The sequence below is a fragment of the Quercus robur genome, chromosome 6, assembly GCF_932294415.1.
Source record: "Quercus robur chromosome 6, dhQueRobu3.1, whole genome shotgun sequence".
Taxonomy (NCBI): domain Eukaryota; kingdom Viridiplantae; phylum Streptophyta; class Magnoliopsida; order Fagales; family Fagaceae; genus Quercus; species Quercus robur.
In genome coordinates, this window is record NC_065539.1 from 41,080,186 (window position 1) to 41,152,274 (window position 72,089).

General features: G+C 33.7%; 3 protein-coding genes and 1 long non-coding RNA gene across 11 annotated transcripts; 2 read left to right on the forward strand and 2 right to left on the reverse strand.

Annotated features, from left to right (window-relative positions):
• The first annotated feature begins 6,296 nt into the window (after nt 1-6,296).
• On the forward strand, nt 6,297-15,768 carry LOC126688775 (auxin-responsive protein IAA31). 6 transcript variants are annotated; one of them, XM_050383597.1, is made up of 6 exons: nt 10,663-10,809; nt 10,895-10,983; nt 14,429-14,643; nt 14,975-15,180; nt 15,338-15,434; nt 15,541-15,768. In XM_050383597.1, the coding sequence occupies exons 2-6, from the start codon at nt 10,960-10,962 to the stop codon at nt 15,593-15,595; spliced, it is 597 nt and encodes a 198-aa protein (XP_050239554.1). In that variant the 5' UTR covers nt 10,663-10,809; nt 10,895-10,959; the 3' UTR covers nt 15,596-15,768. The 6 variants fall into 6 exon arrangements, with proteins under 6 accessions (XP_050239558.1, XP_050239557.1, XP_050239555.1 ...); XM_050383599.1 differs by having other exon boundaries at nt 10,714-10,809; nt 14,025-14,643; XM_050383601.1 differs by lacking the exons at nt 10,663-10,809; nt 10,895-10,983 and adding an exon at nt 6,297-6,360 and having other exon boundaries at nt 13,457-14,643.
• On the forward strand, nt 10,664-35,334 carry LOC126688774 (chromatin structure-remodeling complex protein BSH). 3 transcript variants are annotated; one of them, XM_050383595.1, is made up of 10 exons: nt 10,664-10,809; nt 29,889-29,977; nt 30,403-30,497; nt 30,657-30,728; nt 30,835-30,882; nt 31,036-31,119; nt 31,375-31,413; nt 31,651-31,733; nt 32,069-32,131; nt 34,817-35,334. In XM_050383595.1, the coding sequence occupies exons 1-10, from the start codon at nt 10,760-10,762 to the stop codon at nt 34,914-34,916; spliced, it is 723 nt and encodes a 240-aa protein (XP_050239552.1). In that variant the 5' UTR covers nt 10,664-10,759; the 3' UTR covers nt 34,917-35,334. The 3 variants fall into 3 exon arrangements, with proteins under 3 accessions (XP_050239552.1, XP_050239553.1, XP_050239551.1); XM_050383594.1 differs by lacking the exon at nt 10,664-10,809 and adding an exon at nt 29,600-29,804; XM_050383596.1 differs by lacking the exons at nt 10,664-10,809; nt 30,835-30,882 and adding an exon at nt 29,599-29,804.
• A 1,119-nt stretch (nt 35,335-36,453) lies between these two features.
• Nucleotides 36,454-37,510, reverse strand: LOC126688777 (uncharacterized). Its single transcript, XM_050383603.1, has 2 exons — nt 37,199-37,510; nt 36,454-36,977 (listed from the first exon to the last, which is right to left on the reverse strand). Exons 1-2 carry the CDS (start codon nt 37,293-37,295, stop codon nt 36,856-36,858), a joined length of 219 nt encoding a protein of 72 aa, XP_050239560.1. The 5' UTR covers nt 37,296-37,510; the 3' UTR covers nt 36,454-36,855.
• A 9,218-nt stretch (nt 37,511-46,728) lies between these two features.
• LOC126688778 (uncharacterized) lies at nt 46,729-51,425 on the reverse strand. Its single transcript, XR_007644349.1, has 3 exons — nt 51,263-51,425; nt 47,313-47,482; nt 46,729-47,203 (listed from the first exon to the last, which is right to left on the reverse strand). It is a non-coding gene; the product is annotated as an uncharacterized LOC126688778 (long non-coding RNA).
• Between the last annotated feature and the right edge of the window lie 20,664 nt (nt 51,426-72,089).

Sequence of the window (72,089 nt, forward strand, 5' to 3'; positions counted from 1 at the left end):
AACCCGGCCAGCGTGCTATAATATATCCCATATGAGCAATTACCTAAAGTGTCCTGACAATTGATAATGCGATGAAAAAGAGGTCCATGAAGCAAGCCTAGTAAATGGGATCGTGCACCCGCCCCAGCAACTCAGTTGTAGAGGCTTAGGTGGGTGTAATCAAATAATGACTTTCTATAAATTTGACTGAGAAATGAGTATTAAGACAAAAGAAATTCAAAGTCTCTATCAGCTAGAAAGAACTGAGTGAAATGGACAGCTTAGGAGAGAATAAAAGTTTAAGGGAAATAAAATAGTGCCAAAGATAAAGGGTCCTCATCAAGTTGTCTTTCTTGGGTTCATAAATTTTGAACTGTAAAAGAAAAAAGAGCAAAAGAAAAAGAAAAAGAAAAAAGAAGGCATATAGAGCATGTAGGTGAGAATTCAAGGAAGTGCTAAAATAGGAAATGGAAGCTTTTAACACAAAGTGAGAGTACTCGGGAAGAGATCAACATGCTTAAGTTGTACATAAAGTTCATTGCATATAAAAAAATAAAGGTATTGGAGGAAGAGAAAGATGCCTAATGGAAGCAACATTGAGCCTGAGGGAGCAACCTTCTCTTTCACCCTTGTTTGTTACGACCCTAATCTTTTCTTCCCCTTGGTACCTTCCTTTAGGAGCAAGCTTGCCCTCTTGTTCCTCTCTCTGTCTTCTCTTCAATTACACAAGCATGTACTTAATCGCATGCATTGCATATATCAATTTGTGCAAGGAAAAAGAAATACATGAATAACATATCTGGGGATACTAGGATCTTGCTTCTATGTTAAAACTACTGCAGCTTGCCAGCTTGGTGGTATAGGTATTTGGGGGGAGAAAGTAGGTATTAAAAAAGAAAAAAGAAATAGCCCTCATACATGTTAAGATAGAAAGAAAAAAATAATAATCTAGAGAGAAAAAGTTGAAGCAAAAGGATTACGTGTTTTTGTCTAATGATTCCCACCCATTTCATAGTGAAAAATCCTCATCTAACATTCTCTTATGTTATGAATTATGATTCACAACATTTTCAAAATTTCTATTTTTATAAATTATTAATCCAATATATTAAAAGCGTTCACTCTCTCGTGACCATCAAAAATCATATATTTTTCATCTTTATCTCGTTTGACTAAGCTTACACTCCTTGTACTCCACAATATCTTATATTACATGAATGTTGATTTCATTTATGTACAGGGGAATAGGTGTATTCTAAATGTTCATAACCTGCTTCTTTTATATTTACGAAAGTAAGATTCTTACATTGCATACCCTATCTGTTAGAGGAACATTTTTTCAAGGATGTCACATATATAGGTTGAAACATTGATGTCGCTTTTGATCTGAATAACAAAGCCAGCTCATTCAGGCTGGTCCTTCATTACTTCCTTTGCACGTGTATATGTTCATGTGCATAAAATTTGAGGAGAGAGAGAGAGAGAGATTTTGATTGAGGAATTTAGTTGATTGCATGTTTCTTAAAGTTGAGAACATGTATATTCTCTTAATGTCTTTTGAGGGACCTCTTAGACTTAGATTGGTTCAAAAAGTCCTTTAAACAATCCATCATCGATCAAACCGAACCTTCCACCAGGCCTTTTAAGACTTTTTTTTTTTTTTTTCTAACTTCCAAGTTTCAAACCTCACGTCTATCTTTTGTCCCCCACACTCAACAACCCTAGTTTCTTTTCTCTAATGACTAGTAGCCTAACGTATAAACTATCATTAATTATCGTTGCAATGCCTCTTTTTTTTATATATTTTTTTATAACTTCACTATTTGTTCAAACAATATTTTAGAATAATCTTGCACATAAGTCAAAACGTTTTCAATTTATTACCTAATATCAAGGGAAAATAGTTCCATTTATCTAGAATCGGGCAATCAAATCTGGGTAACTATTTGGATTTTGGACACACCATGCATGAAATTAGAAATTTGCATTCTATATGCTTAAATAAAAACAGATTTAGTAACATTTTCCAATTCCATATGCTAAAAGCGAAGGTACATGTATTTGTGTCTGATGACTGGTAGAAAAGCAATCTCTTCACTTTGCAATTTGTGAATAGACCATTAATATTTTTTTATATTTTATTTAATCACTTAGGTTTTCGAATTACTAATGTTTAATGAATGATGTTAGGGTAGCTCAAAGGAAAAAAAAAAGATTTTTAGGGACAAGGAACGTGGGGTAAGAGTTCACGTGGGAATAGCTTATTATTGAAAGTCTTGCTCGTACGAATTGGCCATTGTCAAGCTTAACGAGCATGATCACAATGCTTGAAGTTAAATATAAAATACAAGAGGTCCATTTCAATTTTGCAAGTGAGAGTGATAATATAAAAGGAACAAGAGAGAAAACGTAGAACAAAAGAGAGAGGATTGTCTGCTCTCCTCCTCCACTTTTTTGTTGTTGTTGTTGTTAACAATAAAACAAATAAGTAAATTCTATTTAGTATGAAAGAAATGTATAATTTCTGTTTGGCCGGCCCATTGTTTCAATTTTATATATATGTTTGAAACAGTTGAGAATTGACAATTGAGACATATATTGAAGTATGTCTAATGTGGTCTCTTTGGGTGCAATTATTGACATAGGCTTCAAATGTCGAATACAAATTGAGGAGTAATGATTTTCTTTTTCTCCAATTATATCATTTTATAGAAGAGAAATGGATAGGTTTTGAGACCAGATCAAGGAGATCCAGTTGTGCTTGCAAGCTATGGGACGGGAAGACTTGTTTGCTTGTTCCTTGATAGATTAGCACATCTCTCTTTGTCAGAAAGTTCATAAGCTTTATCAAAAGCATGCTCTTATTTTTCAATATATAGAAACTCTTATTTATTTTTCAATATTTAGAAACTCTTATTTGATGAAAACTTGAGAAGAAATCTTACCAGTTGAGTCAATTGACTCCACTTCAACAAACAATATTAGAGAAGCAATTAATACATAGTTTATAACTGTACGTTGATCATGTTGAAAAAATAAAACTCATCTAGGCTTATGTTAAAGTCGTTGTGTGATTTTGGGTGATTGAATGAGTGAAACTGCGAAAGCATGAAAAACAAAGCAAACACGAAAATTAAGTTTACATGATTCAGTCTAACGCCTACGTCCACAATGAACTCAATGTAAGTTTTATGCACTGTACAAACCCAAAATTTATTTGTTTGTTTTACTAGTACATAGGCCTATAATTAGTTTGGGTCGTCACTTGAGTTATAATACGTCTAACAAGTAAGGACAGATCCAGTTAGGGCCTAAGGGGCCCAGGGCCCCCCTGGTCCAAAATATATTTTTTTAGTTATTATATATTTCATTTTTGTAGTTAGGCCTCTTTTCTCCCCCAATAAGTTTAAGGGTATGTTTGGTTGGGATGAAAATAAAAAGGATGGAAAATAGTAAAAAGAAAATATGGTGGAAAATGACATTTTCTACTGTTTAGTTAAGAGGGGGAGGGGGAGAGAAAAGTGGTGAGGCCCACAAGTTTTCTCTTCTCCCCCTTCAAAATACAATCTCTCCAAATATGAGAGAAAATTGGAGTGAAAAGTGGGAAAAATATTTGGACAAAACTGCCCCCATCTTTTTTTTTTTTTTTACTTTTCCTTTGTAACGTTGGCTTTTTGTTTTTGTTTTTTGTTTTTTCTTTCTTTGGTTTTGTTAGGTGGTGGGTTCTTCTTCTTTTCCTTCTTTTTTTTCCTTAATTTTTTATTTTTATTATTTTTTTAAGAAAACACTTTTGGATGATTTGTTATGCTATTTTTTGAAATGTCCACTTTCATCTATACACAATTTTTTTTTTAAAGTATACTGTATTACTTTTTGTTTTATTTAAGAGGGACATGATGGTAAATTTATACAAACTTTATTTTCAACCAAACCAAAAAGTTTTCCATCCTTCCAAGCTTCCACCCTCTCAAACAAATATGAATGAGAAAAACTAAAAACTTTTCTATCCTCCCACTTTTCCATCCTCCCTCTATTTTCTATCATCTCACTTTTTCATCCTCCCAACCAAACGGACCTAACTAGCCTCACCCAAATAGCGACTATCAAATCCAAAAACTTAACAAAAATAATAAAAACATTCACAATGGTGATTCTATTTTAGCAACCAAAAAAAAAAAAAAAAAGTTTACCACCAAAGAACCAAAAAATCATGTGTTATTAGAGAAGTTAAAGCTAAATTTTTTGTAACTATAGTAAACTGATATAAATACTAGTTGACTGAAGCAAGTTGTTAAAAATAAAATACAATATTTTATTAAGATTATATTTCTTCCTACAATTAAAAAACTCAAATTCTCTTGCTTTCTTTATTATTTGTATGAGTTGTATATTATTTTTAAATGAAGTGATAAAAAAATAAAACATTTGATATTGGGTATATTGTAAAATGAGGTGATAAAATAGATAAAGTAGTTTTTTGAGGTGCTCAAAGCTAAAATTTTCAGCACCACCACTGTGAATACTTTAACTTCAACAAAAACAAATCCTAGCCAGCCCAGTATTAAAAAAACACATTATTTTGTTTTTGTTTTTGTTTTTGTTGGTAAATGATTTCATCTTAATGTATTTAGAAACAACGATTTTGAGTATTAATAATTTTTTAATACTATATGAATGTCTATTTGAAGTTTTTATCTCTTTATACTCCAGCTCCCGTTAGCTTAAAATCCTAAATCTGTCCCCGCTAACAAGAATTATGAATAAATGAATTTCATATTTGAAGGAAGAATAAAGAATTACATAAAGATTAAGAGATCTATGAATAGTGAGACACTCCAAAAGATATCAACCTAACTTTATGAGGACTTGATAGAGCCATAAGTAACAACACACGCATATTACTCCCCCCTGATATGGGATTATGTTCTTTTCTTTTGAACAGAGACAGTAAAACACGCTCACACGAAAGACTACACTCACAAACATTCACTAGCTACCTTAACTTTAGAAGAATTGATAAGTATTGCTTCTTGAGAAAAGAGAGATTTTGCTTTTTTGACTTCTAAAAAAACTCAACTAAAACCTACCTATCTATGACTGTATAGCTGAGCAGTTGGTTTTGAATCTTTTGATGGCTTATTTGGATGGGAGAGAGTTAATACAACTTCACAATTTTCAAGTAATTGGAACGAAAATTTCCAAGATTTTAGACTCCAAAGCATAATTGCTTGGAAAACACGCATGCTTACGTATACCTTATAAGACTAAACAACATACATTGTCCAGAAAACTAAAAATTAACCAATCTGCTATATATATATGTGGTGTTTCAAATGGTAAAAAGTCTTTGTCTGTCCTCAGTCATGACTCATGACTCATGGCAATGGACTAATAATGCCTTGGTTAAGATTACTAATTAAGGGCCTCATGATAACGTCTCTTTCACACACCTCTAGCAGGAATTTTGCACATTGGCATCACCGTAAGTGCATTTTGGCTAAATTTATGGCTTCCCATTTGGTCAAAGTACTCCATGTGAAGCATAGTGGTGCCTATTGCAATTGAGTAGCTTATTAGGTAAAGGAAAAGGATGCAATTTTATGTTCTTTCTTACCATTCGTCACTTCATCCTCTTTTTAATCTAAGCCTCGTAACTCATATTATTTTCCTTTGAGACTATATATGTTGTTAAGTGCATATGAAATAATAAAATTAATAACAACCACCAAAACATACAAAAAAGTTAACATGGTTTGGCTTACTCTCAACACCAACCAAAATTTATTATTAATAATAAGAATTACAACCACACATTTAACTCTCACACAAAAAAAAAAATTTCTAAAACATAAACTAACTTGATTCTCAAAAATAAAATAAAAAACCCAAAATTTTAAAGGTGCCCTTGCACTAACTTACTAGACAAAACTTAATCTTTAAGTTTCACACAAGACAAAACGCGTTTCTAATTGTCACACGCATGCACACAACAACAAAATTACACTACCACTATTTTTTTAATGAATGGCACACTTCCTTACTTCTCTTCTCTTCAAGATAGAACTACCACTTTAATATAATTAATGTAACTCCTTATTATTCTTCTAGGTAGGGTGTGATTCCAAAACCAATAAGAAATTCTATAAACTTCTTCCATTATGGGCTAGATTCAACATTATACCATATCAACTAAAACAAAGGACAAGAGTTGAACTTCTTTCGGTTTGGCCTTCAAGTAGACTTGACAAAATTGGACTCATACCCATTAGTTTGACCTAAACTCAAAGAAAAATAGCCAACCCGAACTAAGATTTTTAGGCCTCGAGCAAAAATGGGTCAATTCGCTTAGCTTTCAAGTTGGGTTGGATCAACCTTTCTAAAGTAATTTTTAAAAAATTGTTATAAGGATTTGAAGGTAATTTAATTCATTTATAGAATAGTGATATAGTTATAAAATTTTAATTTTTTATTGACTTGATCGCTTTCATTGTATATTTAAGTTATATTAAAAATTTGTATTGTAGATGATATACTGACAAAATTACTCACTAACTTGAGGTGCAATTCTCAAGTATGAATATTTTTAGTGCTGGATCTTTTACTAAAGTTGAGTAGATTGAGTTCATTTGAAAAAAGAAATTGAGTAAATTGAGATGAATTTCATATTAAATATTTACTTATTATTCTTTACTTAATATGTTATGCTTTGCATTTTTTTATTTAGTTATCTTTTAAAATAATTTAGTTTTATTATTATTTTACACGTAATAAGAATATGTGCTAAAGAATATTTAATATTTTTTTCATTCTTTTATGATGATGGTATTTATAGTGAACTTTGAATAATGAAAATTTAAGTATTTTTTTTAAAACTTTTATTTATAACTATTTTGTTCTTTGTTCTCTTACTTGACAATTGACATGTAAAGATAATATTACCCGGCCTTTCCACTTCGCCAAGTATATCATCGTGTGGAGTCATAGACACGATGGTGATGGAATAGGCAAACCGGTTTTCAATAGTGTCCCACACACAAAAGAAAAGAAGCAAAAGGTTAGATAATAGAGTGAAAGCCACGTCACTAGCGTATGCAGCGTGGACATGTCGGCCACCCTCAAGGCAAATCAAACCGACGAGAGTTTGTCGAAACTCTGACTTCCTTGTCCCTTCTCTCCTCTCCTCTTTCTTCTCTCTCTTATGAGTATATCTATCTATGCATATAAAGACAGAGGGACTAAGGTGGCGGTCTTTCAACACAGCAAGCTACTCTCTATTTCACCGTTTCAATTAATCATCATCATTATCAATCTCAATTCACAATTGTAGATGGGAATTACATCAGAACAACATTCATCAGCTTCTTCCATAGACAGCAGCAGCGACCCTTCTGCAGCAGCTGCCACATCTTCTTCTTCTTTCTGTGCTCCAATTCAAAGCAATAACAGCGCAAGATTTGATTTGAGCACAGACCTCAGACTTGGTCTAAGCATCTCATCCTCTTATTACAATGACCTCTTTACCACGCCAACAACGACAACAAGGTATTTTTGTATGTTCTTATTAATGGCTTGCATTCATATATTCAACAACCTTCAACCAACTTTTTTATTTTGTGTGGACTTTTTCTCTACCCCCAAGCTTTATTTCTGGACTTTTTCTTTTTTAATTCAAATGCATGGCTTTCCCTTTATTTCAATTAGTCTTCAATGTTTTTGGTTTTGGTATATTTGGACCCTTTTTCCTTGGAGATTAGCATTTTCCCGGGAAAAATTAAGACTTTCCTGTTTGAGTTCTAGAGTCAGGTTCTGATCTAGCTATAAGATCATATATGTTACATGGCTGATATTGAATGAACTTATATTTGACAATTCAGAGAGCAACCACTAAGCTGGCCACCAATCAGATCGATATTGAGGAGTAGTGCACATTTAGAGAAAGCACTTGATCACAAGCATGCCTCCTTATTTATCAAGATATACATGGAAGGCATTCCGATTGGTAGAAAATTGAATCTTTTTGCACAAGATGGCTATGATAGTCTCATAACAACTATTGCCCATATGTTCCCCACCACCATTCTTTGTAAGCACACAAAATTCAAGCTTTCTTCTTTTTCTTTGTTTGAAAGGAAATTCATGCTTTCAATGTTACTCTATATCATCAAAAAGTGGCACCGTACGGATATGATTGTATAACTAAAGCAAAGCTACATTCAAATTTTATTAACTCTTTGAAATAGGCCCAGGTGCTGATCGAGTTCACTCTGATAAATATCATGTCTTGACCTATGAAGATAAAGAAGGGGATTGGATGATGGTTGGAGATGTGCCATGGGAGTAAGCATCACCTTTCTTTATTTTTCTTTTCTTTTCTTCCTTTCATGTCTTATGCATTAACTTTTCTCATATTGTAAAATTCATTTATGTTTTTGGTTTCGGTATAGGATGTTCTTAAACAATGTGAAAAGACTAAAGATCACAAGAGCGGACAGATGCTAGCAGCTAGAATAGTTGTTCTTCACTGTATACAGTCCTTTTCTCTTTGTGTATGCAATTTTGTATAGTTCCTGCTCATATTGACACACTCAAATACAGTATGGAGTATATGCCCAAGATTACAGATATGTACAGCCTTTTCTTACAAAAACTATATATATCAACATTATTATCTCATCCACAAAATGTAGTATATGATATTAATATTTACGTTTTGCTCAAATATAACTTTTCTTTTTCTCTGTTAGGTGGAATGTGATGTTCTTGAGTCTTGACCCTTGTGTCACAAAAACGATGGTGTTAATCCCCTTGATTGGTGATTGTGATGCTAATTAATAAAAATGACTTTTAATCAATAAAATTACGTAGACGTGGGCGTGCTGTCATGCTCTTCTAATTTTAATTTTACTCTTTTATTTTTTTTTGGACTAAAACTTAACTTTTTTTTTTTTTTTTAATAAATTTTGATGGGACCTAACTTTAATTTTTTTTTTTGATCGGAACTTAACTTTAATTTTTTTTTTTTTTGATAGGAACTTAACTTTAATTTTGATTGCAAAGCATTCACTTATTGGTACGATAGCTATGGACTATGGTCATCCTTTCACACTAATTAAAAGGTACCCGATAGTTTTTATACATATAGAATATAATGAACTCAATTACGTTGCCAATGGAGAAAGCTAAAAGAAATCGATAAAACTAAGGACAATTATGAAGCTATACATATATAATAAGGCCACCTATTGCCACCTAAGAAAAAGTGGATGGTATTGTCTAGTTGCAAAATAGAATAAGAAAGTGACTGTTCGAGACAAAAGGAAAAAGAAAAGTTTTTTTTGAAGCAAAAACTAATGTTAATGACTTGATGTTGTACTGCAATGCAAGCACTACATTGATATCAAGTATCAGTGTAGTTTTTCAGTATTTGGATATTCTAAATAAGTCTTGTGCCATATAAAGTGGCACAACAAATGCCACAACTAGCCTATGTGGCAAGTTGTAATTGATGAAGAAGTGGTGATGACTGGTGAGTCCATGTGGAGACACCCCTCCACTATCCACAACTCGCTATATGGGCAAGTTGTGGCATTTGTTGTGCCACTTTATGTGGCACAAGACTTATTCGGATATTCTATTTAGGAATTCTAAGTAGTTTTAATTATAATGGGAATGAAGATATCTAAATTTGTCTATATCTTTGCCCGCTATTTAATTTTGTTTTCTACATAATAAATAAAAAACTAACGAAATTAGGTGAACCAATGACAGCCTCAGGGCCAACATTTTTTTTTCTTTTCTTTTTTTGGAAGCTTCAAAATATTTCATTAAATTAGATAGAAGGAATATCTATGGAGAGACAATCGTGCAGATAGGGCCCTGGCATTCCTAAAGTTGATAAAATGGTGGTCCATTGCCACTTGGTACTAATTCATGAGGAGATAAGAGGAATAAATATATTTATAATTAATTAATCAAGGATATGACTCATCAAGTGGATGGAAAAGGATACATTAATTCTGTTTTTGTACGAAGGTGGAGTAAAATTAATTAGCAAATAATACAATACTAGCCCAGAGTTGTAGCAATAGCACATAAAACAATAGTATTAGCCGAGTGTAGCTTAATTGACATATTTTATTTCAATAGAGACATTAAAGATTCAAATTCAGTCTTCCCATAGTAACTATTGAATTATTAAATAAAAATTACATTAATACTATCACCATAAATGATTAAAATTGCTTAGAAATATGATGAATCATATAATAAGAAGAGTAATACAATGTACACAAATTTTTTTACAAACTATTGATGTGATAAATGCTTATTGGTTCTTATTTGGATCCAAAACTAACATCGCTTTTTTACTTCCCAAAAATTAGTAGTTTAAGTAGTTTGTAAATAAAAAATAAAAAATAAAAAATAAAAATTTTGATTTTAGCATTTTTCCTAATAAGAATATGAAAGGACCTTGTAACTTGTAAGCTCAATCAAATCAGCATTGCATTAATATGGGCCGTGAGATTTGGGCTGACTTATTGGCATGTAGTTATTTGCTATTGGGTATGATAGGGGGGGCCCAAGAAGGAAGCGAAAATAGGAGGAGGGCGGAGGAGGGGTAAAACCGACATTTAATAGGTAGTAATTTTATCGAATCGAGGAAGAAACCCAAAGTATAGAAGAGTAAACAGCAAAGTAAACACTGGTGAACACTTGAACACTTAAAAGTAGTGTTTGAGTTGATAACTGCTGATTTTTGTTAGTTTGTCGGAAAATTCAAATGAAAGCACCGGCGTTTTCTTTCTCTAAAGCCCCCGTCAAGTTCAGGATGTATGTCATCTCTTCTTTTTCTCTTTTGGGTTTCTTTCTTTTTCATAAAATATATATATATTTATTTGGAATTTTGATGAGGCAGGCCAACTTCGGCGAATTTGGTACCGATTCGATTGGACATTGAAATGGACGGCCAGAGATTCAAAGATGCTTTTACTTGGAACCCTTCTGGTATTTTTCACAATTTCCATTCCTTTTCTTTACCACTGGTATTTTTTTCTTTTTGCTTATATATATATGTGTGTGTTTTTTTAATGTTAACCATCACTTCTGCTTTTGCATCCGTGAATTATACCCAACACTTAATTTTCTTCACTTGTCAAAATTCTTTATAATAAAAAAAAATAGTAAGCACATTTAATACAATTATGTGGGCAATTGCTAAACGAGATCAATTTCACTGGGATTTCACTCTTGTAGAGTTAAATATGTCATATTTTTTATGTGTATATGCATATGTATGTAGTTTGTAGCTATTGTTCTGAGAGATTTTAATTTGAGTATGTTTTTATATTTCCTTCAATAGTATGATTACATGTTTTGTGAATGTTATATATATAGACCCCGATTCAACAAACAATATTTGAGAAGCAATTAAAGCATAGTTTATAACTGTACGTTGATCATGTTGAAAAAATAAAACTCATCTAGACTTATGTTAAAGTCGTTGTGTGATTTTGGGTGATTAAATGATGTGCGAAAACATGAAAACGGAGCAAACACGAAGATTAAGTTTACATGGTTCAGTCTGACACCTACGTCCACAATGAAAAGTCTTACAATAAACTTAATGTAAGTTTTATGCACTGAACAAACCCAAAATTTATTTGTTTGTTTTATTAGTACATAGGCCTGTTATTAGTTTGAGTTGTCACTTGAATCATAATATGTCTAACAACTAACAAGAATTATGAATAAATGAATTTCATATTTGAAGGAAGAATAAAGAATTACATTAAGATTAAGAGACCTAGGAATGGTGAGACACTCCAAAAGATATCAACCTAAGTTTATGAGGTTTTGATAGAGCCATAAGTAACAACACATGCATATTACTCCCCCCTGATATGGGATTATGTTCTTTTCTTTTGAACAGAGACAGTAAAACATGCTCACATGAAAGACTAAATTCACAAACATTCACTAGCTACCTCAACTTTAGAAGAATTGATAAGTATTTTTTTTTTTGATAAGTAATAAGATATATTGAAAAAAAGAAACACCCAAGTGCACCGGAAGTGAACAAGGGATAGGAAGAAGAATTGATAAGTATTGCTTCTTGAGAAAAGAGAGATTCTGCTTTTTTGACTTCTAAAAAAACTCAACTAAAACCTACCTATCTATGATTGTATAGCTGAGCAGTTGGTTTTGAATCTTTTGATGGCTTATTTGGATTAGAGAGAGTTAATACAACTTCACAATTTTCAAGTAATTGGAACGAAAATTTCCAAGATTTTAGACTCCAAAGCATAATTGCTTGGAAAACACGCATGCTTTTACGTATACCTTATAAGACTAAACAACATACATTGTCCAGAAAACTAAAAATTAACCAATCTGCTATATATGTGGTGTTTCAAATTGGTAAGAAGTCTTTGTCTGCCTAAGTCATGACCCATGGCAATGGACTAATAATGCCTTGGTTAAGATTGCTAATTAAGGGCCTCATGATAACGTCTCTTTCACACACCTCTAGCAGGAATTTTGCACATTGGCATCATTGTAAGTGCATTTTGGCTAAATTTATGGCTTCCCATTTGGTCAAAGTACTCCATGTGAAACATAGTGGTGCCTATTGCAATTGAGTAGCTTATTAGGTAAAGGAAAAGGATGCAATTTTATGTTCTTTCTTACCATTCGTCACCTCATCCTCTTTTTAATCTAAGCCTCGTCATTCATATTATTGTCCTTTGAGACTATATATATGTTGTTAAGTACACATAAAATAATAAAATAACAAGCACCACAATATACAAAAAAGTTAACATAGTTTGGCTTACTCTCAACACCAACCAAAATTTATTATTAATAATAGGAATTACAACCACACATTTAACTCTCACAAAAAAAAAATTTTGAAAAAAAAATTTTCTAAAACATAAACTAATCTGATTCTCGGAAGAAAAAAAACAAAAAAAAAAAAAAACCCAAAATTTCAAAGGTGCCCTCGCACTAACTCACTAGACAAAACTTAATCTTTAAGTTTCACACAAGACAAAACTTCGCTTCTAATTGTCACACGCATGCACACAACAACAAAATTACACCACCACTATTTTTTTAATGAATGGCACACTTCCTAACTTCTTTTCTCTTCAAGATAGAACTACCACTTTAATATAATTAATGTAACTCCTTATTATTCTTCTAGGCAGGGTGTGATTTCAAAACCGATAAGAAATTCTCTAAAATTCTTTTATTATGGGCTAGATTCAACATTATACTTTATCAACTAAAACAAAGGACAAGAGTTGAACTTCTTTCAGTTTGCCCTTCAAGTAGACTTGACAAAAGTGGACTCATACCCGTTAATTTGACCCAAACTCAAAGAAAAATAGCCAACCCAACCTAAGATTTTTAGGCCTCAAGCAAAAATGGGTCAATTCGCTTAGCTTTCAGGTTGGGTTGGATCAACCTTTCTAAGGTAATTTTTAAAAAATGGTTATAAGGATTTGAAGATAATTTAATTCATTTATAGAATAGTGATATAGTTATAAAATTTTAATTCTTTATTGACTTGATCGCTTTCATTGTATATTTAAGTTGTATTAAAAATTTGTGTTGTAGATGATATACTGACAAAATTACTCACTAACTTGAGGTACAATTCTCAAGTATGAAATTTTTTAGTGCTAGATCTTTTACTAAGGTTGAGTGGATTGAGTTCATTTGAAAAAAAAAATTAAGTAAATTGAGATGAATTTCATATTAAATATTTATTTATTATTCTTTACTTAATATGTTATGCTTTACTTTTTTTTATTTAATTATCTTTTTAGATAATTTAGCTTTATTATTATTTTACACGTAATAAGAACATGTGCTGAGAAAGTTGATAACTTGACAGGGTCTACAATATTTAATATTTTTTTTCCATTCTTTTATGATGAAGGTATTTATAGTGAACTTTGTAAATTTAAGTATTATCTAACTTTTATTTATAACAATTTTGTTCTTTGTTCTCTTACTTGACAATTGACATGATCATAAAGATAATATGACCCGGCCCGACCACTTCGCCAAGTATATCAACGTGTGGAGTCATAAACACAATAGTGATGGAATAGGCAAATTGGTTTTCAATAGTGTCCCACACACAAAAGGAAAGAAGTAAAAGGTTAGATAATAGAGTGAAAGCCACGTCGCTAGCGTATGCAGCGTGAACATGTTGGCCACCCTCAAGGCAAATCAAACCGACGAGAGTTTGTCGAAACTCTGACTTCCTTGTCCCTCCTCTTCTCTCTCTCTCTCTCTCTAGCTCTCTCTTTTATTGCTATCTATCTATGCATATAAAGACACAGAGGGACTAAGGTGGCAGTCTTTCAACACAGCTAGCTACTCTATTTCACCGTTTCATTTCATCATCATCATCATCAATCTCAATTCTCAATTGTAGATGGGAATTACATCAGCACAACATTCATCAGCTTCTTCCATAGACAGCAGCTGCAACCCTTCTGCAGCAGCTGCCACCTCTTTTTCCTCTTTCTGTGCTCCAATTCAAAGCAATAACAGCGCAAGATTTGATTTGAGCACAGACCTCAGACTTGGTCTAAGCATCTCATCCTCTTATTACAATGACCTCTTTCCCACTCCAACAACGACAACAAGGTATTTTTATATGTTCTTATTGATGGCTTGCATTCATATATTCAACAACCTTCAACCAACTTTTTTTTTTGTGTGGACTTTTTCTCTACCCCCAAGCTTTATTTCTGAACTTTTTCTTTTTTAATTCACATGCATGGCTTTCCCTTTATTTCAATTAGTTTTCAATGTTTTTGGTTTTGGTATATTTGGACTCTTTTTTCTTGGAGATTAGCATTTTCCAAAGAAAAATTAAGACTTTCCTGTTTGAGTTCTAGAGTCAGGTTCTGATCTAGCTATAAGATCATATATGTTACATGGCTGATATTGAATGAACTTATATTCGACAATTCAGAGTGCAACCACGAAGCTGGCCACCAATCAGATCGATATTGAGGAGTGCACATTTAGATAAAGCACTTGATCAAAAGCAGGCCTCCTTATTTATCAAGATATACATGGAAGGCATTCCGATTGGTAGAAAATTGAATCTTTTTGCACAAGATGGCTATGATAGTCTCATGACAACTATTGCCCATATGTTCCCCACCACCATTCTTTGTAAGTACACAAAATTCAAGCTTTCTTCTTTTTCTTTTTTTGAAAGGAAATTCAAGCTTTCTATGTTACTCTATATCATCAAAAAGTGGCACCATACAGATATGATCGTATAACTAAAGCTAAGCTACATTCAAGTTTTATTAACTCTTTGAAATAGGCCCAGGTGCTGATCGAGTTCACTCTGATAAATATCATGTCTTGACCTATGAAGATAAAGAAGGGGATTGGATGATGGTTGGAGATGTGCCATGGGAGTAAGCATCACCTTTCTTTTTCTTTTTTTTCTTTTCTTCCTTTCATGTTATGCATTAACTTTTCTCATATTGTAAAATTCATTTTCTGTTTTTGGCTTCGGTATAGGATGTTCTTAAACAATGTGAAAAGACTAAAGATCGCCAGAGCAGACAGATGCTAGCAGCTAGAATAGTTGTTCTTCACTTATTCAGTCCATTTCTCTTTGTGTATGTAATTTTGTCTAGTTCCAGCTCATATTGACACGCTCAAATTCAGTATGGAGTATGTGCCCAAGATTACAGATATGTACAGCCTTTTCTTACAAAAACTATATATATCAACATTATTATCTCATCCACAAAAAGTAGTATATGATATTAATATTTACGTTTTGCTCGAATATAACATTTCTTTTTCTCTGTTAGGTGGAATGTAATGTTCTTGAGTCTTGACCCTTGTGTCACAAAGACGATAGTGTTATTCCCCTTGATTGGTGATTGTGATGCTAATCAATAAAATGACTTTTAGACACGTTCCACGCTCGTGTGAAGTACGTACCTAGACGTGGGCGTGCTGTCATGCTCTTCTAACTTTAATTTTACTCTTTTAATTTTTTTGGATGAAAACTTAACTTTAATTTTTTAAATTTTGATGGGACTTAACTTTAATTTTGATTGCAAAGCATTCACTTATTGGTACCATGGGCGGAGCCATGTTGAAGGGTGGGGGGGCCATGGCCCCCCCAAAATTTTGAAATTTTTTTAAATATATATACATAATTATTTTAATGTTTTCAAAATTTAGTCTACAAAAATAAGAGTTGGCCCCCCCTAAGTATTTGAATTAGTCCAATGATGCTTTAAAAAAAAATAACTGGTCTAATAGTTATAGAGGCAACTTTATTTTTCGCAATTCTATTTTTTATTGTAAAATATGCTTTTATATCTGTTAAATATTTGAAAAAATTTGGCACCAAACATGTTTGAATTTATCTTTTTCAACCTGTTATGTGGCGATTAACAAGTCATTGACTCATTAAAAAATTATTGTCACTAAAACTACACATGAAATGTCTCTTTAGTTGTCACATAATGGGTCAAAGCAAAATAGTTTTAAATATGTTTGGAGCCTAATTTGTTCCTCCAAGTTTTGGATCATTTTTGTTTTTGAAAATTACATTAGTTGAATTGAATAATTTTACTTACATTAGTATAAAATTTGATAATTTTTATAAAAAATGAAACTTTTTAAGAATTTCCCTATGAAAATTGTGAAAATGTATTTTATTAATTTTATGAAAGATAGCCATCAAACATAATTTTGATTGAAAATATTAAGCTCTTTTTTTGTTGGGTGTGTGTATATATATAACTTATCAAATAAAAAAGTTTGTGTATATAATAAAAAAAAAGTATGTGTATTTATGTGTGTGTATAGGATTGTCTTGATAAATATATTAGTGTTGCAACTTGGCCCCTCCAAACAAAAATTCCTGGCTCCGCCCCTGATTGGTACGATAGCTATGGAATATGGTCATCCTTTCACACTAATTAAAAGGTATCTGATAGTTTTTATACATATAGAATATAATGAACTCAATTACGTTGCCAATGGAGAAAACTAAAAGAAATCGATAAAACTAAGGACAATTCTGAAGCTATACATATATAATAAGGCCACCTAATAAAAAGTGGATGGTATTGTCTAGTTGCAAAATAGAATAAGAAAGTGACTGTTCGGAAAAAAAAAAAGTTTTTGTGAAGCAAAAACTAATGTTAATGACTTGATGTTGTACTGCGATGCAAGCACTTAATTGATATCAAGTACCAGTGTGGTGTTTTTCAGTATCTGGATATGTTTTTCAGTATCTGGATATTCTATTTAGGAATTCTAAGTAGTTTTAATTATAATCGGAATAGAGATATCTGAATTTGTCTATATCTTGGCTGGCTATTTAATTTTGTTTTCTACATTAATAAATACAAAACTAATGAAATTAGGTGAACCAATGACAGCCACAGGGCCAACATTCTTCTTCTTCATATATATATATATATATATATATATATTTTTTTTTTTTTTTGGGTGGAAGCTTCAAAATATTTCATTAAATTAGATATAAGGAACATCTCTGGAGAGACAATCGTGCAGATAGGGCCATGGCATTCTTAAAGTTGATAAAATGGTGGTCCACTGCCCTTGGTACTAATTCATGACAAGATAAGAGGAATAAATCTATATCTATATTTATATATTACTAAAAGCTGAAGCGTAGCATTTAATGTTGCTACGTTCACGTTGAGCCGCATTAGCAGTTACACCATCATTTTTTGTTTCCAATTTTTCTTATATATTTTTTAAAACATTTTCTCATTTAAGATGACTTTAAAAAATCCATTATTTAAAAATTAAAATATTTTTTAACCATTATTTTTATTATTAATTTTCCAAAACTCTTCCTCCCTTTTACCTCTTCATCTCCCCATTACTTTCTACCTTAATATCATTCTTTATCTACCTTTTTATCTTCCTTTATTTTAATTCTTCTTATTCTCAACATCTTACTATAAATTTGACATTTTCTTTTTCATTCTATGCATAGTTTTCTCACACAAAAAATGTTACCTCTCTCTCTCTCAATTTGTTTTTCATTTTTTGTTTGATTTTTATATTTATTTTTATTGCATCAATTCTTTAGGTTGATGAATTTTTGTGTTAATTAGATTTCCACATTCGGTTGATGCAATTTAGTTTTGTGTTTTAAGTTGTTATTTTTTATATTCTCTTTAATTAAATATTATCCTACTGCATTATATATATAGTAGATAATAATATAATGCTATTATATTACATAGAATGGCTTGGATAATTTGATGTTTATTGTTATATATTTTATTTTTACTCTTTTTTCTTTCTATCTTGTTTTATTCAACATTTAAATCCAGTCATATCCTCCATACTATTAAATTATGCAGCACAAATCAAGAAAATGGCTAGACACAAACCTGCCTTCCTTTACCATACATTGGGGGAATCAAAATATTTGTGTGAAAAAATGTCATATAATTTATAACTTAGATAGCACTCTTTGAATGTGTCTAGACCTATAGATTGAGCAATTTGTAGACTTAAAAGGCTATTGAGAATGAACTTTTTGAATCAAGACTAAAAAAATATGAACTACTATATATCATTTAGATAAAAACTTTTATCATAGATACATTAATTTTTTTTACCACAAATTTAAATCACGCATACTTAATAATTTTATATTATGTGTTAGCATCGTCTCTTCTTCTTCTTCTTCTTCTTCTTCTCAAAAATATTATGTATCATCTTTAAAGGATGCCAACAATATTGATCTTAAGGGAAGAGTTACATAAAATATTGAGAAAAAATGTTTTATATTACAATCTACTAAAAATGCTTTTTAAATATTTAAACCTTTCCATTTTTCATATCATTGACGTGTTCTACAACTACCATATGCGTTAACTTAAATTTTAATATTCTTAAGTTGTTTCAGCAAAAAGAAAAAAAAAAAGTTGTCACAAAAGATGAGTTCATGTAAAGTTTTTTGCAAAATGAAATATCTATTGTAAGGACGCGATTATTTAACGACCCAAGAATGACATTGGGCTCGTATGTAAAGGGCCCTAACAATATGATTTGTAGAGAGTGGGCTTGAAAGGTAGGACCTTGGTCACAGGTCAACGGTTTAATCGTGGTTTTTGTGAAAGCTTATATATGTGTGGACTTGGCTTGACTAGCTCAGCCTTCCATTGTTACGGATTGTAGGATTTAAGTCCTCGGACGAGCACAGTATCCTTCCCTTTCTCCCTTTTGTAGGATTTTCCCCTCCTTCCGGGGGATCCCTTTCCCCTTCGCTTTCTCCCCTTTTAATACTAGTGTTCCCCTCCCTTTTAGCGTCTACGTGTAAGTTTTACTTTCTGGGGTGCAGACCTGTCTTGTCAATCCATACCTAGAGTGGTTGGGGGTGGTTGGAAAAGTTAAATAGCATGGTTTGGAGTATGGGTCTGTCAGATGCAGGATTCTATACTACGATGTTGGCAGATTTTTCCCTTGTCCTGCCCCTGTACTGAGTTTGTCCTTTTCTTCAGGCGTTTTGTGAGGTGTTGAGCATAAGATCGTCCTCGGACATATCCTTGGGCCTTTTCTTGGGCTTTCATTATGCGTCCTCGGCAATAGCTCTCCTCAGCTTAGGCCTTGGGCCCTAATGTAGAGTGGGCCTAGGCCACGAATTCTCTGGCCCCACAATAGCCCCTCAAAATCCTGCTGCCCGACTTTTTAGTTGAGGAGGAGGGTTTTGGTGATGTTGGGCCCACATCATGGCTTGCTTAAATTCTATATTTTATTGATGTTGGTGTTTTTCCATTTGCATGGGAGATGTGCCGAATTAAGAGGCATCCCTTTAGTTTTACTTTCGCGGTGTCCTTTGACATTTCAGTGCTCGAGGCGCGCCTTCACGAGGATCTTCAAATCTTATGGTTGCAGATGGTGTTGGAAATCGAGCCAAAACCGTCTTGTCCGTAGCATTCCTTGGAAACCTGCATAAATTAAATGCCACCAACTTGTCCTTTATATAAGTAGGATAGGTGGTTATTCCCCTTACATATAAACCCTTCGACTCCTTCAAATTCATAATCCTTCAGCCATAATCACAGTCTCCATATCCAGTGCTATCCACCCCTAGTGCAATATGTTTGAGGCACGGGTGAGGGTGAAGGAACCACACCCGCCACAGAGGCATCGGATCCTTCCGAGACTTAAGGTGGTGCGGTCTAGACAGGGGAGACACAGACTCAAGATAATCTTCCGTTTTGACAAGGTGGGGATGGTATCTCTACCTCTTTCAGTCAAAATCCGAAGCAGGTACTAGTCGCATCAGATTCTTAGTGCGTCAGAAGTAAGGTTTTCCGCCATCAGCGCCATCTGCTCTATCGCAAACGTGGCTAACATGAAGGCTCATCAACTTCCTGTGTGGCCACCGGCGAACACCCCGTTCCCTGCACCTTTTCTTCAAAGGCGCTAGCTCCATGTTAGGCTCTTTTGCTGCCTGAGTTATGGGCATGTAAAAGTATTGAGGAGTGGTTTCTGTAGACAACGTTCTGGAACTGCTACATCTCTCTTCTCTGCGCCTCTTCCTCTGTTTTTTCCTCATTTCCTTGTATCTTTTCTATTTGCTTATGTAGTTAGTTTTCAGTATGAGCTTATTCAAGCTCTTTCATTGTACGTTGTACTATTTCTTTGTCTTAATAAGAGATGGATCTGTTTCCTTCTAAATACTTTTCTTTTTTACAGCAATTACTTTATGAATGGGGTACTACACGTGTATTTTCCTTTAATGATACTTAGAGCAAGAAACCTTGAAACAGAAAGCTACTAATTTGAACTTATCGATATTATCAAGTACAATAATGCTAACTCAAAGTAGATTAAACTTATGAGACTAATCGAGATGACAGCTGAGTGCTCCGTAATGCATGTGAGGCAACCGTCCGAGAATGATAAACTCAAAATAAACCATCCGAGAGGGTTGCCGAGTAGTGAGGGACTTTGGCCGTGTTTTTGATAACACCTGGCCCTATCACAATCGCATCAGTTCCCCTGGTATTGAGGATCTGAGGGTAGACTGGGGATTCCATTAAATTTAGGGATTGACCCAACTATTAATGGGTAACTCCTTTCCGGGGTAGAGTCTAAGAGCCACATAACGTCCAAGTTGTGTCTAAAACTTGTATTTTTTTCTCTCAAATAGTTAGTTTCCGCATAGGCTCGAGTCCGAGGACCTGACAAGGCCTTGGTTCTGTCCAAAACTTGTCTTTTTTCTGTTAAGTAGTTAGTTTCCCCATAGGCTTGAGTCCAAGGACCATACAAGGCCTTGGTTCTGTCCAAAACTTGTCTTTTTTCTGTCAAGTAGTTGGTTTCCCCATAGGCTTGAGTCCGAGGACCATACAAGGCCTTGATTTTGTCCAAAACTTGTCTTTTTTCTGTTAAATAATTGGTTTCCCCATAGGCTTGAGTCCGAGGACCATACAAGGCCTTGGTTCTGTCCAGAACTTGTCTTTTTTCTGTCAAGTAGTTGGTTTCCCCATAGGCATGAGTCCGAGGACCATACAAGGCCTTGGTTCGGTCCAAAACTTGTCTTTTTTCTATTAAGTAGTTGGTTTCCCCATAGGCTTGAGTCCGAGGACCATACAAGGCCTTGGTTCTGTCCAAAACTTGTCTTCTTTCTGTCAAGTAGTTGGTTTCCCCATAGGCTTGAGTCCGAGGACCATACAAGGCCTTGGTTCTGTCCAAAACTTGTCTTCTTTCTGTCAAGTAGTTGGTTTCCCCATAGGCTTGAGTCCGAGGACCATACAAGGCCTTGGTTCTGTCCAAAACTTGTCTTCTTTCTGTCAAGTAGTTGGTTTCCCCATAGGCTTGAGTCCGAGGACCATACAAGGCCTTGGTTCTGTCCAAAACTTGTCTTTTTTCTGTTAAGTAGTTGGTTTCCCCATAGGCTTGAGTCCGAGAACCATACAAGGCCTTGGCTCTGTCAAAAACCTGTCATTTTTCTGTTAAGTAGTTGGTTTCCCCATAGGCTTGAGTCCGAGGACCATACAAGGCCTTGGTTCTGTCCAAAACTTGTCCTTTTTTCTGTTAAGTAGTTGGTTTCCCCATAGGCTTGAGTCCGAGGAGCATACAAGGCCTTGGTTCTGTCCAAAACTTGTCCATTTTCTGTTAAGTAGTTGGTTTCCCCATAGGCTTGAGTCCGAGGAGCATACAAGGCCTTGGTTCTGTCCAAAACTTGTCCTTTTTCTGTCAAGTAGTTGGTTTCCCCATAGGCTTGAGTTCGAGGACCATACAAGGCCTTGGTTTTGTCCAAAACTTGTCTTTTTTCTGTCAAGTAGTTGGTTTCCCCATAAGCTTGAGTTCGAGGACCATACAAGGCCTTGGTTCTGTCCAAAACTTGTCTTTTTTCTGTCAAGTAGTTGGTTTCCCCATAAGCTTGAGTTCGAGGACCATACAAGGCCTTGGTTCTGTCCAAAACTTGTCTTTTTTCTGTCAAGTAGTTGGTTTCCCCAAAAGCTTGAGTCCGAGGACCATATAAGGCCTTTGTTCTGTCCAAAACTTGTTTTTTTTTCGGTCAAGTAGTTGGTTTCCCCATAGGCTTGAGTCCGAAGATCATACAAGGCCTTGGTTCTGTCCAAAACTTGTCTTTTTTCTGTCAAGTAGTTGGTTTCCCCATAGGCTTGAGTCCGAGGACCATACAAGGCCTTGGTTCTGTCCAAAACTTGTCTTTTTTCTATTAAGTAGTTGGTTTCCCCATAGGCTTGAGTCCGAGGACCATACAAGGCCTTGGTTCTGTTCAAAACTTGTCTTTTTTCTGTCAAGTAGTTGGTTTCCCCATAGGCTTGAGTCCGAGGAGCATACAAGGCCTTGGTTCTGTCCAAAACTTGTCTTTTTTCTGTTAAGTAGTTGGTTTCCCCAATGGCTTGAGTCCGAGGACCATACAAGGCCTTGGTTCTGTCTAAAACTTGTCCTTTTTCTGTTAAGTAGTTGGTTTCCCCATAGGCTTGAGTCCGAGGACCATACAAGGCCTCGGTTCTGTCCAAAACTTGTCCTTTTTCTATTAAGTAGTTGGTTTCTCAAAACTTGTCCTTTTTCTATTAAGTAGTTGGTTTATCCATAGGCTTGAGTCCGAGGACCATACAAGGCCTTGGCTCTGTCCAAAACTTGTCCTTTTTCTATTAAGTAGTTGGTTTCTCCATAGGCTTGAGTCCGAGGACCATACAAGGCCTTGGTTCTGTCCAAAACTTGTCTTTTTTCTGTTAAGTAGTTGGTTTCCCATAGGCTTGAGTCCGAGGACCATACAAGACCTTGATTCTGTCCAAAACTTGTCCTTTTTCTGTTAAGTAGTTGGTTTCCCCATAGGCTTGAATCCGAGGACCATACAAGGCCTTGGTTCTGTCCAAAACTTGTCTTTTTTCTTTCAAGTAGTTGGTTTCCCCATAGGCTTGAGTCCGAAGACCATACAAGACCTTGGTTCTGTCCAAAACTTGTCTTTTTTCTGTGAAGTAGTTGGTTTCCCCATAGGCTTGAGTCCGAGGACCATACAAGGCTTTGGTTCTATCCAAAACTTGTCTTTTTTCTGTCAAGTAGTTGGTTTCCCCATAGGCTTGAGTTCGAAGACCATACAAGGCATTGGTTCTGTCCAAAATTAGCTTGATGTTGGAAGCTCCTAGAGCTACCCGTGCCATTGATACTACGAGGCGTAGCCCCTAGTGGAAATTTATGTCGGAGCAACAATAGCGTGCTGCTGGAAATGAAGGAGCTTTCTTCGGCCCTTGCTTGACAGAGGCTTGACTCCACCGCCACCTGTGACAACGCGCAAGCCTCCCCACAGACGGCGCCAATTGTAAGGACGCGATTATTTAACGACCCAAGAATGACATTGGGCTCGTATGTAAAGGGCCCTAACAATATGATTTGTAGAGAGTGGGCTTGAAAGGCAGGACCTTGGTCACAGGTCAACGGTTTAATCGTGGTTTTTGTGGAAGCTTATATATGTGTGGACTTGGCTTGACTAGCTCAGCCTTCCATTGTTACGGATTGTAGGATTTAAGTCCTCGGACTACGTCCGAGGAGCACAGTATCCTTCCCTTTCTCCTTTTTGTAGGATTTTCCCGTCCTTCCGAGGGATCCCTTTCCCTTTCGCTCTCTCCCCTTTTTATATTAGTGTTCCCCTCCCTTTTAGCGTCTACATGTAAGTTTTACTTTCTGGGGTGCAGACCTGTCCTGTCAATCCATACCTAGAGTGGTTGGGAGTGGTTGGAAAAGTTAAATAGCATGGTTTGGGGTATAGGTCTGTCAAATGCAGGATTCTGTACTACGATGTTGGCAGCTTTTTCCCTTATCCTGCCCATGTATTGAGTTTGTCCTTTTCTTCAGGCGTTTCTTGAGGTGCTGAGCATAAGATCGTCCTCGGACATATCCTTGGGCCTTTTTTTGGGCTTTCATTATGCGTCCTCGGAAATAACTCTCCTCGGCTTAGGCCTTGGGTCCTAATGTAGAGTGGGCCTGGGTACGAATTCTCTGGCCCCACATCTATTTTGTAAGGCCACCAAACTTGATAATTTGCAAATGATGGAACTACTCGCAACAATATTTGCATAGTTATATAGTTCCAGCTAAAGCAATCGAGTATTCTTTTAGTTTTCAAAAAACACATCTCCACCAGTGGTTAAACGTTCATCTCGAGTAGTTTTAACTTTTCATATAATTTTACCTTTACATATTCATCTATTTTAATTTATATTTTTTTAGAAATTTTTTTTATAATATTTATAAGTTAACAATGAAATAATGATTCATGAATAATCAAAAAAAAAAAAATTATCTATACATATTTATCTTGTGCAGTTGTAACTTTACATATAATTTTGCATTTATATATTCATCTATTTTAATTTAGATGTTTATAACTTAATAATGAAATCTATAAACAAGGTAATTAAAACAATCATATTTCTTCAATTCAAAAAGTTACAACTTTTTTTTTTTTTTTTTTAAAGGCCTTTTACATTTCCTTAGAATTATTTTCAATTTTTTTTTAAAAATAAAAACTTTGACATACCACTAACCTAACCACTTCATACATTAAAAAACATTTAAGGCTCATTATTACTTCCATTAATATATTATGGATATCTTAATTGATTGAGACCAAACTAGAGAAATGCCTTTCATAACTTTGAAAATTCAAAAAAAAAAAAAAAAAAAAAAAAAAAAAAACCTTTGACATTCCACTAGCATAACTACATCTATACTTATTTAAGTCATCCATGATATCTATTTCTTATTGATAACTATAAAATTTACAACTGGTAAAGGAACATACAAAGTAATAGAGAATAAATGAAGGAAGAAAAAAAGAAATGAAATCAAACGTCAATTAATAACCGTTATTTGAAAATAAAAAGGTGGTCAAGAGGAGTAAGAAATAAAATACAGATGACTATACAGTGGACATTGAAAACTTTATAGTGCAATAAAATCAACCGTTACATTTACTTAATTAAATCAATAATCAACAATTAAATATAATAATACAAAATTTAAACTTAAAACTAATAAAACTCTGTAGGGGCCTTTTTTGCGTATTATGCGTTGGTAATGGGCCCGAATGTTTTTGAGTAAAGGAGTTGGGACCGGTCCAACTGTAACTCAACTTGGGCCAGTTTGTGCACAAACTATGCCTCATCTGTTAGGAGTAGGCTTACGGCAAGCAGAACTGTTTCAGATGAGTTACAACAAGCAGATATAATAATAATAACAAAAACAGAGTATTCTGACTATTTAAATAAAATGGTCAAGTAATCCCTACTTATAAAACATGATTACAGTCGTGATAATGTCATTTATAGAGAAAGTAAATGAGAAAGAAAATAATATGAACTAATCAAGAATGGGCATAAAGTCAAAATTTAAGTTTGGTCCGCCGAAGCAAAACCAAAGAGGGGAGAACGCCTCCTCTCAATGCAAATAATCTCCCAGGAAAAGATCCTGCCGTGGGGATTAATGGTTTTGAGGGAGTCAGACCTGAATGGTTAATGCCCGAAAGGAATCCTTGCTACGTTTTGGAAGAGAGCGGGATTTGAAGGAGGAGAGAGGGAAATCGACCTACTGGTGCATGCCCATTGTATTATCTCTCTTTTTTCCTCAATTTCCTCTCTTCTTTCCTCTGTTTTCTCTCTTATCTTTTTCTTTTCTTTCTTTTGTTTTCTTTTACTCTGCTTTCTTTTTACTCCGTGAATGCCCTCTGTTTTTCGATCTTCAATTCAGGGCACAGCAAAGGTCCTTTTATAGTGCCTGCCGTGGCCAGTTTTTTACCACTTTGCGCTTTAATCGCCTTTGTCTGGTCTGGGCGTACTTGCCGACCACCAAGTCTATGTGACACTCATCCTTGTCAGACAAAGGCAGATTTGTTTCATTCGTCAGTCCACCGTAGCACTCTTACCTGCAACGGTATAAATGCTTTCTCTCTCTTTCCCTCAAGGCATGCACCTAACGGTTCCCCCCTCAACCTTGCTTCTTTTGGGTGGTCTGTCATCCCAGCAGGATGTACCTCCTAAAAGGGTTTGGGCAGGAGTTGCAAAATAGGTCTTTTCCCCTCTCCCCACCACCAAACCATACCCCTTTTACCTTTTACCTCTGGCCCATGACCCCACCACGTCCCATATTGGCTAGGTACAGGTTGGTGGTGCTTGGGCCTTGCGGGTGCTTTCCTTTTAGATATGTCCAAAAATCTGCCTGTTGCTCATGCGTTTGCCGTGATCTGGAGGCTCGCCGTCCGTGTTTTTTTGACCTCTTATGTGGGCTTTTCTTTGTTTTCCCGCTCCATTCAAGAGTTAAACTTTGTCTGATGATGGGCCTTACATTTCTTTTGCCCACTTTTGGTTTTCTTTATTTCTTGCAATGTTGTACTATTATTCCTGTCGTAATAACTCAATCCTGCTGGGCCTCTTTTGGGCCAGCCGTTTATTCCTTCTCTCAGTGGCTTGACATGGCCACTGTTCTGCTTTTACTTATGAGCTTCTGTGTCCCTTTGGGCTTTCCTTTAGGCATCCACGGCCCGTTTGCTTTCTTTGGGCTTCCTCGGCCCATTTGCTAATTCCACACTCCCATGAGCTTTTTACTAACTTCATTGGGCTTCCCTGACCCAATAACCTTATTCTCATCCTTAGGGTTTATGGGCCTACCATAAACCCCTTACTTCCTTAGTTTACATTACACTGGGCCTGCGGCGGCCCTTTCTCGCTTTTCTACCTCATACATTACCTATGAGATGCTATTTCTTTCTTTCCGGGTTTCTTTGAGCCCACTTGTCTCTTCAAGACCCATTTGTTTATTTCTTGGGCCTGTGATCCATTATTCCTGCCGCTTAGGCCTAATGGTTCTTTGCTATCTATTTTGTCAATTCCTTGTTGCCCTTATTATTGAGCTTTCTTTCTTTCTGCCTAGGCTCTCACAAATGGCCCTCAACAAACTCTAACTAGGGAAACTATATTTCCTATCATAACTAAAAATGAGATGTTCTTCAGTAATTTAGAAAATATATTAGAAATAAAGTTGGAAAATTTTATAATCTCATTTTTTGACATTTCATTTAACCTTTTATATATATATATATATATATAATCATAATCTTCTTACACCATGACTTAAAAAAATCTAATGAATACTTCTTCCTCTTATTTAATGTCAATGTTATGCAAATTATTAACCAATAAATATATGATAATGGTAAAAAAAAGTTATAGACAAGATTATGAAAAATATGATAAAACTATTTTTTTAAAAAAATTATAAAATCAAGGGACTAAAATATTATTTTTCCTAAAAGATTATCACATGCAATGCGCGGGTCTGCGACTAGTATTTATAATTAATTAATCAAGGATATGACTCATCAAGTGGATGGAAAAGGATACATTAATTCTGTTTTTGTACATAGGTGGAGTAAATTAATTATCAAATAATACAATACTAGCCCAGAGTTGTAACAATAGCACATAAAACAATAGTATTAGTCGAGTGTCATGCATTACAGCTTAATTGACATCTTTTATTTCAATAGAGACATTAAGGATTCAAATTCGGTCTTCCTATAGTAACTATTGAATTATTAAATAAAAATTACATTAATACTATCACCATAAATGATTAAAATTGCTTAGAAATATGATGAATCATATAATAAGAAGAGTAATACTATGTACACAAATTTTTTTACAATATTTTTACAAATTATTGATGTGGTAAATGCTTACTGGTTCTTGTTTGGGCCCAAAACTGACATCACTTTTTTTAGAGCAGTCTCATCAACTCTTCTATCTCAAATGACATTTTCACACATAAAATCATACTTTTTCTATTTTAACACACCATTTTACAATACCCTATACATCAAATATTCTATTTTTTTTCCTTCAACACATTAAAATAATATATCCAACACATTAAAATAATCTAAAAAAACTTTTACAAATATATATATACACACACACACACAAAATCCTCCACCACCCACACCCACAGATCAACTACCACAGCCCACAACCATTGACCACCCCCACAAAATCAACCATCGACCACCAATATCAACCACTGCTACCAAAAAAAAACAACAACAACAACTCAAACAAACACTACAAACCAATATCAACCCCTACACCAAAAAAAAAAATATATCACAACATCAACCACCATAACCAATATCGGTAGCGGCACTAGTGAGACCCATCCATAGCCACAAAAACAACACATTTGAGCCCATCCCAAATCTCACACCCACCACCCGATCAACCCACCACCATCAACCAAAATCAGCCAACTACCAACAATCAAAACAACTAACCACCATTAGAAACACTGTCACAACCACCAAGAGAGAGAGAGAGAGAGAGAGATCAGTATCTCCATGCAAGATCGGCGGGCGGCGGCTCTAGGCGAGATTGGCAGCATGACAGCGACTTGAAGTTGGCAGAGTAGAGTGAGGACAAGAGAGGAAGAGAGTGAGAGATAAAAAAAATGAGAGTGAGAAAGAAATAGGGAGCAACAAGAGAGATGGAGACTAGAGAGGAGAGAGAAGACCAATTAAAAAAAGAAAATAAAAATCTTTTTCCATAGCTGGCCAAGCCCACATTGAATATAAAAGTATTAAACATTTTGAGATTTTGCTACAGTGTTGTTTTATAATTAGAATGGTATTGTAGTATGTCTCAAAAAATTTTGAGATTTAAAACACCTCATGAAGCAATGATATTGGTGTTTGGTGTGCCAAATGCCAAAATTTTGGCATTTGGCACACATGATACTAATACTCTTACTTCCCAATAATTACTCACTACATCAGTAATTTAAGTAGTTTGTAAAATAAATAAAAAATTAAAAAAAAATTATTTTAGCATTTTTCCTGATAAGAATAGAAAGGGCCTTGTTACTTGTAAGCTGATGATGAGGAGGTTGGTTGATTCAGCAATCAAATCAGCATTGCATTAATATGGGCCGTGAGATTTGGGCTGACTTATTGGCATGTAGTTATTTGCTATTGGGTATGATAGGGGCCCAAGAAAGAAGCAAAAATAAAAGGAGGGCGGAGAGGGGGTAAAACTGACATTTAATTGGTAGTAATTTTTTCGAATCGAAGAAGAAACCCAAAGTATAGAAGAAGATAGTGAAGTGGGAAGAGAAGAGTAAACAGTAAAGTAAACACTTAAAAGTAGTGTTTGAGTTGATAACTGCTGATTTTAGTTAGTTTGTCGGAAAATTCAAATGAAAGCATCGGCGTTGTCTTTCTCTAAAGCTCCCGTCAAGTTCAGGATGTACGTCATCTCTTCTTCTTCTTCTCTTTTGGGTTTCTTTCTTTTTTGTAAAATATATATTTATTTGGAATTTTGATGAGGCAGGCCAACTTCGGCGAATTTGGTACCGATTCGATTGGACATTGAAATTGACGGCCAGAGATTCAAAGATGCTTTTACTTGGAACCCTTCTGGTATTTTTCACAATTTCCATTCCTTTTCTTTACCACTGGTATTTTTTCTTTTTGCTTATATATATATATATGTGTGTGTGTGTGTGTGTGTTTTTTTTTTTTTAATGTTAACTATCACTTCTGCTTTTGCATCCCTGAATTATACCCAACACTTAATTTTCTTCACTTGTCAATATATATATATATATATATATATATATTTTTTTTTTGTAAAGTAAGCACATATAATAAAATTATGTGGGCAATTGCTAGAAGAGATCAATTTAACTGGGACTTCACACTTGTAGAGTTAAATATGTCATATTTGTTATGTGTATATGCATATGTATGTAGTTTGTAGCTATTGTTCTGAGAGATTTTAATTTGAGTATGGTTTTATATTTTTTCAATAGTATGATAACATGTTTTGTGAATGTTATATATAGACCCCGATTCAGAGGTCGTGGTGTTTGCGAAAAGGACAGTCAAAGATTTGAAGCTCCCTCCAGCATTCATAACACAGATTGCTTCATCCATTCAAGTAAATGAATTCACATTCCTGTACATTCACTTGTTAGGGTGGCCTTTGTTTCGTACTTAGAATGATTTGTATACATTCTACTGCTTTAATTACTTTCACCAGAAGATAAAGTTCCTCCTGCTATATCATGCATATTAACTATTGGCCTTTGCTTGTCAGACGCAGCTAACAGAGTTTCGATCATATGAAGGACAGGATATGTACTCTGGGGAGAAGATAGTTCCAATTAAGGTATATCTTACTTAACATCTCCTGTGTGCTTCCTGCCTTTCCTCATTTTTTCAGCTCTCTTGCCTATTTGGTTATTAATACAGAATTCTTGGTGCTTTCTTCCCAGCTTGATCTTCGAGTTAATCATACTCTTATAAAGGACCAGTTTTTGTGGGTAAGGTTAAAGAATAGTCATTGCATCATATAACTTGAAACACTCAACTTTATGTTTAGCGTTGATGGTTATCCATTCTTTTTATCTTTTATGCAATATCCATGTACGCAAGGATTCCAGGTTTGAGTGCTTTTGAAATTTTTTATATTTCAGGACATGAACAACTTTGAGAGTGATCCTGAAGAGTTTGCTAGAACCTTCTGCAAAGATCTGGGCATTGAAGACCCTGAAGTTGGAGTAAGTAAAGCTGACAACTGTAGCATTAATTTGTTTTCTCTATATATGTTCTTGTTTGTGTGTTCTTAACTACCATCTTGAATAGAATTTGCTAGGTGCATAAGACAAAATGTTTTGATTTTCCCATCTTTACTGCTAATAGAAGAAATAAAAGAAATTCAATTGATTTTGTATTTTTGCATGCTTGTAGGCATTGCTCTCTTCCTCATTTTAAGTTCCTAAGAAAATACTAACGCCTGAAATCTGGTTTTGCAGCCTGCAATTGCCTTTGCAATCAGAGAACAGCTTTATGAGGTAAAGATTTATTGCTTGTTTGCTCTCTCTCTCTCTCTTCCTTTTTGACTTCACTTTGCATCTTATGCTGTATGTATCATGAATTAGGTATCTTGGTTCAGTTTCTAAACTCTCTCTCTCTCTCCCCCCCCCCCCCCCCCCCCTCCCTCTTTTTATGGCTTCATTTGCATCATAGGGTGTAGATGACATGTCATGCATTGTTCAATTACTATGCTGATATTGAATTTGATATTGTAGATTGCAACTCAAAGTGTAGCTTCAGCAAGAGAAAGCAGAATAAGCAAAAAGGGTCGCCGGGGGACTGAACATGCTACATCCAGGTTTGTGTCTACGGCCTTTGTTTCTCAGATGTTGATCATATCTCGTTGTAAGATAAGATGGAATGACCATTATGACACCCAAGGGGTAGCAGATCATCTGGGCACCATGCCTCATAAAGTGAAGTTCACTAGTCTAAATCTACCATTCCCTCTCTCTCTCCTTGGGACTAAAACTCATTAAAAAAAGGGTGCAAGGTTGCTTACCAATCTCCTCTCCCAAACCCCACAAAAAGTGGGAGTTTTGTGCTTGAGTACGGTCTTTTTACTATAGTCTACACTCCCTATTTACTACTCTTTCTTTTTCTAATAAACATTTTTTATTGAACTTCCCACAGTAAATCAAGTGGTTCTGCATTGGACCTGGTGAAGCTATTTGGTTACAGATCTAGTGTGGTCCGGTATGTATATTCGTTTCTACTTAATTTGCTTTTTTTTTTTTTTTTTTTTTTTTGTTGCTAAAACCAAAAAATTTACTGAGCATATTGTTATGTTGGACTCTGAATACTATAGTGCATTCAACATTTAGCCAATGAGTTTTATCTCAAATGTCACCTCCTCCCCTTGGTGGAGGGTCCTCTGGACATAGGATGTTTATGTAATCTGTGTTTTCAACTTTTATACTGCCTTCATGGTCCAGTGGTATCTGGCCAGCTCCTCATTTTGGAAGCATCCAGGGACTTGACTGACTCCTAGGATTCAACCTAGAAGCTTAACTCTCTAAAAAATGTATCGATACCTTTTCTAAGGCATTACACAGACGAAGACTATATCCTTCCAGTAACATCTCTAACAGCATTCAAGTCCCAGTATTTTCCTCTTTTCCCCCTCTGAAATTAAGACCAGAATCTGAAGAGCGACATAAAGAATTTTGGCATCTTTGCTAAGGTACTTTCAATTGAAGCCATCTTCTTAACATTTAAGATTAGAAATGTACACTCTTTTCTAGCAGCCTCTCCATGCTTTCCAGCTCTGTCCCATGGAGCCGTTCACTGACCTGAAGAACAAAAGAGAACTCATAAAAGAGAAAAATAGGCTCTCCTTTCTGCATCTTGAACTGACTCTAGCATTTCCATGTTAACTACTTTCCCACTATCACATGTTTTTGGTCTAATCTCTTTTTAACCCTTAAAACCACTTTGAAGCCAGGCAACTAAGCTTCTTAAAGACTCTTGTTGTTCCAAGTGGAAGTCTTTCTATCCAGTGGTTTCGGAGTTTGAGTGCTGAAGCTTTAGCCTCCTGTAAAGTTATCCAGTAGCAGATCTCTAACTGTTGCTACCTCATCAATTTAATTTGAGCGAAAACCAATTTCATTCTTTCATTCCTAACATTTTAGAAATTAATGTTAGAAAGCATGGACACAGCAATTTGGGTGGCATGTCCGTGTCTGACACATATCCTATGTCTAGAGGACCCTCCAACACAGACATGCCTATGACTCAGCTGCATGTGTGTCTCTTGAGTGTTTGGTAAAAAAAAAAAAATTAATGGGGACAAGACAGGGACACAATTGCGACACTTCTCTGAAAAAAAAAAAATGAAGAAGAAAAAAAAGAGAAAAGATCTTGTACCAGGACAGTTTCCACAGTTGATTGATTTTAAACCCTTTTTTTCCCTCCATTTTCAGCCCTTGCTCTCTCCCTCTCTCTCTCTGTGCATTGCGACATGCCAGCCTTAGATCGACGACCAGTGATGCAATGACAGCCCATCCCCCCTCTTCAGAGACTGACAACAGTGACTGTGATCCTCATTTAGTACCAGGACAATTTCCACAGTTGATTGATGTTATACCCTTGTTTTTTTTTTTTCCTCCATTTTCAGCCCTCGTTCTCTCTCTCTCTCTCTCTCTGTGCATTGCGACATGCCAGCCTTAGATCAACGACCAGTGATGCAATGACAGCCCCCCGCCCCCCCCCCCCCCCCCTCTTCAGAGACCGACAATGGTGACTGATCCTCACTTAGTGCTTTTATATTCTCTCTCACTCGCTCACACTTGTCTCGCATTTTTTTTTTTTTTTTGATGATTAGAGAAATTCTCTGTAGTTTAGTAGTGACTAGATTACTCTAGTCTATACTGCTCATGATTTCTACCAGTGACTTTTTGATGTTATTATTATTATTGGATATTAATAAATTTAATGAGTTGAATCAGTTAGACTTAGGTTATTATGTGAGCTTATTTGTTTATTTATATTTTTTAATTAATTGATATAATGGTATTGTGCAGATTATTTACATGCATTTTTTATTTATTTTTGAAGTTGAATTATTAGTGTGTCTTTTGTTTTTAAATTAATTTTATATATATTTTCAAACTTTTAATGGTTGTTACTTGTTTTTGAAACCTAAAGTAAACATAAATTTATGCCTAAAAACATATAAAATATACTTTAAAAATATTAATTAATTTCCATATCCCTGCTGTGTCGTGTCCTAGTTTTTCAAGAAATGTCATGTCCCGTTGTGTCAATGTCAGCTACATAGAATAGATGTCACTATTCAATTTTTTCATGTCTTCCCAATACCATCCTCTCAAGTTAAAATGCCTGAATGAGTTTTCCAATGGTTTTAGGTGTTGAGTGCTGAAACTTGAGCCTTCTGCAAGTTATCCAGCAGTGAATATCTCTCATGACTCATGTTGTATTACCTCATCATTTGCTTCAAGTGCAAACCAAATTCTTTCTTATTAGTCACTAGGCATATCATGTCTGCCCAACACCATCCTCCCAAGTTGAAAATGCCTGAATGAGCTTTATTATTCCAGCATCTTTTTGCCTAAAATAGTTGTTGAGGATCCATAGTTGTCCCAAAATTTTGGGATTAAAGCTTTGTTGTTGTATTACAGCTTGGTTTGTTTTTGAGGGTGGTTTGTGTAGGAAATCTTCAATCAATCCTCTCGTTATATATATATATATGTTCAATCATCATCTTTCTTATAATATTTTTATTTGAGTATACGAATATTTTTCTCACCCAACATTGTTTCAGTTGGACCCCTCTTGATGTTATGTTTTTATTCAGTCTTTTTTTGTTTTCTTTTTTAACATACTTAAATGTGATTGACCTGTTGCTTCAAAATGCTTCAGGAAAAGAAAGGACTGGGATGTATATGAACCCATCGTTGATCATCTATCTAATGAGGAAGTGGATGCCCTTGAAGCAAGAGAAGATAGGAATATTCGGTGACCAAATAGAGGCAAAATTATTTTGTAAATGCTAGGTTTGCATAGTGAATGTGGTGCATCTTTTGCTGTTTTAGTCTTCCCTCAATTTTCTGTAGAAAGACTTTGTAAACTTAGTGGAACTCGGGGATTAAATTTTGCAGTGATAAGTTTCCAGTAGATTTACAGGTTTCTATCAGTTCCATTTAATCCATTCGTTTGATGGTTTTAGTTCATTGTAATTTGCAACTAGAGGATTACATTAGTTCCTATCTACTAATATTAAGTCGTACTAAGCCCATTTAAGCTCAGCTAGCAAAATGTGTATAAAATTGAGCCCTTGGTAAAGGAGAACACTCTCCTTTCAACTTCAAGACATGCTATTGTAAAGACCTGTCAGTATCAGGAATTATTGATATATCTACAGGATGCATATTGTTGTATGATATTTGTTTCCTTTTTGCCCAAAAACAGGGAACTGGATTCTCATTTCTAGGTTGGACATGCAGCTAATGATGACAGGTCCACTTTATCTATGTCGATGTACATCCATAGCCAGCACGAGAGTTCAGCAATGTCCAGTCTTTTATGGGGATCAATCCTATCTGATCCAAAACCATGGGTTCTGCGGGATTGAGATGAAGGGCTATCACTCACTGTTCTGAGAATAATACTTGCTCTTATCACCATAGCCAGCCCGAGAGTTCAGCAATGTCCAGTCTTTTATGGGGATCAATCCTATCTGATCCAAAACCATGGGTTCTGCGGGATTGAGATTAAGGGCTATCACTCACTGTTTTGAGAATAATATTCGCTCTTATCACATAATAATAGGTCATATTAATTAAATTCGTAGTGTAGTTTATCATTCATGTGCAAGAAGAAACTATTACTCTTACAGAGTATTTGTATCTGAATTTTAGGAATGGGGAATAGATTATGTAAATGTAAAATTCAAGGTCGGATTTGTGCCTGTGGGAACGAGTTTAGGGATCTCAATCCAGTCATAATTGTACTAGTTCTCGTTTTGCATTTTGTGAATATTTCAATTTGTATAATTTTTTGTGGTTATAGTATCCAAATTTATCTTATAGGACCATTAAATGTAACTTCCTCTCACAAATTTGCATCTCACAGATCTAGAAATTGGGTTAAATTCCTAACATTCTCTATTATAAGAGGGAGGTTACATGAGATTACACAAGTCTTGCACCATTTTTCATATGCTCAATGACATGCCTACTTGTTACTGGCTAATGGACTGGTGGATAGGCTTCGTCTTAGAGAGCTTTGGACAGAACAAGGTCGTAAACCCCACCCACCAGCCTGTCTAGCCCATAAATACAAATATAATAGAGCTTTGTTTCTATTATATTTCCACTTACAGCTTTTGTCCAAACTTATCTAAATTTTAACATAAAATACAAGAGCGTGGGGACATACCGACCTACATTCAATAAAAATCTTCCACTCTAGTGAAAACATAAAAAAGTCGTCCTAAAAAATCAACAAGTGATCAGGAAAATAACAAGCTAATAAATACTGTAAATAAGAAAAAAAGATAGAAATAAAAAACTGAATTTCCATTAATAATCTCACCGTGATATTCATTTGTCACGGGGATTCCCTAAAAGAAACGACCTCTTGACCCAAAAAAAAGAAAAAAACTAAAAGTGCCACCAGCTTCAAATGGGCATTGTACTAATATGCCTCATCATCACAACAGCATCTCCTTCATCTTGCTACCATTTTTAAAGAAGATTGATGTCAGCCCAGAATATCATTTATTTACAAAATGATGCAATTGCATACCAGATCCGAATAAATAAAGTGCTAGTATGACCAAAAACATAACTCCTATATAGCGCATCATTCAACATATGCTATTGCTAGTTGCTGACTGCTGAAGCTGAGTTGGTGGCTTTTGTTTTTTTTTGTTGTTGTTGGGCTGTAAAATACATATATCAAGAAGTAATATTGCAGGTTGAGGACTTGGACTTGTCCAGAATAGACCACATCACCTGCACATCTTCATAAGCACATGCCATCACTTCACCATGCAAATCCATCGCACGATTCTCTTGCCCTGCAATCATCCCAAATAAATAAATAAACATTAGATGAAATGTACTCTTAATTCTAGAAACACAACATTTTCCCCCTTCTTTTCACAACAGTTGATAATCGGTATTGTGATTAGAGAGCAACATCACTTCGACACCAATCACAGCAACAGCATGCTGTATCAACGGTTGTGAAAAAATATTGTGGGCTTGATTTTGACTTATGAACATATAGAAAATGTACCTGGCTGGCTCTTCTTTGGGTCTCTGCTGGGCTGCTGGTTGAAGAAAGTACAAGCTTTTTTGAATGGGGTTGTGATGGTTTTTTTCCAAGAAGTCATTTTGATTTTGTGTGTAAGGTAAGAGGGAAGGTGTGTGTGTATCTTACTATCTTGCAGAGTCTCAAAAGTCTTAACGAGTAAATTCTCCAGGCCTCAGCTAGCAAAGGGGGCTGCTTTATATATTTATATATATAGAAAGAACATATAAGATAGTGGAGAGAGAGAGAGAGAGAGAGAGAGAGAGAGGCAAGATCCGTGAGATGAGCTTTAGATTAGAGGGACATCACTACTTTTTCTAATTTCTTATCTCATCATCAATAAAAGGTAGTCTACTGTACGCAAGCACATGGCGCACGAGCCAAGACAGAAACTCTTACACGTGAAGTCCTTTACCTTCTCTTTATTTTGGAGATACCACCTCTTCTCTGCCATACAATTTTTCAAAATTTTTTGCCTTTACATTTACACCACAACTCCCTTTATTTCTCTTTCTCGTTGGGATATAGTAATATGATTTCAATCTCACCCTTTTTGTCTATTTTTCCATCTAATTTGAGATTTTCTTTGCTGTGTTTTTCAATCTTAATTTTCAGCTAAGGTTTCCCTTTGAGTTAGAATATAATCAAAACAATTCACATTGTGGACTTCCAACGGCATTGTGATTCGTGGTTCAATAAAGAATACAATTGTAACTTATTAATCATATATTAGATTTAATAAAGCACGTGATTTTTACTTCTAATAACATTCTATAATAATCACATGCATTGTAATTTGTGATTTAGTAGCATTATTTCGTAACTAAATCACATAGCATACAATTGTGACATATTAATCACATGTTAGATTTAATAAAACACGACTTTTACTTCTAACAAAATCTAAAAATTACCCATCTCAAAAAAGCACCCTGAAATCTAGCTTGTGCATGTTTCACTAGCAACTTTTCTTTCCAATTTTCAAAATTACATCAGATTTGGCACATGTAGATTTAGCTAGAGTAATCTGATTCAGCCCATATGTTTGCTTGACCTTTTGCAATGTCAACTATCATGTCATTTCATCATCATTAATGTAATGAATTGGACTCTTGCATTATGGTCTTATAACACAAATAAAAACAAATAACTTGATACAAAAATATCAGTATGTACTTACTACTAACATACTGATATTTTTGTATCTACATACTGATATTTTTGTTGATACAAAAACTTGTATGGACAGCTTTTTGATACATTTATTCAGAAAAAAAATATATATCAGTATGTACTTCCACAGTGTTCAAATTATTTTCCTCCACTAATTTGGGGACAAAAAGATCAGCTGCAAAATTGTGGACCTTGTAATGAAATTAACCTTGGGGCAGGCTTTAGTTTTTCATTTCTCTCAGTCAGAGCATGCGAATCCCACATGTTCTAGTGGGAACACAAAAGACTGACTAAAACATTCATATCCAAGTGGGGTCTACATGTACTCCTATTCTTCTACCGTTCCAGTTCCACCCAAACATACCAAGCTAATTTGAGTTGAGCCATTTGAGTGCTTTTGTTTTTGCTTTTTGGAAAAAATAAAATAATTGAGATTCATAAATAATTGAAGAATTATATATAATGTTATTCAAATAGATTAATCTCCTGCATCAACCCCCAGATCCATAAATGAACTATGATTGTGCCGTTAAGTATAATCACGAGTTGACAATCACATTAACTTACATCGAAGGAATTGTAAAATATTGTTTTATCGTATTATAGTATATCATAAGTATTCTTCTTATTACGGAGTATTATTTTTCTATTGTTAGCGTCTCCATGCAACACTTCATTTACAGGTTTCTTAATCTGCACATTATCTTCATTGCAAACTACGTTGTTTTGAAAAAAAAACAAAAACGAAAATCAAAAAGAAAAAGAAAGGTCAATTATATATCTCAATTAGTCTTATAACTCGATTGATATGTCATGGTATTTTTAATGAAAGAGTTCAAAACTTCAAATCCTCCATATCCGAATATCAATATATATATATATATATATATATAAACATTAAAAAAAAGATTATCAATATATATATATATATGAGATTATTTCGATTTAATTCCTTAAATCTATAAAATTTTATTTTGATTTTAATTAGGTCAATGGGTAAAGTCTGTTGTTTTTGAATAAGAGATTTATAATTCAAATTTTGTCTACACCATAAAACAATTAATGTCTTGACATTATAAGTTAAAATTCTACCATATCTATAATTATAATAAGACCAAAATGCAAAACTCATCCTCTTCGTCACATTACTTTTCATTTTAGTCCTCTGAATTTGTATTCGTTCATTATATATTGAGTATACCTCATGGAGTTGAGTATGGAAAATTCTTAGATACTCCCGAAGTACAGAGAAAATGTGCTCCCTCCTCTCACATTCGTGGTGGATCCCACTATGAATTTAATGAGTGGTCCCCACTATGAATGTGAGAGAAGAGAGCACTATTCTCCATACTCTGGAAGTACCTAAGAAGTAAGAATTACTCGTCCAGTACACCTCCTAGATCTTTCTTTCTCATTCTTTCTCCCTCTTAGTCTCTTAGTTATCAAGTTAGGTTAGGGATTTTGGTGGGTGGGGGTTTCTATTTCTTGTTCTTCAGACGAGAGAGGGACGAGATCATTTGGTTCTTTTAATTTCTAGGTTTTTTTAATAGTTAAGAAAATAATAATAAATTAAATATCAAATATTAAAATAAGGCCAAAACAATGTTGTTTTGGAGGACTTAACAGCGTCAATGAGTGGCAGGTTAACAGATGACTTAATTAAGAAGTTTTGAAACTTAAAATGTTGAAATGAACAAATGCAAACTTAGAGGACTTGAATGAAAAGTAATAAAATTTAGAAGAACTAATTTTGCATTTTAACATAATAATAGCAATAAATAAATAAATTTTTATAACACAGTGAATAGCTGACAAGGACATCCTAAAATTATGTGACCTCTTTAACTAATGTGGCATTGATTAACATGTGGCATTGATTAAACATTGTTTCTCTTTTTTTTCATATTTATTCTTCTTTCCCTTCCTCCTTTTCGACCTTTTTCCTCTGGTCCAACTTGTTTCTCCAACGACCCACCTCGAGCCGCCCTCCTTGGTCAAAAACCCACCTCCACAAACCCACAGTTAACCTTTCCGTGCCACCGACACACATACATATGCTCAAATCAAAACAGTCAAACCAGAAACCAACTTTTTAAATCCCCAATTACCTTTCTATTCAACGCTATAAAATGCCATTAGTCAAAGTACGCAAAAACTTGATGGGAAATTAAATAATAATTTCATTGTTACCTTTTAAATATTTGTGAGAGATATTTTTCAAAATTTTAAAAGAACAAAATTGGAAGAAAGCGAGTTTAAAACTTGAATATCTATGTTAAAAATATTAAAAAAAAAATTAATAAATTAAGTTACAAGATTCTCAACAACAAAGTTAAATATTTGTGGATTTGATTAACTTCAAAATTAGTCCTAAGGCATTATATATTTTTCTTTTGGTTGATTGTAGGTCATTGCTCAACAGAATTTCTCTTGCCAGAGTGAAATATGTTTATCGAGAAGCCAACAGATGTGCTGATGCACTTGCAAGAAAGGTTGTAAAATGCAAGAAGATTTTGTTGTTTTTGATGTATCCCCTCTTTTGTTATATCATCCTTGGTGTGCTCGGATGTCAATGGGGTTAATTATTGTAGGCTTTCGGCCACCAACTTAGCCATTTTGGCTTCTTAGTTTAACGAAGTTTCCTCTTTTTTTTTTTTTTTTTTTTTTTTTTTTTTAAGTTTAATATTTTAAATTTGAAAGGATTAAAATGAAACTTGTATATATTTTAAAGACATGTTGGACGGCCACTTTGCTAACGCTAAAAGGAATGGATATCAAGACTTTCATTAGACTCATAAACCCAATAATAAAATAATAATAATAGTATATACAGCATCTCAAATGTAATGACGACTTAATACCAAAGCAAGTATATTTTTCTATTAGCAATGTCTGAGCACCTCGAAGGATGAAAAATTTTATCCATAGAAACTAACAGTGCATCCCCCTTTGTTCCTACTAGTTTAAAGGTTTTTTTTTTTGCCCCCCAAGTGTTTAAATTATTCTTTTATTCTGTTCATTCACTTGTAAATTTGTTTATTCCATCCCACATGTTTAGACCTGATTGACCAGTAGAAAATTATCACTATTATCGATATATAAGATATATACAAAAAAAAAAAAAATGAATGTTTTATTTCAAACAAAGAAAGATGATAAATTGAGAAACGCATATTTGGACATATTCAAGGATGGTCGGTCAGTTTGTATTTTTCTTCTTTTTCCTTTACTTTTCATTTCAAAAGACGTGTCCTTCAAAAAAAAATTTAAAAAGATGGGGACTGTGACGTGTGAACCGATAATAAATAAGTAATTTACATGAGACAATTTAGGTTAAAGCTATTTTGTTCACACTCCAATTTTGTTTCATAAAATAGCTAAATTAACTTTTTTTTTTTTTTTTGAGGGAGTAGCTACATTAACTTGTAAATCAAAATATCAACAATATCCCATTAAATTTCTATATTAACATAAAAATAAAGTATCAAAAATAAATTATCCCATTCCCATAACTCATTCAAAAGTGGAGCAAGAAAAAAAAATTGTGAATTGTGATGCCTCATGAAATTAAATTTGAATGTTATAATATTTTAATAATTTGTATATATTCGATCCGGGAGACAAGATTATTACTAAAGTAAACCCTGAACTTTAATTTCCTTTATCGACATTAAAAAAAACAAAAATTCTATCATATTCAAACTTGTTTTTTTGTGTGCTAAGGCTGCCACAATATTCATTCACACCCAATCTAAGTGACATGTGGCAAATAGTTAGAGGGAAAAAGATTATGATGATATAGATGGGTGAACTGAAGGACCCCACAGGACCAAACTCATTGGAGAATTCAGATTTTTCAGATCTACCAATAGCAAAAGTCCAAAGGAAATACGGATGACTACGGCCCCAGCCCCAGCCCCTGCCCTAGGCCTATAGCCCGCCAAGGCAAAAAAAAAGTAACTGTAGGGGTTCCTAAATAAACAGTAGTAATTAAGTGAACTTTACTTGCTAGGGGTTCCCCACTGCCTATACCATTCACAATGTGCTTCTTGTCCCATAAAGCAAGAGTAACTGTGGCCCCACTAACTCGACGTTTTTTATATGCTGAGTTTGGCATTCTTCTCAGGCAATCATTGTCCACCATTCTTCTTCTTCTTCTTCTTCTTCTTTTCTTTTTTTTTTTTTTTTTTTTTTTTTTTTTTTTTTAATGAGGGCCTTTATGGTTATATTTTACCCCCGGACAGGGCGCCGATCTGACATAGACTCAGGCCGTTCTAGCCAAATCGTGCAGGGGGTTAACCCCACTAAGGATGCCCACCAACAATTGACTGTAGAGGTGACTCGAACCCAAGCCTGATAAGCAGGGCCACAAGCTCCTTATCACTGAACCAACCAACGTGTTGGCATCATTGTTCACCATTCTCTGTTTATTGACGACTCCTTTTCTGGATTTCACTTTCTACTTCTAAATCTTATAGCAATTATTATTATTATTATTATTAGAATTCTACTAATGTGTGTCCTAATTTTTCGAGAATTGAAAAAGTGATGACAGCTTTTTCAATTTTTGAGAAAATATTTTTAAAAATAGAAAGCTTAATGTGTGTCCTTAGGACATACATTAACCGGACCCTTATTATTATACCATCAAGATAATTAAAAAAAAAAAATGCCATTGCATCAAAGGAGAAACACGTGACTTGATGTCGGTTCCTTCCACTCTACCTGCAAGGTTTCATTTTTCCTGTTTTTTAACATGAATATCAAGTTCTGAGGTCAAGAATTGTGGACATTTGAGAATAGGGACTACACTACCAAGGTGGCCTACCGAACAACGTGATATGATGAGAGGAGATTTACTGGTTAGCAACTTGAAACGTAGGAACAATCAATTTCCTAGCCTTTGGGGTCAACTAGCTGTGGGGTTGGCCATAAGCAATTTACGTCGGTACAAGAATAACTCAATAACTTGCAACTTTTGAGAAAAAAAAATTGCAAAGTATCATTGATTTGTAATGCATACATTTTGTGATGATTTGGGAGAGTAATAATAAAGTTTTTGTGGGTGGAGTTAGTGGCCAATTCTCTATTATAAAGTGGGAGAGATCGTGACAACACATCATCCCCTCAAGTTGATTGAGAATACATATTTCTAAAATATGGTCTCTAATACCATAAAGTAACGACATGTCTCAAATTTAAATTTGAATTTGAATGTTTAGATGGAGGGGGGAAGGAGGGAGAGTGGAGGGGTGTAGAATAGAGTTAGTTAAAAATATGTTAATTTTAGGTCAAATCTACTCTATTTTACTCTACTCATCCTCCATTCTCCTCAATCAAACGGACCATTAATGTAAAATGGTTGACAATTAGAAAAAGAAATTAATGTTGACATGATAAGATAAGTGACCTACCTTCCTTTTGAGGTGGATGCTCCATCACCAAGCTCTATAGGCATTTCAAACCAAAATATGTCAATGGTCTTAGCTTTTTAAGTGTTTAACCCTTTATGCCACATGCTCCCTCTTCACAAGGGTCTCACCTATCAGTGTGTGGTGTATATTAATTACTAGATAGGGAGTCATCAGGTTGCCTTGTAACCATGGTCTTGGGCTAGACTCACCTAGGTTGAACCATGGCCTTGCAAGTTTGTTCAAGGGATAGCTTGGCCTAGGCCTTCAAGGTTTTACACCTTCATTGAAGCTTCAAAAATTTACTTGGCCTCATTAAATATCCTGACCAAATTCATATGTACAAATTTTCTTGTGCTAGAGACTTGACACTTGATATTGTTAACATCCTTCGCTATTACCACTTCTTATTGTGTGTATACATATTGAAAAAGTAACCGTTATTTGTAATGCATACCATCAATGTTGGTTTGAGAGAGTATTTATAAAATTTTTGTGGGTAAAGTTGATAATTAGTTTTCTATAAAGTAGAAAGATCCTGACAATACACCATTTCCTTAAGTTGGTTAAGAGAATATATTTCTAAAGTGCGCCCTCTAATACTATAAAATAATGACATATCTTGTTACATTTAATGCAAAATGAGGGTAGTTAGTTAGGAAAATTAATGTTGACATGATAGTATAAGTGAACTTCCCCAATGTTCCTTTTGAGGTGAGGATACAGTCACCAAGCTTTAGGCATTTCAAACAAAGATCTGAGCATGGTCCTACATTTCTAAGTATTAGGCCCATATGTCACATGCTCCCACTTTACAAGGATCTCACCTATTTGGGGCGTCATGAGGTTGCCTTGTAGCCATGGTCTTGGGCTTGCCTAGGCCGAACCCTGGCCTTGTGGGTTCGTGGGTTTGTTCAGGATCTAGCTTGACCCTTTTTATTTTTTTGGGATGGGAAGGATCTAGCTTGACCAAGGCCTTCATGGTTTTGCCCCTCGGTGAAACTTCCACAATTGACGTTGGCCTCATTGAATATCCCGACCAAATTTATATGTACAAAATATTCTCGTGCTAGTGCTAGAGCTTGATACTCGATATTGACATATTGTTAACTTTTTTCATTTTTTTTAATTTTTATCATCGTTTATATATATATATATATATATATATATAAATACATAAGTTTTTATTAGATACCAAAACTTAAGAACTGAGTATATCCAAAGTGGATGTCAAGTCCTACGACGTAGCATCGACAAAAGGCCGTGGCCCCACTAACTCAATGTTTTATATATGTTAGAGTTTGGCATTCTGCTCAGGCAATCACTATCCACCATTCCCTGTTATTGACTCTTTCTTTTCTGGATTTCACTTCTACTTCAAAATCTTAAGTAATTATTATAGCATCAAGATTTAAAAAAAAAAAAGAATAAAGAATGCCATTGCTTTAAAGGAGAAACACGTGCAGTCGGTTCCATGCTACTTCCAAGGTTTTCATTTTCCTTTTGGTCAGATGAATATCAATTTCAAGGTTAAGAATTGTGGACATTTTGACAATTTTTTCTTTTCTTTAGTGATGTGTTGAATTTGATAATAGGAACCACAACAAGGTGGCCGACTGAACAATGTGATATGATGAGAGGAGGTTTACTAGATAACAACTTTAAACATAGGAACAATCTATTTCCTGGCCTTTGAGCCAACCAGTGGGGTTGGCAAGATGCAATTTACGTCGGTACAGGAATTTCTTGCAATTTTTGAGAGAAAAATTGCAGAGTAACAGTGATCTGTAATGCGTGACTTTTGTGATGGTTTGGGAGGGTGGAGTTGGTGTCCAATTTCCCAGAGTGTGAGAGATCCTAACAACATACCATCCCTCAAGATGGTTGAGATGATTGAAGATTAGTAACGACATGTCTTGTTACATTTAGTGTAAAATGATTGAAGATTAGTGAAGGAAATTAACGTTGACATGATAGGATAAGTGACCCTCCCCAAGGTTCCTTTTGAGGTGAGAATGCTCCATCATTGAGCTCTAGGCATTTCAAACCAAAATCTATCCATGGTCCTAACTTTTTCAGTGTTTAGCCTAATTATGCCACATGCTTCCTCTTTACAAGTGTCTTACCTATTAATGTGCGGGGTATATTGATAGGGTGTTATTAGGTTGCTTTGTAATTATGATTATTTGTAACACATACCTTCTATATTGGTTTGAGAGTCTTTATAAAGTTTTTGTGGGTGGGGTTGATAACTAGTTATCTATAAAGTAGGGAGATCCTGACAACACATTATCCCATTAGGTTGGTTAAGAGAATATATTCATAGAATACAACATCCAATGTTATAAAGTAATAACATGTCTTGTTATATTTAATACAAAAGGAGTGACATTAGTTAGGGAAATTAAAGTTGACATAGTTAGGGAAATTAACATTGACATAATAGTATAAGTAAACTTCCCCAATGTTTCTTTTGAGGTGAGGATACTCAGTCACCAAGCTTTTGGCATTTCAAACAAAGATATAAGCATGGTCCTACCTTTCTAAGTGTTTGGCCCCCTTATGTCACACGCTCCCTCTTTACAAGGGTCTCACCTATTAATGTGCGGGATATATTGCACAAGGACGTCATGAGATTGCCCTGTAGCCATGGTCTTGGGCTCGACTAGCCTAGGCTGAAGCCTGCTCTTGTGGGTTTGTTCAGGGTCTAGCTTGACCTAGGCCTTCATGGTTTTGCGGCCCCTTACTGAAACTTCAACAAAATACTTGGCTTCATTGAATATCCTGACCAAATTCATATGTACAAAATTTTCTTGTGCTAGAGACTTGATACTCGATATTGTTAACATTTTTTTTTATTATCATGATTTTTTTATTTTTATTTTTTAAACACAAGTTTTTATTATATAGCAAAACTTAAGAACTGAGTACATCCAAAACGCAACTCTTAATTCCTGCGAAATAGCATCAACAAAAGGCTTGGAGCCTACTAACAGGATCAAAACACCCCAAAACAAAATTATGCAGAGATCAAACATCCTCCATCATTATTGCTTCTTATTGTGTGTGTGTGAGTAATCCAATGATCCAAGGAACATCATGATAAATTAATTTTGAATTTTTTTTTCTTTAAGAAAAGAAGAAAAATGATGCAGGATGCTTCAGCAGATAATGACAGCTTCAACCATTCCATCATGCAATTAACTATGAATCTCTTTATTGCGTAGAGGATACTTGGAACCCTACGTTAAGAATGCTTGGCATGATTATTCAGTTCTCTGCTTCTTTACAAACTCTTAACTTCACAGAATTAACTGAGAGGAGTCCAACACAGAGTGCTCCGCAAACATATCATATATTGTTTTCGCAAAAACTCCTTTGCTTGAGGCTTCTTGGAATTACATATCTGATGGAATACAAGAAAATAGTAGGAGACTCAGTGTTAATTTAACCCTTGGAATTGCTCAAAGGTTCTTGAAACTGAACACTTGCAGTAAATGAGGGAGTAAGCAGACCTTTTCTCCAACGTCAATGGTTCATGCACCATAGTCAGCAGACCTTTTCTCCAACGTCAATGGTTCATGCACCGTAGTCAGCAGACCCTTTCTCCAACGTCAATGGTTCATGCACCGTAGTCAGCAGACCTTTTCTCCAACGTCAATGGTTCATGCACCGTATTCAGCTTCTGCAAATTCATGACCTCTCAGATGCAAATCACATTCATTTAAAAAAAAAAAATGTCAAAAATCTAAAGAAGGTGAAATCAGAAAGCCAGAGCAGCATAATATTTGAGAAATCTTGTTTAAGATCTCTTCCAATGACAACCATGTCAACCAAGACAGCAGCCCTTTCACTTAGGTACAATAGATTAAGTGCTATAAATTAGATTTCCGAATTATATTCAAACACATAACTGTATTGAATTTAATTCTCCTCAGGAAAGAAAATATTATTTGTGTTGTGCATTGATCAATACAGTCAGATGTCTAAATTTAATTAAAAAATCTGGCTTTGAATAGTATAAAAAGCTGGCTTTTTAAGCCAATGCCAAAACGCACACAATGTGTTGCACTTAAGGAATTGAACCTAAGTTTTGTCCATCTTCATATTGCATCAATACATTGAGAATCAAAAGTTATTATGCATTCTTTTGTTCTTTTTTCCTATTTTCCACCCACCCCACCCCCCCCCCCCCAAAAAAAAAAAAAAAAAAATCCTCTTCACCTCTCTTCTTCCACAGTCCAGACCCAGGTACTTCTTTAAGACAAGAAAAAACAAGGGCACATGCATAGTCCTAAGAACAAAAACTCACTCAGCAGCATAATGGCTTAATCCATGTTAGAAAGTCCAGGACATAAGGAGACAAGGGTGAGGCACCTAATGCCATGAAATGAATTCATCCCAAACCTTTCCGTTAGCTTATTGAATACCACTTTGTCCCACATGGGAGATGGATTCATTACTGAAACAATCATCAATATATAATAAATTTACCTGGGAGTGTAAAAGAATAAAAAGTAGAGAAACAATGGGGTTCCCCCTCTGTGACAGACACCAAGAAACTCATGAAAGTACAAATGCAATTTAACGGTTAATTAATTGCATAGAACACAATAATATATTTGAAAAACTCCTATGTAATATGTTACAATAAATTTTGCTTCTTGAATGAAAATCAATGTTGTAGTGGGCTACCTCACCAGACATTCTATTATGTGAATTTACATGGTGCCAGCTAAAACTTGCTTTAGGCATGAGAATGAGATGGAGGAATGCCAAACACGTTGCAGAATAGTTCTAAAAAAGAAGAAAAAATATTTTTTGATAAATAAATCTCAACTTTTCAAGGAGAAAAAAAAAATCTAGAAAGTGAACACAAGAAAAAATCTTATGCTAGAAAGAGACAGGTCCAATTGATGACAAACTATACCACTGGATAAAACACAAAGGAGTCTAAAGAATTACAAAGAAAGAGTATTATGTACAGAAAGGCAACGACTAAAATCCTCAATGGAGTTGCTACTAGTGAAACCCCACGTGCAAGACCAAAAAAAGGTTAGACCAAACCATAAAAGAACTAACTTAAACAAAGATCTGTTCTTTCTCAAGTTAGACAACTAGGCCTAGGCATGGATCAGAAGATGGTTAGGGTATTTGGTGTGCTTAGATAAGTGAAGAAACTAATCAAACCTGACCCCTTCTTTTTTATTAGATTCAAAAAAACAAGTAAAGCAAACAAAAAGTACAGACTCAGCAGCTCAAATGCGTAGTTGTTTCCACCAAGAGATTTAGAGGGTTCTAGCAGCGCTTTTTTGAATGTTATATCAAGAAAATATCTTCTTAAGAAAGTATTTCACCACAAAGAAACTTGAGCTTAAGTCCAGGAAGCATGTTACACTCAAGTAATCTTGTTCTCTATTAAGCATTCTAGCTAATTTCTACTATAATAGGCGGCAACACTGCTGCTCTTTAACTTTTATGTGAAACTAGACTAGGATCCCTTAGTATGAAAACAAGAACTTAGTGCTGTGGCAGAATTGTATATATGCTATTTTCTAAGATGTCAATAATGATTCACTTAAATGAGCCGCGATATCATGAAAATAAGTTCATTTAATTGCCACAATCAGCAACACCCACCATCATGTCTATGATAATACTTGAATAATTTTTACCAACTAGCATAAGAACAATGCAAACCATTGACAAGTAATTATAACAGGCAGGACACAAAGGTATAGCACAAAACAAAAGTAAATCTCCATAATTTCCTTCTTCCTCTCAGTAAGCAAATTCATGTTAAAACACCAATAGAGCACAATACAAGTCCATATGAAATCAATAAACAAAGCACTTAGATAGGATCCTATGAAACATATTGCACAAGAGCTTTTCAAACATATGTTGCAATAAATTTTTTTCTTGAAGGAAAATTAAAGTTCTAGTGGGCTACCTTACCAAACATTCTAGTATGTGAATTTACATGGTGCCAGCTGAAACTCGATTTAGAGAAAATTGTAGGATAGAGAAGGAGCTACATGAGCTTGGAGGAATGCCAAACACATTACAGGTATAGTTCCATAAATATATATATATATATATATATATATCTGTTGATAAATCTCAATTTGTCAACCAAAAATAAATTCTAGAAAGTGAAAACAAGAAAGAATCTTATGCTAGAAAGAGACAGAGGTTGAATTGATGATAAACTTTACCACTTGATATCACATAGAAGAATCTAAAGAATTGCAAAGAAAGAGTGTTATGCAAAAAAGGCAACGATTCTATAAAATCTGAGATGGAGTTACTACTAGTTAAACCAATGCATGAGACCAATCAAAGGTTAGATCAAACCATAAAAGAATTCACTTAACATAGCTTTGCTCTTTTTCAAGTTAGCCAATTAGACCTAGGCATGGATTAGAAGATGGTTAGGGTATTTGATGCGCTTGGATAAGTGAACAGACTAATCATAAACTTGACCCCTGGTTTCTTATTAGATCCGCGAAAACAAGTATAACAAATAAAAAGTACAGACTCAGTAGTTCAGACGTGTAGTTGTTTCCACCAAGAGCTTTAGAGGGTTCTAGCAGCACTTTTTTGAATGTTATATCAAGAAAATATCTTCTTAAGAAAGTATTTCACCATAATGAAACTTGAGTCTAAGCCCAGGAAGCATGTTACACACAAGTAATCTTGTTCTCCATTAAGCATTCAAGCTGATTTCTACCATGGTAGGCGGCAAAAACTGCTGCTCTTTAACTCTTAGTATCCCTTAGTATGGAAACAAATTCTATGACAGAATTGCATATATTATATTTTCTGAGATGTCAATAATGATTCACTTAAACTTGCTGGTCTAATACCGCAATCAGCAACACCCAGCATCATGTCTATGATAATACTTGCATAATTTTCAACAACTAGCAATAAGAACAATGCAAACCATTGACAAGTAATTATAAAAAGGTAGGACACAAATGTATAATACAAAAAGAAATCTCCATAATTTCCTTCTTTCTTTCTTTCAGTAAGCAAATTCATGCTAAAACACCAATAGAGCAGCACAACACAAACTCCACTTGAAATCAATAAACAAAACACACTTAGACAGGATCCTATGACTATGACTATGAATATGATACTTATAGTTACTATAGCACTAAGCAAACCATGGCGTCCCCCTTGGTCTGAAAGGGGGACAGCATCTATACTATACTATATATATATTACAACCGCATTCGGTTCACCCACAAAAGCTGAAGGTGGCCACAAAAACAAGCATATATATATATATATATATATATATATATATATATATATATTCTCCTTAATAATAACAATACAATACTACTCTCATTCTCACTCTTTAACACTAATTCTCATTATCATGCTTCTTCTTCTTCCACAGAATGTAATCAACTATACAGCATTAAACCATATTTAAAGAGAAAAAACTTACGGTGAGGGATGCCGGAGGGCGTGAGAGGGAGATGATGGAGTACTGTTGCTGCGGTTAGTGATATACCGATATCGGTGAGATTGAGAGGGGCTGACTGCTGAGAAGTGGCAAATGTCGAGTTTAGTGGGTTTTGGGTTGGGTCATTATATTTATGGGTCAGGATCACCTATTTATTGTTGCCAATTGTCTATCCAACCCATTTAAATTACACGATCCAACCCATCTATTCTTCCAATTCGTAATGTTACGCATTTGTGATAAATTGTTATTGATTCTAATTTAGGCTCACAACTGAAATTATTTTTTTATCTACTAACTAATAATAATTTGTTACTTAAAAATTATTGTGAAAATGTTGTGGACATATTAACAACTAATAATAATTTGCCACATAAAATTTATTGCGAAAATGTTATGAGCGTAGCATTTCTCATTAATTTTTCTAAATCAACACATATGTGTTTAAGTTTAATAAGAGAATCTAAGTTTTACCATTACCAAAATATCTTAAACTTTTAAAATTAGCAAAATACCCTTAAGCCTTGAAAATGTTCAAAATATCCTTAAAATACCCAAAGAATGAAAAAAAAAAAAAAAAACTCATAAAAATTCCCACATGACCAAAATATGTTGTAACCATCAAAATATCCTTTTTTTTTTTTTTTTAGACCTCTAAAATTATCAAAATTTTTTAGAATCTCTAAAATGACCCAAAAATCTAAAATACCCAAAATACCCTTAAAAACTTCAAAATAACAAAAATAGCCATAAAAAATCAACAAAATAAAATATACCACTTGAAATCACCCAATACCTCAGAAACATCCAAAATTACTAAAATGACACCAAAACCTCCAAAGTGACTAAATGCCCCCTAAAAACTACAAAATGATCAAAATACATTCGAAACAGCCAAAATGATCAAAATACTCTTAGAACCATCAAAGTGATGAGAATGCCCCCCTAAAATGTGCCCCCTAAGAACCCAAAATGACGAAAAATACTCCCAAATTGTCCAAAATGACTAAAATACCCTAAGAACATCCAAAAAGACAAAAAATACCCTTGAAACGTTCAAAGCAACCAAAATAGACTTGAGAACCTCCAAAATACCCTTGGAATCATCAAAATGACTAAAATACTTCCGAAACATCGAAAAATTAACAATATATCTCTAAAACCACCAAATTGACTAAAATACTCATGAACCTCCAAAATAACTTAAATACCCCCTTTGCCATAGAAACCACCTAATAATAGCTTGACTTTACATATTTATATCATTATTAAAAAGCATTATCATACTTACTTTGAGTTAGTTCATGCATCCTATATTTGGTTTTGGAATAATGTTGTATAATTAATTTTGTGCTTTATTAAAATTTAATGCATGGATATGTCTTTTGTAGGAGAATGGAATTAAATGAGCAGATTTGTTTAAAGAATAAGGCTAATGGACTATACTTTTACAAAGGTCATAATGAAGTTAAAGAAGGCCAACCCAATTAAATTTGAGTCCAATTGGAGGAAAAAATAAAAAAAATTTGCACCAAATCCAAGTCCAATTTGGATTAGGATTCTAGTCTGCGCATCAGTTAGTATTTTAGGCATACATTTCTTCTTAAATGTTCAATTGAGATGATTCAACTTGGGCTTGAAAGCTAACTTAAAGGGCTACAACTTTGTTGTTTACCAAAAGTCCGAATTCTGAATTTAAATGGGTTAAAACCATTGGTTAAGTGAAGCTTGAAAACCTGGAATTTTCTCCAAACAAGAATTCAACTTATAATAGAATTACTTGACCTATTTAAAGGCTCTTTAGAGCAAAATTCAGAGGGGAGATGCCGCAGAACAAAATTTAGATTTTATTAAAGTTTCTTTATAGTTTTTAGAGTTTATTTGGTGTTATGGCTTGCTAGAAGCCTTGCTAAGGCAAGAGGTGAAACCCAACCGTTTATTAGTATGTTTTTAACAATTATTTTATGGTTTTAATGCTTATGTTCTTGTATTTTTTTATTGATTTACTCATCTAGAAAAGTATTTAGTTTTGTATAATTCTTTAATTTATTGTAGACTCTGAGCATGTTAAATATTTAGTATTCCTTGTGAACTAATTCACTAGTTTTTTTTGCCTAAAATCAATCAATTTCATGAAACTACCTTAGACAATTAATTCTTGAGTTCTTATTGTTAAATTTGACTAAGATCATCATTTGTATGAATTTTAGTTGAGTTATAAAATAAATATTGTTAAGACTACCAATAGATGTGTTGTGTGTGGATTCTTTAACCTTAGTGCTTTAGTATATTGTTATTTTATCTCAATCTAAATTACCTTTACCAAACCATCAAAATCCCTTCATTTAAACTTTATTGTTTTAGTTTTTAATCTCTTGTGGTTTGCTAATCAATTCTCCTATGAATTCAACTTCGGACTCATTGAGTTATTATTTTGCAACAATCTTGCACTTGAGAGCATTATTTAAGTCACTACAAGTTTTTGGTGCCGTTGCCAGATTAAATAATGCTCTCAAGTGTAAGATTATTGCGAAGTAATAACTCGGTGAGTCTGAGGTTGAATCCACAGGGAAAGAGAATTAATTAGCAAACCTCAAGAGGATAAAACCAAAACAATTTAATTGAAGAGATTTTGATAGTTTGGTGAAGATGATTGAGAGAAAATAATAATATATTAAGGCACTAAGGTTTAGGGATCCACACACAATACATTCATTGGTAGTTTTAACAATATTTATTTTATAACTCAATTAAAATTCATACGAAAGATGTTCTTAATTGGATGATTTAAGAATAAGAACTCAAGAATTAATAGTCTAAGGTAGTTTTATGAGATTGATTGATCTTAGACAAAACAAAACTAGTGAATTAGTTTGTAGGGAAAACTAATGGTATATTTGATAACTGTCTTTTTCCCTTATTTTTTGTTTCCAATTTTTTTTTTCTTTTTTTGAAACAAAAAAACTTGTTTGGAAACCCAAAATGGACAGAAAATAAAAACTGTTCTCAAAACTCAATTTGTGAAGAAAACTGAAAACATGCAAAATGTTGTTTTCAGTTTCTAATTTTCAAAAGTCAATGAAAATACATACTTAATTTAATGAATCTGTCTCATTTAATGAGTTGACATTAGAGTTCAAATCCTAGTAACAACATATTTTAGTATTTTCTATTTTTTTTTCAAAAAACTATTTTTTAATTTCAACTAACCAAACATGTTTTTGATTTCGAAAATACAAAAAAATTGTTTTTTCTTTATATTCTCAAAAACAAGTTTTTGAAAATAGAAAACAAAAACTGTTACCAAACATAACTTAAGCATTTAACGTGTCTAAAGTCTACAATAAATCAAAGAATTATACATAACTAAACATATTTCTAGATGAGTAAATCAATCAAAAACACAAGAACATAAGCATTAAAACCATAAAATAATTGTTAAAAACATACCAATAAACGGTTGTGTTTTACCCCTTGCCTTAGCAAGGTTTCTAGCAAGCCATAACACCAAATAAAACTCTAAAAACTGTATAGAAACTTCAAGTAAACCTAAATTTTGTTCTACAGCATCTCCGCTCTAAATTTTGCCTTGAAGAGCCTTTAAATAAGTAAAGTAATCCTATTACAAGTTGAATTCTCATTTGGAGAAAATCCTAGGTTTTCAGGCTTCATTTAACTGACATTTTTGGCCCATTTAAATTCATAATTCGAAATTTTAGTTACCTACAAAGTTGTAACTCTTTAAGTTAGCTTTCAAGCCCAACTTGAATCATCTCAATTGGACATTTGGGAAGAAAGTTATGCCCAAAATACTTTCGAATTGGTGCGCAGACTGAAATCCTAATCCGAATTAGACTTGGATTTGGTGCAAATTTCTTTTGATTCTTTACTCTAATTGGATTAAAATTTAATTGGGTTGGCCTTCTTTTAACCTCATTATGGCTTTTGTAAAAATAAAGTTCATTAGCCTTCTTCTTTGCACAAATTTGCTTATTTAATTCTGTTCTCCTACAAAAGACATTCAACCATTAAAATTTAATTAAACACAAATTAATTATTCAACATTATTCCAAAACCAAATATAGGATGCATGAACTAACTCAAAATAAGTATGATAATGTTTTCTAATTATGATATAAATATGCAAAATTAAGCTATTATCACCACTAAAACCTCAAAAATGACGAAATTCAAGGGTAATATGCCCAAGTAACAACATTATGAAAAATTGATTGGCCTAAAGCTTTTTTTGGTAATCAACTTAGGCATATAATCCCATATTTACATCTCTACGAATTTGAAATTATATAATGAGAATCCATCAAAACAATATAATTAAAATTGTGTAATCATTCTCATATATTTTGGTCATTTTAGTAGTTTAACTATTCAAGGGCTATTTTGAAATTTTGGGTTCATTTTGGTCATTTGGGGCGTTTATTTGGGTCATTTAGATGTTTCAAGGTTGAGCCTTTGAATGTTATTCGGCCGCTTAAACATTTCACTCAAGCAAAATTCTTCATTCTTCCAATTTTAAAGTGGAATCATCTCATATCTTACGATTTACGCACACAAAAAAAAAAAAAAAAAAAAAAAAAAAATATATATATATATATATATATATATATATATATATATATTGATATATGAAGAGATGAGAAGATGCGTCTGACAAAGGCTTCATTTATGCCAACAAAATAATGTCACATTGGAGTCTTTTAAGAAAAGAAATGAGAATCTACATACATGGTGGCATGCATGATATTCCTTTTGCCCTTTTGCTATGCTTCTCCTGACAATGTTGGACCAAGTAAAAGACAAAAAGTTCAGAAGCTTTTAATTCAAAAAGTAGAAAAAAATACTATTCACAGATTACTGTTCACTGACACTGTTCACTTTTACTGTTCATGATACTGTTCACTCCGAAATTTTGCCTATTTAAGGAGGGTTGTCCCTTAAATTTAAGGGTTTTTCAAGTCAAATTTTAGTTCTGATTTCTCTTCCCTTAGAACTAGCCTTCTTAGAGAGAGAACTCACCCTATTTCCACTACTACTACCTTGTTCATCCTTGTTCACTATAAACTTTGTAATTCTACAAACCTTGTAATTAGGACTAGTTCAAGTTTTGTAACTGTTAACCTGTAACTGTTGAGATCTTGTATTCACTACTACTGTAAGTGTTTATCCTACTTTCAATAACAAGTATTTTCGGTTTTATGTTCATTATTATACTTATTGCTACCGCCACCTTGGACGGATTACCGCCATACCGGACGGTTCTAAATTGTTTTCATTTACTTTGAATTATTTTGATATATACTGTTTGGCTGGTTCTACTGCCTTACTATTATTCTTACTTTTAAGTTATTTACTTTCAAGTTACTTATATTATTTTCTTTACAATATACTGTGCTTCCATCTCTTCCCATCATTTGTGCGTCTCCTTCCCCCTTTATGGTATCAGAGCCACTCTTTTCTGGCCGGTGGTAGTGTTGTTGTGTCTTTGTTTCTTGTCCGTGTTTACCCGAACGCTTGATATTCCATTGTTGTGTTCCCTTCTTACCGTCGTTGGCGCCACCCTAGTCGTAAAGTGAATTCCTAGAACCGAACTGTAAGGCCCGTTTGAGCCAAGAGAGGGTGTGTAGGGCATGAGAGGTATAAGGTTGGTTAGGGTATGTGTTACGAAATGCAACGGTTGTGAGAAAAACATGATAACTGAGTGTTGAACCTAGGATAGTATGGATAGGTTGTGGAGATCCAACTCCTCTATCAGCTCCAGGACTAGTTGTCCTCCTAATATTGTAAATGAAGAAGATCACACTATTGATGATAATGAGTTGATCCTTGATTTTCGTAATTGGACTATTCCTAAAGTTGATACTAAAACTATTTATAAAACTAGTTTTGTTGAAAATACTTTTCATTCTGCTTACAAAGCTAGAACTATTGAACAAATTTTCTCTATTTCGAGAGTTCATGAAAAATGCTGTTTGTTCACTAAAAGGAATATTAATGACTTCCTTGTTGCCAAAAAATTCAGTTATTTGCATATTGGCATGGTTCAAGTTGCTATTAAACCACTTACCCGAAAGGGTATTAATGCTTCTGTTCTAATGTGTTTAAGAGATGCTAGATTTAAGATTTTTAAAGATAGCATTCTTGGTATGATTACTGCTTCTATGTATGATGGTCCTATTTATTTTAACTGTTATCCTGATCTTACTCTTGCTTTGGATGATCCTAATATTGTTAAAGCTTTGACATTGAATATTGTTTCATCTGGTTATCACATGGAAGAAGGAAGTAAGCCTTTTGCTTTGATTTATCGCATTTATTATAGACTAATGGGTACTCAAATGAATCCAAGTGCTAAGATTCCTAGAGAACCTTCGGGTAAAACCATGTTAATTCAATGTTCAACTCCTGATGCTAAAATTCAAGTTCCAAAAATGATTCAATGGCTTAAACTTCCTAATAATTGGTTGTTGGAACAAGAAACCCCTCCTGCTAAACCTGTTTTTGATGAACTTGATCTTACTCATATTCAACAATATCTTGATGGTACTGTTAAAATAAGTTTTCAAAACAATCCACTTTTGAGGATCAACGAAGGAAGACATTCCTTTGCTGGATCTGAAAGTATTTCAAAAAGAGATCGTGAGATCAATGATTTTTTGAAAAAGAATTTGGAAAAATCCTCTGATTTAAAGCTAAAAGGAGTTTCTAGTGGTAATTCACAAGTTAGCACTCCTTTCTATTCTACTAAAGCCGAATCTTTCTCTCCTTATAACAATGTTACTGTTAATGATGAAGAAGACTCTGTTTTTGTTACTCCATCTGACTTTGATTCTCCCTCTATTGAAAATCCTTCTGTTTATCAAAATCAATTATGAGTTTTGACTATTTTGGATGAACACTTTGAAGTTGATTTGGTTTCTTTGTATGATGAATTTATGCTTGCAAAAAACAGAATCAAAAGAAAATATTTCCAAAATAATTTTGCTCAGTCTGAAAAAGATCGTGTCAAAAGAAAATGGTTGGAAAAAATAAATCAATTGAAAAAACATATTTTGTTTTTTGATTTTCTTGAAAACCACTATGTTTCAAAAGATGAGGTTTCAAAACAACATTTAAATGTGATAAAGAAATCAAATTTTGTTAAAATAGATAAAACCATTATTAGGTCTAGTCATCCTCCTCTTAACTCAATTTTGATAACTACTAAGAAAGATGAAGTGACAAAAGAGGAAGTGAAGGCCTCCCCTTTCAAAATTGCTGATGATCAAACTCCCATTGTTAGTCTTATTGAACAAAACAATTTTACTAATCAATCTTTGCATATTATTGGTCAAAAGTTTGACCGTATTGAAGAAAAAATTGTTGAAAAACCTGTTTCTGTTAAAACTAAGAAACCTTTGATTGATTTACCCAGTTAAAGAGAAAAAGTTATGTTTAAAACTTCTCAGTCCAAGACTCTTGAAATTGTTGAAAAAATGCTTTTTGATTTAAAGGTCAAAACTAAGGGTACTTCCACTTCAGCTGCTCGAACTATTTCCAAAAAAGAATTTGTTTCTGAAGAAAATACAGATTCTGATACTGTTTCTTTTGTTTCTTCTGTTCCTGCAAAAAGAATCTTTGATGATAATTTCCCAGAAATTAAAAGATTTGTTGGAAACTCCAAACCCATGTCTTTTACTAAAAACTGGTATTCAAAACCCACTCCTCCTGATATGCAGTTTGAAGAGAGATCTTTTCAAACACAGTTTTCTGTTTCTGCTGATAAGTTTTATGAATGGAATATTGATGGTTTGTCTGAACAAGAAATCATCAATAAAATGAGTCACATGTCTATGGTTGGTATTGCTTATCAAAATAATCATGATCTTGATCAACCTGAAATTGTTAATCTACTTGTTACTGGTTTTTCTGGTACTCTTCATGGATGGTGGGATTCATACATCACTGAAGAATCCAGAGAGTCTATTAAACATGCTGTTAAAAAGAATGATGAAGGTTTGCCTATTTTTGATGAAAGTATTGGTCTTGGTATTCCTGATGATGTTAATACATTGATCTATACTATTCTCAAACATTTTGTTGGTACTCCATCCAATATTTCATCTCGTGTTTCTGATTATTTGAATAATTTGAGTTGTCCTACTATGTCTGATTACAGATGGTATCAAGATGTTTTTACTTCCAGAGTGATGCTCCGGAAAGATTGTCATAAGCCTTATTGGAAAGAAAAGTTTATTGACGGTCTACCTCCTATCTTTGCTCATAAGGTAAAACAAGAATTAATGGGTAAAAATGATTCTATTGATTATGATAATTTGACTTATGGTGATATTTTCAGTACTATTAAAAAACTTGGTATCAATATGTGTAATGATGAAAAATTGCTAAAACACCAATTAAAGAATAAAAGAAAAGCTAAATATGAAATGAGAAATTTCTGTGAATAATATGGTTTGCCTCCTATTGCTCCTTCTAGGCAAAAAAGTAAAAAACATGATAAAAGCCATAAAAAATATAAAAAACACAGAAATAACTTTGTTAAACCTAATGAATTTTATGCTAAGAAGAAAAATGTTTCTAAAAAATATGTTAAACAAAGATCAGGTAAAGGTAAATGTTTTAACTGTGGTAAATTTGGACACTTCAGTAAAGATTGTAAAGAAAAACCCGGTAAGTTGAAAAACAAATTTAACATGCTAAATATTGATGATAAAGGGCAAGAAGAGTTATTTAGAATCCTTGAATCAAACAACTCGTCTGATTCTTTGGAAGATGATTTTTCTTCTTCATCTGATTCTTGTTATCAATCTGCTGATGATTCTTCTAATTCTCCTAATATTAAAATTGGTTGTAGAGATTCTTGTTGCAATGTTATAAAAATTATTAATGCTCTCACCAAGAGTGAAGAAGATGAAAAATTAATAATTCAACTAATAATCAAATTCAAAACCCTGAACTGCAAAAAGAATATTTGGATAGGTTTAAGAAAAATTTGATAAGAGATGAAACTGGTAAAAAACCAAAATCTACTATAAGCTTTGAAGAAACTTTGGAAAGATTTAATAAAAAGAAATCTAAAGAACTAACTGTTAATGATCTCCAACATGAAATTAATATTGTTAAACAAGAGCTAGATGAACTAAAACATGAATTTAAAAGCATGAAAAGTGATAACAATAATCTCAAACAAGAATTGATAATGTTAAAAATTGATAAAGATAAATCCGATAATGAACAAGATAAACAAAATGAGCACAACGATGGAGATTAATCCAGTCAACAGGCTCTTCTTTCTGATAAAGGGGCTAAGAGGATATCCATTCAAAGGATAAAATGACTATAATGGGCACTGACTATGCTAGATTGAGTCTTAAGACCCAATCTATGATAAGAAGTGCTTTTGCCAACTAGCCATCAGATATACAATCTTGTATTCTGAGAAGGAAGGCTATGTTTAGGTCTTTCGACCTATGGTTCAAATGTTTTAAGAAGCTTGTCACAGCCACTATTCCTGATCCTGATGAATTGGATGAAGGTGATAATGTCTTTATTCAGCTTGATTGGGAAGAACACTTTGGGAGTACTCTCAGAGTATATGAAAAGAAACACCCATTTCCTGGCCTCTTGATAAATTATGATGATGGTGCAATTGTTGCTAATGATTCAGATGATGATGATGATAGGGACCTTAACTGGCTTTCACAAATGTTTGAATATGACTTTATCAGATCTATAAAATTAACAAGCCATTATCAAGCCATCCAACTCCCACAAATTATTCAGGAAGCTATTAAAGAATTTAACAGTCCTTTTGCTTCCATTAGGTGTTGGAGTACGTTGCCACAATGGGAAAGAGATAACTGGATGAACGTCCAGCCTTCAAAGCATCTCATTCTCATTAATGGTCACACTCACCAAGGACCTTGGTTTGAAGGAAATTCTCAATTATCTTTTGATAATCCTCGTGGTCTTGCAGAATGTTGGAGAAATTATTTTAATAACCAGATTATTAATATTGCTCAGAATTTATGGAAAAATTATCATTTCATGGGAAGCACAGATAGGATTTCTGTCTTTGGTCCCAGACCATATTCTGATGCCATTGCTCATTTGCGAATTGTTGATCATTGTAATCCAAGGAGTCTTCTCATCCCGGGTAAAACTCCAACGTTTGAGCCAATTTTATATTGTGGATTCTGTAACCAGTACGCTATTTACCATGAGCATGCATGTGATTCTCCACAAGGTCCTTTTGATCCTTTTGATGGTTATCCATCCGATGCTCCCTCTACTGACTGATGAGGTCACTACTGTTACAAGACTGGTGCTACTTTATTTGCCTGACTTGCACAAAAGCCAAAATATTTTATTATCCTTCAAATATGTTGCGGAAAATCCGGAACTGATTCATGATACTTCGGATTCTGCAGAAGATTTTGATTCCCCTATTTGTCTAGCCTGCACAACGGCCAAAACTATTATAATATTCAAAATGCGTTTGAAAAGCCACAAGCCATGATGATATATGAAGAGATGAGAAGATGCGTCTGACAAAGGCTTCATTTATGCCAACAAAATAATGTCACATTGGAGTCTTTTAAGAAAAGAAATGAGAATCTACGTATATGGTGGCATGCATGATATTCCTTTTGCCCTTATATATATATATATATATATATATATATATATATATATATATAACAATTAATTATGCTAATGTGATAGCATGTTTTTCTCGCGAAGAGTCTAGGAAATTTACCTTCTTAAATTTCACTTTCCTACCTCGTAGTTTGAGTCTTATCATATGCTCTTGATTCTTGATAGAGTCAGATTTCACAATTACAAAGACCTTATGAGTTATAATTATAGGAAGAAGAAAACATGCTAATTAAATAGTCCAAAGGTTGATGGTACCATTTACTTTAGATGGAGATCTAGATTATTGAGTTGTAGCTCGTAAACTAATTATTTTACCAAAGAGAAGCTAAGAGAAAAATACCCAAAAAAAAAAAAATAATAATACTTACCAATAAACTATCCCAAACGAGGCAAGAAGGCATAATAATATGGTTGCAAGGTACCTTGACTTGATTCCTTCACCTGATATAATTTGAAACCTTTTGAATGTACCTCTAAATCAAATGAAGAATCTTCAGTGTGGAAGTCCATGAGCGTTCATCCTTTTCTCTTTGATCCATCCAAGCATTCAATCAGATTTCCCTCTTTAATATATCAATGAATTCGAAACAGTAAAAGGGTGTATTGCAGTACTTTGATGAATGGCCATTGGCTCCATGATTCGTCTTTCCTCTTACTTCAACGTGAATCAAGTCAATAACGAAACAAATAAAATGATTAAATGTTCTTTTGTGCCTTTTTTTTCGTTTTTTGTTTTAAATTTTCTTTCGTAAACCATTGAATTTAATGATGTGTTTTTACATCAATATTTAATCACCTAATTTAAAAAATATAATCATAAGCCAACTGGCTAAGAGTAGAATAACTTAATAATATTATTTGTTCTTTTTTTTAAGGAGAATCATGATTATTTGTACATGGTCAAATTTGTAAAAGAGAATTTTTTAATGGTAGTTTACTAAGGCAATTGTAATATTAACAATATAGTACACTATCTGTCAAATTTGTAAAATTTAATTTGAACCATAAAATGGATAATTTATTAAAACTTATCATGTTATGACACCATTTACACTTTTATACTTTAAAAGGAATTTCGAACAAATTGAAAATTCATAATTGTCAAGGTGCTATTATCACCATAGTCCAGACTCCAAATACTCCTCTAGTGGACAAAAAGACAGCTGATTCGAAGGTATCATGGGCCAACTATAATTGATTTTGTTTAAAAGAAAAAATATATATAAGTAAGTTTTGCATTCATCCCTCCACCTCCACCTCCAAAAAGGCTCTCAAATTATTGAGTCAAATAAATTTCAACCCAGTTAAAACTATAATTTGTTTCAACCAAAAAAAGAAAAAAAAAAGAGTACTGAATAATTATTAACAATAGAATTTTCCTAACAGCTTATAAAAGAGATGTTGATGAAACCAAAATACAAAAACTTAATTAATAATTTTATATCTCAAAGAACAAAAAAATAAATAAAAAAAACAAAAAAACAGTATAATATAAAAAAGTTGAACAAGTAATATTTAATTAATTTTTAATATAAAAAGAACCTACTCTTTTTTTTTGCCTTAGTCCTTAAAATGTATTAAGTTGGCCATAATTGTAATCCAATGATACATCTCATATGCCTCCCCACCCCAAACTCACACTGAAAAACGCTTATTTTACTATTGCAAATTGAAAGTTTGACACACGAAAGTCAGGGGAAGAATTTCCATCTCTCTCACAATGCAGGCCAAAAAGAAACTAGGAAGTAAATTAGGGAGATGGAGATTCTTCAACTAAACAGAGAAATAGAGGCCCAATGGTAATATTATGAGCCAAAGAGTTAGTTTATTTGGCTACTAGCCAATGTGAAAGTACAAGAGAGCAATGAATAATTGAATGGGGTTAATGATATTTATAGCTAGCATTGCCTTCTAGAATATAGCTAGTGAGGCCCTCTTCAAACATAAGTTCCACAACAAAAAGGGTTTGCCTTAGTTTCATGGATCAATATAAAGGGACCATAAGAAGAGAATTCCGACCCTGTGATTATTTCATCGCACAATTAATCGAAAGTATAACAAAGGTATATCTAAGGCTGTTGCATCAAAATTTACTCTCAAAGCCTCCTCTTATTTAGCTTACCATCAAGAATTAGGATTTTTTTTTTTAAATTTTTTATATTTTAATGATAGGGGCCTGTGAAGTATGTACATGGGTCTTAATAATTAATAGCCAAGTGATATTTCTTTTTGGACAGTGTGGCTACAAATTTTATTGTAATTTAAGACTACAATTTTTATTAAAAAAACCAACATGATTACATATCTTTAAAATTTAACTGTTGAAATATGTGTTTTTTATTCTCTTAAAGTATGTATCAAATTTTGTGTTAATAAAATGTTATTTACTATATGATCCATAAATTTTTTTTTATACATAATTTTATACTACAAAAACTTGCAATTTAATTAATTGATTGATGATATAGCTACTAATTTTCAATCTTCTAAAAATTTTGCGAGCATAAAGGATATAAGAAGAAAATGTAATTCGATTGTGGATTTGTTTAAATTCATATTTAATAAAAAATATTAAATGAAATTGTAGCCTTAAGTTACAATAAAGTTTGTGGAAACTTTGTCATTTCTTTTTTTCTTTGTGAGAAGGCATTGGGTTCTATTCTACCCCTCATGAATTAAAATTTATACGGTTTGTAATTCATCTATGACTTAATAAAATATTTTATAAAAAATATATAAGAGCCATAAAAATTGTTTTCCAAAGGTAAAAACCAGTAAATTTCGTTGAATATATTACTTCTTTGATAAAAATTGAAGGTGATTTCTTGAGAAATTCCGACAAAGTGGAATGGTGGGAAATGGTATAAGCTTAATACCATCAATTGTTCAAAGGCTGAACATTGAGAAGCCCTAAAAAAAAATCTTAAAAAAAAAAAAAAAAAAAACATGAAAAGGGATCTCCAAAAGGGGGAAGCTCCGAATACACATTTGATGGTTCTCCTTCCAAGCAACTACTTGAAAAGAAACATATATAACCAATTGAGCTACTTTTTGCCTACAGATACAATAATGGCTCATTGTTTCAATTAAAGACAATTTAAAAGGCAGATGTGCTAGAATGCTGCCTAGCTTTATGAGTTGATAAAAATTGCATAACTTTGATGCTTCGATAATCACCATAACAAATTTCCTTTTTAGGGTTAGGGTCACTTTTTATGTTTGATTTGTTTAGGTTTAGCCATGAACTGGATACCATATATGCATTGGGTTCCTTTACCATCCCGGCCGTGATTAAAAACCAAGATTATTCTATTCCTTCTCCAACGATACAAACAATGCTTTCTTCTTCTCTTTGTTTTTGATTGGTACTAATGATAGTTAGAATCTTTTCAATGAAGGAAAATAAACTTTAATTCCCTTTATTGTCTCAGAAAGTCAGAAGTTGATTTAACCATGCGTGCAATGATTACCGCTATTCTGTGTATTCCTACATTGTATGCAACGTTTGTAAAACAAAATCTGTATAGAATATGTAAAGTTTAAGCAAAAAGACTATGAATCACTTGTTATTTATTGTGTTTGCTTTGTTTAGGCTAGCCATGAGTTGGATACCATATACATTGCATTGGCTTCCAATACCATCTTAAAAATATATGGATCCTTCCCCACAACAATCTCTCACTCTCTCTCTCTCTCCATTGTCATATGTTATTATGCCCTATACAATGAGTTAATAGAATATGATTCAGTAAAATTTACAATAATAATTTAGTAGTAGAAGCTCCTTGAACAAAGCCAAAGGCAAGGAAGTAGTGGATCCCTTCAATCATTGTCCTATACTAATCAACATTCAACAATCAGTACTTGACAACGTCTTCAAAGGAGAATCCTACAGGGGTTGTGCTTTGTTCACGTTCGAAGAGAATAAATTTAAAAATGTCAATATATCTTTGCCTATTGGAGGATGCATATATGGGGTGCTTAGTGCTTGCCCTATGGTCACGTTCACACCATTCCAAGAAGGAAAGAGTACTATAGCGTCTAAAACTAATAGTTACTTTTGGTCGAAAGAAAATTTTAACTTTACACTTAAAAAATATATAAATAATGCTGCGATTTTATGTTTAAAAGTTGCTTCGGAAGATTGTACAAATAAATAAAAAAATCAAATAAACTTTTAATTTAATTGCTACTTCCGATTTATTTTCTACTGCCTAAGTGGCATAAGTTGCCAAACAAAAACACTTTTTTTTTATGAACAAGAGGGAGGCGGGGGCGACTATATGTGACTTATTCCCCAGGGCGTGACCTAATAGGAGCACCCCTTGCTAGGGAATGTTGGATTGAGCTATAACTACTGTGACCGGAGCGCCACAGACCTCATCCTAGTACTCCAAGAGAGCCAGTAGATGGGCGCAATGCATGCCATGAAACCCCCCCCCCCCCCACATGGTACCCGCCACGACTCGAACAAGGACCAGAGCATGCACGTAGGATCCCACACCAACTAGGCCACCCCTCCTGGGGCCCAAACAAAAACACTTGATATGTGGCTTAATACGATAATTTATATAAAGTAAATGTGGCTTGTCCTAAACCGATTATGTAGCACAAATGCTCGTTGGATCCATATCTAGTGCATTCATTTGATGTTCATTAACACTATCATGCCATTCACTAATTTAGCTTGTGCTCAATGGGAATAAAATTGTTCATATATGCGGTTATTACAAAGAAGTGAAATCCCAAATCAACTTCAAAATCTCATAAACACCATAACATTTGAGATTTGCATCCTCTGAAATTCTTACAGTAATAGGTACATACTAATTGGTAATTCAAATGTATTTTGTAATTTACTTACGCTTCGTTAGTTTCAATGTAAAATATTTGTAAAGGTAAAATATTTTACATGTAAAATATTTGCAAGAAAATATATTCATTTTCATATTTGCGGGAGTGATAAGTATCGGGGTGTGAAGGATTGAGCAAATGTAAAATGATTTCCCAAAATTTTGAGTGTAAAATATTTTACATAAATTTGCTTAGGTTGATATGGTTGACAGAAAATATTTTACTTTTGACCAAATATTTTACTGCAAAACAAACACTGTAAAATTGGAAAATATTTTCCTAAAAATATTTTACATTGAAACAAACAAAACATTAATTTCGTTAGTCATCCAGTTGATTCACTTCTTGAAGGAGGAGGAGGAGGGATCAAGAAGGAGTGCAACCAAAAGGAGAAGATAAAGGGCCACAATATGTACGTACCATGTGAAACAAGTGTAGAATATGGCTTGAATTAGGAGTTCAACTCCTTGTTGGATTTGGATAAGGAAGAAATTTTAATTTTTTTGAGTTACTGTTGTTTGAAGTTATTAAATTTTATTAGAAGTCTTGTCTACTACTTGATTTGAAATTCTTTTTGGAATTGGAGTGATTCTCATTTTATGTGTAGAAAAGAAGTCTAATTCTTCTTGATTTTGGATATGCTAGCCGACTCAAGTCTCCTATATAAGTAGAGTGCTGCTGCGGCAAATTCAGAGAGTGGGTGTGAGAAAAAGAGGCTCTATTTTGTTTGGTTCTTTGATATTTGTGGATTACAATTTGGAATAGTAAAAGAGGTTTGTTACCACTTGGTTTGGTTCTGCGGTTTGGTGATTTGCTCTCTCTTGGTGCGTTGCAACTTTTGGATTTGATTTGTTGCTCTCTCTTTGGTTTGTGTGCAATTCGTATTTGGTATTTGTGAATCTTTGGTTCTTTGGTTTTGTATTTATGAGAGAGAGCTCTTTGGGTGTATTTGAGATTTGAGATTTGGGTTTGTGAGAGTACCTCTACACTAATTTGTATTATCTCAAATTTGATATAGTGAAATTTGTTCATCGTCACCCGTGAATGTAGGTTATTGCCGAACCACATAAATTCTTGAAGTTTTGTGTCTATTTTCTTTTGGATTAATTTTCTTCGTTCCTATTGTTAGTTTGAAGATCTTTCATAAGCCTAAAATATTTTTACAATCAATCTTGATAATTTGAGCTTCCGCTATTTTACAACAAGAAGTACTAAATGTTTTTAAACGGAACTGCAGCCCCTTGTGTACATAATTTTGGCCGTAAAGATACAAAGAGATGAGGCAGTTTTTGGTTCCATTTTCTATAAAATGTACCTCGCATATAGCTATATAGAAGAAGTGCAATTAGATAGACAAGTATATATTATGGTATCAAAGGATCATATTGGTCTCAATCAGCTCCATATTATATCTCAGGTTTATCACCTTATATCAAGGCTTATGAAAAGAACCAAGAATCCAAATATAGAGAAATCTAAAAATAAAAATTAATAATCATACTAACAAGGCATGGCTTGAAGAAATAAAGAAACTGGTTATGGCATTGAATAATTAGTCATTAGGATAACTCTATAGATTAGGATGCACAACTCAAATAAATTAGTACAAGAGAATGGAAAAAATTTAAAAGCAAGACAAAAAAAAAAAAAAAAAAATTGGGAAGCATTAGCTGCTCTGAATGACTGCCCACAAGACAATACAGGTATTCATATGAAACTAGCCACGAGCTGCATAGAATCTGTCAATGAGTTCTGTGGCTTTGCGGTCAATACCAGGTTCAGCAATCCAAAGTCCTCTGTCTTCATCACTAGGACATATTCTTCTAACATAGCCACTTTCATCCCAATACTCTTCTCGGCTGCTTCCCCTTGAGAAACATACCTTGAATATGTTGCATATTGAGAATGAAGAAGATGACTTTCTACCCATCTCTCTGACAGTGATGATGATCTTCCTTAATTTCTAGCTGTATAGGAGTATGTGATTTAGGATTTTTGGGTATCTAATACAGATGTATGAGTCTGAAAGACACTATTTTTCTTAACAACTAAGTAGGTGTGTAAGCAATAAGCTATAGCTGTGAGTGTGAGGTGGGTGCAAGAGCATGAAATATCCCACTCTATTTATAGTGCTGTAGAGGACAGACATTCCCGCCAGTTGTTGTTGCGTGCTTAATATTAAATGGACGGTCAAGATCCACTGAGATGACAAGAACGCAAATCATGGCTGTAAAAACTTAAAGACGAAGGCATAAGTTTTATGGTCCTCTCACTCACCTCTGCTTTTGAATTGATCTAAACAGTTCTCTTTAATTGGTGGTACCGTACCAACCTTTTTTCTTTGTTCCTATTACTTTTCTTTGCAAAAAAGATGCCCTTCCAAACCTTTTAAAATAATTCCTACGGAACTAGATTTCCTTGTACTACTAATTTTTGTGTGAATCTCTATCTTTGTGATTATAGTTGTACTTGTACTCCCCCTTTCATTTCACGTGTGTGGGTTTTTGTTTTTGTAATATATGGGAAACATTTCATGTGTGGAGGTTTTTGTTTTTTTGTTTTTTTTTGTAATATATGTTTCCCATGGAAGGAGAAGAAAAAAAAGGGAATAAAAATAATGATTTTATTATGTATCAAATATATATATATATATATATATATATATATTGTTTATTGTATAGAGTATCATTTATTATATAAGTTTTATAACCGTGTGAAACTCACATATTGTAAGAAAAATAATGCATATATCTAATATATGAGATATCTTTTAAAGGAAAAATAGTTAACTCACTTATCTAAAATTATTAGCATATGATGTCTCGTTAGCTAGATTACCCTAATTGGTTTTTATTCATTTCTAGTCAAATATATATATATATATATATATATATATATATATATGTATAATTCTCATGAATCAATAAATCTAGTGACAAAAATTTTAATTTATGATTGATGCTTAGTAAAAATAGTAGCATTGATAGGCCTATGTGAAGGTAACATTGCTTCAATCACAACTTAACATATTAATAAATTGAAAAATTTGTGTCTAATATTGCTCTTCACTAATTGATTTCTCTAGAACCCCTCATAGATGCTCTCTATAGGTCCATTAATTGCTTTGTTGATGCCAAGCTATGATATTTAACGAATCACCTGAATCATGAGACTATAACTAGATGCAAAGAATGATTTGAAGGCCACAACTTAGTCATAAAAAAAATCAATTGCATATATAAATATATAATAGTAGTAGCTAGAGAAACTAAAGTTGCTCCGCGTACTTTCTACCTGAAAGTTTTCTTTGCCAAGAAGAGAATTTGGGAAGATCAAAGATGGAAGTAGAAAATTCAAAAGCATTCTTTTGTTGGTGCTTTCAGTATTTCTTTTTCTTTCTTTATGTATTTATGTAGTTGGGTACTTTTTCCTTTGAGCAAACTTTTGCAGAAGGCATTGGCTGTTAAGGGCCATGATTTTCGAAGAAAGTCCCCACCTCTTCACTCCTAGCAGTGCATTCAAGCTGTCTAACTTTTAGGCATCTAAAAAACCTTCACTGAAGCCAGAGTTTGGTTGGTATGCACCTCCTATACTTTAATCAAGGCACAAAATCCGTCTTTGCCTTTAGCAATTGTTTCATTAATCACTACTATATGATTTCAAGCTAGTTGTAATCACGTCTCTTATACTATTATTTTCCTTCTGCCATTCACTAGAATATAAATTTTATAAAATAAGAGCCTAGTATTATTGTATCAACCAAAATGATCTAGGAAAGATCATAAGCAATACGTGTCAACTGATTATAATTCATGCATCATGATGCATAGATGATACTCATAATATATTAGACCAGCTTCAATGATACTCATCTCTCACCAAATATCCTCGAGAAAGGTTTGCTTTCACATAGATTTGGACAAAAAGCATTTGATTGTCCATTTGTACCTGGACAAAGTTTAATGTATTGCTATTCCGCACATAGAACTTTGCACACTATAGACCGTAGACACCCATAGTTTAAACTCCAAATAACCAATGCTGGTTTTTCTTCATTATGAATTGGTCAATGAACCAAACTGAAAAATAGAAAATTTTGCTTCTACCAGTACAACAATACTAGCAGCTAAAGCTGCATAGAGAACTCACAAAGTCACACTGTTTACACTATAATTAAATTACCATCACTCAACATGTGACATCTATGTTCAACAATTGATCAACAAGGACATCTAAACCATGTGCACCTATTACGTAACAGTCAAGTATTGGTTAAAAAGCTAATTTTAATCATTTAAAAGATTTATTACACTTTATCATGTTTAAATTATATCTCCAATTAAACTTTGCACCCTAAAATTTTAGAATCCATGGTTAGTATTCTAAACTATAACTCGTGTTATATTTTGAACTATGTCATCAATTATGTTGTTATCTTGAATAAAAAACGAAAGTTTAAGGTACAAAGTGTAATTTAGGATATAATTTAAGATGATAAATTGTAATTTTTTCTATGTTTTTAAGAAATTGAGAAGAGAGGCAATTGAGTCATCACACATGTTGCAGTGCCACAAGGCTTTTTTTGGTTTAGTGTCATAATCTTTCATACATTAATCTCTTTTCATGCATTGAAAATCTATGGTGAATTTGAGTTTGTTGAATGCTTAGAGAATTTTCTTTTCAAAATAAAAGAAAATATGGTGCACGTGTTTAAATTTCAAAAATGATAAGAAAGAAGGAGAATATAAATTGCTAAGAACATGGGTTTAATGGAAGATTTTAAATTGTGAGCTTTTATTTTATGAATTTGTCCCCCTTAATTTTTTATTTTACAAAATTTTCCCCCTTAGTTGAAAACTGTAAGTGAGCAGAGATTGTATATTTTCAAATATCTAAGAGCAATTGCATCAAATAGAAAAACCCATATTGCAAAGAAGAAGAAGTGAAGAAGAGGAAGGAGGCAGAAAAAAAAAAAAAAAAAAAAAAAAAAAAAAAAAAAAAAAAAAAAAAAAAAAAAAAAAAAAAAAAAAAAAAAAAAAAAAAAAAAAAAAAAAAGGAATAAGACAAAGATGAAGTGAAGAAGAAGAAGGGAATTTAGGTCAAAGCATTGTTCAGGAATGGGTTCTGTTTAGACATGGCAAAACGGGTCAGAATTTTCTGACACGACCCGACCCGAAAAATACCCGACCCGAACCCGTTTTTTTTACCCAAAGCAAAAACAGGTTGACCCGTGACCCGACCCGTGTTTTGTGCGGGTCAACCCGACCCGACCCGACCC

Coding starts and splice junctions, on each gene's coding strand:
- LOC126688775 (XM_050383597.1), top strand. CDS start 10,960: ATGCTTTTACTTGGAACCCTTCTG. Junction 15,181..15,337: donor GTTCCCCACCACCATTCTTT/GTAAGTACACAA, acceptor TCTTTGAAATAG/GCCCAGGTGCTGATCGAGTT. Junction 15,435..15,540: donor GTTGGAGATGTGCCATGGGA/GTAAGCATCACC, acceptor GCTTCGGTATAG/GATGTTCTTAAACAATGTGA.
- LOC126688777 (XM_050383603.1), bottom strand. CDS start 37,295: ATGACTTCTTGGAAAAAAACCATCACAACCCCATTCAAAAAAGCTTGT. Junction 36,978..37,198: donor CCCAAAGAAGAGCCAGCCAG/GTACATTTTCTA, acceptor GGATGATTGCAG/GGCAAGAGAATCGTGCGATG.
- LOC126688774 (XM_050383595.1), top strand. CDS start 10,760: ATGAAAGCACCGGCGTTTTCTTTCTCTAAAGCCCCCGTCAAGTTCAGG. Junction 10,810..29,888: donor GCCCCCGTCAAGTTCAGGAT/GTATGTCATCTC, acceptor TTGATGAGGCAG/GCCAACTTCGGCGAATTTGG. Junction 30,883..31,035: donor TAAAGGACCAGTTTTTGTGG/GTAAGGTTAAAG, acceptor TTTATATTTCAG/GACATGAACAACTTTGAGAG.